Below are 50,573 nucleotides of genomic sequence, written 5' to 3'. Positions count from 1 at the left end.
CCATTTCAGATTCCCACGGCCCCACAGTCCTGAGGGTTCCGATTTTTCACATCACCACCACCATTTGTTATTTTCCATGCTTTTGCTTATAGTCATTTTAGTGGGTGTAAAGTGGTGTCTCATTGTGGGTTTGATTTGCATTTCCCTAATGACTAATGATGTTGAACATATTTCCGTGTATTTATCAACCATTTGTATATCTTCTTTGCAGAAAGGGGTGTCTATCTATTCATGCCCTTTGCCCATTTTAAAATTGGGCTATTTTTTTCACGGTTGAGTGGTAAGAGTTCTTTCTGTATTCTGGATACTAGGCTTTTATTAGATCATGACTTGCAAATATTCTTTTCCAATCTATAGGTTGTCTTTTCACTCTCTTGATGGTGTCCTTTGATGCACACCAGTTTTTAACTTTTTTAACTTTTAATTGAACTTTAAGAAGTTCAATTTATCTATCTTTTTGCTTCTGTGACTTGTGCTTTTGGTGCCATATCTAAGAATGGATTGCCAAATCCAAGGTCATGAAGATTTATTCCTGTATTTTCTTCTAAGAACTTTACAGTTTTGGCTCTTAGATTTAAATCTTTGATCCACTGTGAGTTGATTTTTGCAAATGGCGTGAGGTAAGGATCTGATTTCAGGGCAGCCTGGTGGCTCAGTGGTTTAGCACTGCCTTCAGTCCAGGGCCTGATCCTGGAGACCCGGGATCGAGTCCCACGAAGGGCTCCCTGCATGGAGCCTGCTTCTCCCTCTGCCTGTGTCTCTGCCTCTCTCTCTCTCTCTCTCTCTCTCTCTCTGTGTCTCTCATGAATAAATAAAATCTTAAAAAAAAAAAAGGATCTGATTTCATTCTTTTCCATATGGTCATCCTGTTGTCCCACACCATTTGTTGAAAAAGCGATTCTCTTCCCACTGGATTGTATTGATACCCTTGCAGAAAATCAATTGATTGTAGATATGAGTTCTTTCCCTGGACTCTCAAGTTTAGTCCATAGATCTGTAGGTCTGTCCTTATGCCAGTACCACACTCTTTTGATTACTGTATCTTTGTACTAAGTCTCGAAACTTGAAAGTGTGAATCCTGTAATTTTGTTCTTTTTTAGGATTACTTTAGCAACGGGAGCCCCTTGCAATTCCATATGAATTTTAGGATAGGCTTATCCATTTCTGCAAAAAATGTAGTTGGAATTTTGATAGGGATTATATTGAATCTATAGATCAATTTGGAGAGTATTACCATCTTGACAATATGAAGTCTTCCAATTGATGAACCTGGGGTATTGTTCCATCTATTTATGTCTTCTTTAGTTTCTTTCTGCAATGTTTGGTAGTTTTCAGTGTACAGATCTTTCACTTTCTTGGTTAAATTTATTCCTATGTATTTTATTCATTTTGATGCTATGGTAAATGGAATTGCTTTCTTAGTTTCATTTAAGATAATTATTGGTTGTGTATAAAAATTCAAGTAAGGGCAGCTTGGGTGGCTTAGCAGTTTAGTGCGGCCTTCAGCCCAGGGCCTGATCCTGGAGACCTGGGATTGAGTCTCACATTGGGCTCCTTGTGTGGAGCCTGCTTTCCCTCTGCCTGTGTCTCTGCCTCTCTCTCTCCCTGTGTCTCTCATGAATAAATAAATAAAATCTTAAAAAAAATTTAAGTGAAATTTGTGTATTGGACTTATATTCTGCAACTTTCCTTAATTCAGTTATTAGCTTTAATAGTGTGTGTGTGTGTGTGTGTGTATACTTTAGAATTCTGAATTATTGCCTGGGCGGCTCAGTGGGTTAAGCATCTACCTTTGGCTCAGGTCATGATCCCAGGGGCCTGGCATCTAGCACTGCAGCAGGCTCCCTGCTCAGCAGGCAGCCTGCTTCTCCCTCTCCCTCTGCCTGCAGTGCTCTCTCTCTGTCAAATAAATAAATAAATAAATAAATAAATAAATAAATAAATAAAATATTTTAAAAAAAGAATTCTGAATTATTTGAAAATTCCCAAACTTTTCATCCAGAAGGGTTGGATGCAATAAGGGACAAAAGCACTTTCACAGAAAAACATTTTTATGGCATCCGTTTGGGTTTGCATCTCGGTTATAGCATTTTTAATTTTGGCCCGACTAGAGTTTAGTTCTTTTATCTCTGCAGTAAGGGATTCTCTGGTGTCTTCTATGCTTTTTTCTTTTTTTTTTAAATTTATTTATGATAGTCACACAGAGAGAGAGAGGGAGAGAGGCAGAGACATAGGCAGAGGGAGAAGCAGGCTCCGTACACTGGGAGCCCGACGTGGGATTCGATCCCGGGTCTCCAGGATCGCGCCCTGGGCCAAAGGCAGGCGCTAAACCGCTGTGCCACCCAGGGTTCCCCTTCTATGCTTTTTTCAAGAGAAAAACATTTTTATAAAACTTAATGAGAAAGACACACCATATCCAGGAATTGGTCAGGATGAAAACCTGAATATTCAACAGAATAATTTACTACAACCTTTACCCCTTTTGTCCTGATCATTCATCCAGTGAGCAGCTGGAGAAGATCACTCTCATTCTGAGGACAGCTGCATTTAGTAATCAAACCGCCTTCCTGAGGTGCATGTATCAGGGGAAAGAGGAGGGAAATAGAGTCAGACTATGAGTTTTCATTGTTGCAAACAGCCACTAATGGGGAAAGCAGAACACAAGTCAACAGTGGTGCCATTCGCCCAGAGGGGTCCAGAGTCCAATCTGTTAGGAGTGCCCAGAGGGGTCAAAGTCCCTGTCATGGACCTTTCTCCAGCTCGCAGCTTTTGGCAGGAATCACAAGATAGAACTACATTAGAAGTTAGTATTTACATCAGAAATACAGAGCTGAGCAGTAGCTTCATTTTAGACAGTTCCATCAAAAAAGAAGCCTTTTCCTGTGGGCATTCTTATGTGACCCAGATGGTCCAGCCAGCATCCACGATGTTTGCACAGTTTAGGGTCCCACAGAGGGGTGTTTTAAATCTGCCAACATCCCAGAGTTAAGCCCTGTTCGTTGAGTGAATACCTGCTTTCCATTGAGCACAGCTCATGCTGAGAAAAAAAACAGTCCTCAGCAGAGAGTATCAGGTTTTGGCTTAGAGTCAGGTCCAGGCAATTAGGATCTGTGAATGCAGGAATCCAGAAAAGCCAGAGGCTTTTCTTCGGCAGCAGCAAAGCTCTGTGGAAGAACCAGAAGATCTTGTTCCAAGTCCAAATGATGAGAAAAGCTTTCGTAAGCCCTTTTTACCTTGTCAGTCTTAGAGCTCCAATTGACCTACTCAAAAGTATTCACTCCTTCAAGAGAGTGAGAAGACAAGCCACAGTCTTGTGGGGAAAAAAAATATTTGCAAAAGACCTATGTGATAAATGACTATTTATCCAAAATACCCTCTTGCACTGTTGGTGGGAATGCAAGCTGGTGCAGCCACTCTGGAAAACAGTGTGGAGGTTCCTCAAAAAGTTAAAAATAGAGCTACCCTACAACCCAGCAATTGCACTACTGGGTATTTACCCCAAAGATACAGATGTAGTGAAACACCGGGACCCCTGCACCCCAATAGCAGCATAACAGCAATGTCCACAATAGCCAAACTGTGGAAGGAGCCTCACTGTCCTTCGAAAGGTGAGTGGATAAAGAAGATGTGGTGTATTTATACAATGGAATATTACTCAGCCATCAGAAAGGACAAATACCCACCATTTGCTTCGATTCTGGTTGGAACTGGAGGGTATTATGCTGAGTGAAATAAGACAGTCAGAGGAGGACAATCATCATATGGTTCCACTCATACGGGGAATATAAGAAATAGTGAAAGGGATTATAAGGGAAAGGAGGGGAACTGAGTGGGAAAAATTAGAGAGGGAGACAAACCATGAAAGACTCCTAACTCTGGGAAATGAACAAAGGGTCATGGAAGCGGAGGTGGGTGGGGAGATGGGGTAACTGGGTGATGAGCACTGAGGGGGACACTTGACAGGATGAGCACTGGGTGTTAAACCCTATGTTGGCAAATCGAACTTCAATAAAAACAAATGAAAAAAAAATAAAGAACTCTTAAACTCAAGAAAATAAGCAATCTGATTAAAAAATGAAGAAAAGACCTGAGCAGACATCTCACCAAAGAAGACAGACATCCAGAGGGCAAAAAAACATAAGAAACTTGACGTCACCTGTCATCAGAGAAATGCAAATTAAAACATCAATGAGCTCCTACTACACACCGATTTCTTTTTCTTTTTCTTTTTTTTTTCAGTGCAAGAAAGGTGGTTTTATTAAAGCACGGGGACAGGACCCATCTGCAAAAACAGCTGCCAACGATGCACCAAATCCCGAACACTGACAACATTGAGTGCTGACGAGGGTGTGGAGCAACAGGCCCATTCATTGCTGGTGGGCATGCGCAATGGTCCAGCCACTTTGGAAGACAGTTTTTTACAAAATTAAACCTACTCTGGGAGGCCGGGGTGGCTCAGAGGCTGAGCACCTGCCTTTGGCTCAGGGTGTGATCCCAGGATCCGGGATCGAGTCCCACATCAGGCTCCCTGCATGGAGCCTGCTTCTCCCTCTGCCTGTGTCTCTGCCTCTCTCTCTGTCTCTGATGAATAAATAAATCTTAAAAAAAAAATTTAACCTACTCTTACCATATGATCCAGGAATCAAGCCTCTTGTATTTACCCCGAAGAATTGAAAACTTCTATCCATGCAAAAACCTGCACATGGACCTTTATAGCAGGTTTATTCGTAACTACCCAAACTTGGAAGCAACCAAGGTGTCTGTCAGGTGAACTGGTAAGGAAACTGTGGTCCATCCGACAATGGGATATTAGGCAGCGCTAAAAAGAAATGAGCTATCAAGCCATGAAAAGACGTGAAGAACCTTAAGTGCGTGTTACTAAGCGAAAGAAGCCAATCTGGAAAAAAGCTCCATACTATGATTCGATCTATGACATTCTGGAAGGCAAAACTTGGAGATGGTAAAAGATTGGTGGTTGCCAGAGGTCGGGAGGAGGGAGGGGATGAACAGGCAAAGCAGAGGATTTTTAGGGCAGTGACACTATTCTGTGTGGTGCTATCACGGTAGATAAGATACATGTCATGAGACATTGGTCTTAACCCGGACAGTGTATGACACCAAGAGTGAGCCCTGTCGTGAACAGTGGACTCTGGGTCAGAAATAATGTGTTGGTGTATGCTCATGGATTGTGACAAACGTCCCTCTCTGGTGGGGAATTTTGGTAGTGGGGGAGACTGTGCCTGCCTGGGTGTGGAGAGGGGAGATATACTGGATCTGCTCAGTGATTCCACTCAGTTTCGCAATAAACCTATAACTGCTCTTAGAAAAAAAAGTCTATCTTAAAAAACTAATAAGGGGGTGCCTGGATGGCTCAGTGGTTGAGCATCTCCCTTTGGCTCAGGTTGTGATGTGGGGGTCCTGGGATGGTGTCCCCTCTCTCTGTGTGTCTCTCATGAGTAAATAAATAAAATCTTTAAAAAAAAATCAAACCAAATAAAAATGAAAAACTAACAATCAAATGAAGGTAAAATAAAGACTTTTGCTGACACATAGTCTATGCATCTGTGTGCGTGTGTGTGCACGTGCGTGCGCACCAGGCCTGAAAATTAACAGCCACAGAGGGTCAGGCATTTGATCTTCATAAGGCCTCATTAGCAAACTAAAATTGTTTCAAAACTCCAAAGGGGTATTTGCCTGTAGATTGAAGATGGCCTCCTTTTTCTAGTGCCTCCTTTTCTCCAAAGGCCCCAATAGGCCAAAATAACAGCAAAAATCATCATTTACAGAGCCTTGTACTTGCTTCCAATGCCCCCCACTGGTGGCAAACATAAGAGAGTGTTGCACACACGCACACCCCGTTTCTGCAGTAGCTTTCCCAGATCCAGATGATCTCTCTAGTGCATATTACAAGCATACACCATTTTATTGTTTTGTATTCTTTTATGAGACGGTGTGTCTGCTGCAGGCACAAGGGGAGACAGAGGAAAGGCTCAGAAAATCAGTTGATTGCGCTCACGGGTGGCAGAGACAGGAGGTGTGTCACGAAGGGCCGCATGGGAAAGACACAGGGTGGCCAGAAGGCGGGAGGCAGGACCTAGGGGAGGTTTAAACCATTATTGGGGTTCCTCTGGAAAGGCAGGGGAGGGTGAACCATTTAGAACTGAGCGGTGTGCATGATTTCTTTCCTTTTTTTTTTTTTTTTAAGATTTTACTTATTTGAGAGAGAGTAAGAGGGCAGAGGCAGAACGAGAAGCAGGCTGCCCGCTAAGCAGGGGCTCGATCCCAGGACCCTGGGACCATGACCTGAGCCGAAGGCAGATGCTTAACCGACTGAGCCACCAGATGCCATGATTGGGACTACCGGGGTGGTCCCTAATTGCCTGGCACCTGGCCCTTGGGTGATGAAGCCGAAGAAGAGTCCCTCCTGGGGTGCTGGAGCCGGATGGAGGAGGTCTGGCTTCAGACTGGTTCGTTTGCCCATCAAAGGCGTGCTCAGCTCCGTTCTTTGCTACCCCTAAGAACTGGGTAGGAGGCACAGTGTCTCCCCAGCCAGAAAGGTCTCTCAAGCTGTCAAAATGTTGTAATTTACAGAAAACAAACATATGTGTGTGTGTGTGTGTACATATATACATATACATTGATCACTGGTTTTTTAAAATCCAGATGAAATGATCATCAAATACAAAGCCATTTTTCAAATTTCCCTTTAACTTTGACATATAATTGATGGATAAGATTGTATTATGAATTTCTCCCTCTTTTCTGCCCCTTTCTTTTTTTTAAATTTTTATTTACTTATGATAGTCACACACACACACAGAGAGGCAGAGACATAGGCAGAGGGAGAAGCAGGCTCCATGCACCGGGAGCCCGACGTGGGATTCGATCCCGGGTCTCCAGGATCACGCCCTGGGCCAAAGGCAGGCGCCAAACCGCTGCGCCACCCAGGGATCCCCTTTTCTGCCCCTTTCATTACAAGTTGACTCAAATCGCTAGAAGTAAATTCAGCATTGGGGCGCCCAGCTGGCTCATTCGGTAGAGCACGGGGCTCTTGATCTCACGGTTGGTCCCGTTGTGAGTTCAAGCCCCATGTTGGGTATGGGCCCTACTTAAAACAAAACAAAACAAAAAAACCTCCAACATGTAAATTCAGCATTTACAGGGCTAACCTCATGGCTGCTCAGAGATCCCAGCTAGAATAGTTGGGGCTGCCGTGGCCTCCCAAGCTGAATAGTTGGAGTGTTGTTTTTTTTTTTTTTTTTCTCCATCTTTCCTCCCTCTGGTTTATCTAAAACTTTGATCCACCCTGGGAATGGATTTAACTAGTTGTCCTGAGAGCCAGGCAAACTTTTAAATGTTTCAGTTCCACTAAATAAAGACCATCTTCTGGGAATGTGGCCCCTTTCTCCTGGCATCTGGAGTAGGGAGCAACCACAAATTCACCGTGATCATCTTTTTTTTTTTTTTTTAAGATTTTATTTATTTATTCATGAGAGACATGGAGAGAGAGGCAGAGACAGGCAGAGGGAGAAGCAGGTTCCCTACGGGGAGCCAGATGTGGGACTCGATCCCAGGACCTGGGGATCATGCACGCCCGGAGCCAAAGACAGATGCTCAACCACTGAGCCACCCAGGCATCCCACCTTTATCATCTTTGACCCCAAACTCATTGGGGTAGTGTTTGGGCCTCTTTTCCTCCTGCCTAGAGGAAAGAGGAAACCAGGCTGAGTTATATCACCATAGCTGGCACCTGCCCAAGTCAGCCAGGGGATCCTGGGAACCAGCGCCCCACAGGTCGGGCCCATTGGTTTAATCCCATTGGTAACTTCTCCCTCTTATGACAGATGGCACCTGGGCTGTTTCAGACCATGGGTAACTCCATCTCCATGGCCCCCAGGAACCAAGGGCTCATCATCCCTCACCCCTCTCCCTTTTCCCCAAATAATGTTGTAGCCATATTTTAGGCCCCTTCTAGCAGTTCCACTGCCACCCCCCACCCTCTCTCTCTCTCTCTGTGTGTGTGTGTGTGTGTGTGTGTGTGTGTAGAAGTAAATTCAGCATGGGGGCGCCCGGCTGGCTCAATCGGTAGACTTGAGACTCAATCCCAGGACTACCCCATGCTCAGGTATTTGTCAGAAGGACTCATGGAGCTCAGTACATACTTGTACTCACTGCTGAGATTCCCTATAGCTACACGGCTGTTTGCATAGCTGGATCATAAGGGAAAAAGACAGAGTCACTGGAGGTTATGGGCAAGGTTCCTTGTGTCCTCTCCCTTCCCCGAGGGCTCATGCAGAGTGCACTCTTGCCCCAGCAACAAAAATATAGCAGCAGGTGTGTGATGTCCAGGGAAGCTCATCAGAGACTCAGCACGCCAGGGTTTCACCGGGGGTTAGTCATCGAGGCGCATCTGCCTGGCTCGTACCAAAATTCCAGACTCCCAGAACGACAGCAAGTGTTCAGCATAAGCCATACTCTGCACAAATAGCCTAAGTGCCACAGCCACCCTTGTCAGTTAGGTGATGGGAAACCTTCCCCAAATTCAATTTCGCAGATGCCAGCCAAGGGCCAACCTTGCAAACAGGCAAAGGAAGAGGGAGAGAGAGAATCTTAAGCAGGTTCCATGCCCAGTGAGGGGCTCGATCTCAGGACCTGAGATCATGACTTGAGTCCAAATCTAGAGCCTGATACTTAATGAACCGAGCCACCCAGGCGCCCCGCCAACAGGCCTTTCTAAGGCGAGGCCATTTGGGGCAGTTACTGAATTGACGTGACCATCATGATTTGGATGGTTGGGTTGCAGTTATGCAGGGGAGACGTAGAAAATACACACTAAAGAATTTTGCAGTGACGCTGGAGATGTACTCAATGTTTCAGGGGGAAAAAGCTTTGTGCCATACCTACAACTCCTCTGTTAAGTTTGAAATTGTTTCAAAATTAAAAAAAAAAGAATTTGTTTCAAAATAAAGCATATTAAAAAAACAGTATGGAAGAGGGGAGAATGGATGGGGATGTGGATTGAGGACTGGCCATAAGCTGACAAAGCTGTTGCTGGGGAATAGATACATGGTTATAACACTCTCCTCTCTGCTTCTGTATATATTTCAAATTCTCCATAACCAAATAAAACCAGCAAAAACCCTGTCAGCAAAGATGCCTTCTAAATGTGGTTATTTCTGGAAGGGGAGGGAAATTACATTGGGGGATACTATGTATTGGCCTTCTTGAATTTCTTCTATACACAAATACACACTCAGGAAATGAGAATTACAGATAAGCAAAATAAATACAAAATCACCACTACCAGAGATCACCATTGCAGTAACCCTGTAGTTATTATTATTTTTTAAAATTTTAAGTAAGCTCCACGCCCAACATGGGGCTTGAACTCATGACCCCGAGATCAAGAGTCACATGCTCTATGGACTGGAGCCAGCCAGGTGCCCCTCTAATATTCTTACTCTTCTGAATATATATATACATACAAACTTATATAAACACGCACATCTAGAAGGTAATCCAGGTTGTAAATAGTACGTGTGTGTGTGTAAAGTGGTATCATTAACTTTGGCATTCACACACACACACATATATACATGATATAACAAATGCCAAAATTAAACCATATGGCTGCTTTTTTTTTTTTTTTTTAAGGCAGCGGTCTCCACCTCTCTCTTCCTAGATGTTTCTCTTATTCTGCATATCCAGATTCCCCCAGTTAACCCAAAAATATCCTCTAGCGCTGAATTATCCAAACCAGTATCTACTTGAGGCCTACACACTCCCATCGGGTCATGACTCTTAGGTCTGTTTCAACCTGTCACAACTCCTTTTTTAAGAAACTGGCAAAACATGCCACCTCTGGGCGGGTCTGGCTGCTTTTTTGCCCGCCTTTCCCTTATATGGCGAGAAAGGGGTTGAAGGCCCGACACCTTCAAAGGATCAGTTCACACTGGAATAAAGTCAATGGCCCACTTCACGTTAGAAGGTCTAGGGGTGTCTGGCTGGCTTCATTGGTAGAGTGACTTTTGATCTCAGGGTGGGGAGTTCAAGCCCCCCACCAGGTGTAGAGATTACTTAAAAAATAAAATCATAACAACAAAAAAAGACGACCTAGAACATCTCCCTGACCCAGCACCAGTGAACTAGCCAAGGCCCTGGACTGATGTGAGGTTGGCTTGATCCAGGTTCCATCTGGAAAGTCACAAGTGTGGCGCACTGTGACACTGTACCCACATCCACTGTCTGCCTTGTGCTTTTGACCCTGACTGATGATCTTTGTCTGAATCGATGATTTCCTTAAGGCTTGGGAAAGAACACTGTTCTCACTCTTCCATTCTTTCTACTAAAACACCTCCTATTAGAATTTTCTTCTGTGCTGTCCCATCCTCCACTGGGACAGTTTGTTGCTTCAAACCAAGCAGTAATCAAGACAGTAACATCATATTCCTATTTCAAAAAACTAAGGCACTTTTGGGGCACCTGAGTGGCTCAGTCGGTTAAGCACCTGGCTTCGGCTTGGGGTCCTGTTCCCAGGGTCCTGAGATGGAGCCCCACGGCTGGCTCCCTGCTCAGCGGGGAGTCTGCTTCTCCTTCTCCCTCTGCTCCTCCCCCTGCTCGTGCTCTCTCTCTCTCTCAAATAAATAAATAAATAAATAAATAAATAAATAAATAAATAAATAAAATCTTTAAAAAAATGATAAAAGATCTGAGGCACTTTTGGCAAAATAATAAATTTATTGTGTATTATTGGCAGATTGTGTTGCTGATATATTATTCTCTCAATGTTTGCGGAAAGTCTCAAAATAAAAAATAATTTTATACACCATACAATCACAGGGGTCCTGGAGGATCTCCAAACACTTTCTGAGCTGTGAGGCCTGGTCCCAGCCTTGAGGCTGCGGGAGGTTGTTTGCCACCCAAGGTGGCTGGAATCTTCCCAGCCATAAGGACAAGATCGTACGTCAGAGGTGAGAGGCCTTCTCTAAAGGGACCAACCAAGCCCCTCAAAGCAGAAAGGACAGGAGACAGGACAGAGGGGATGGGGGCTGAACCAGAGGGCCTGGGCGGGGGGTGGGGTGAAGAGCCCTGTCTAGAACCGGCATTCCTCCATGCTCACCAACGGGGGAAGGGTTGCCCCATGACAGCAGTAGGCAGCTGTGAAGGAAGAACTTTCTTCTAGAAGTTTCCAGAACCCGAAGAGGGGGCCCAGCAGGACCCTCAGAGGGATCCTAGAGTACCTGGGATGCAGAGGAGGTACATGCCCTTGGTTAATGAGAAGTTCTGGCTGATGGTCCCCAGGTCCTGGAAGGCACCAGTCAGGTTGTTCTGCAAGGACAGCCCTCCACTAAGACAGCCGGGCCCGCACGACCACACTGGAATTGGTCACACGGGCTCCATAGTGACCAGCCCAGAACTGCGTGTCCTGGCCCCAGTGTTCGAAAGACACAAAGCGGACGCCCATCTTGAGGTTGGAGAACACGTGGGTGACCTGTAGGTAGAGAAGAGATCGGGCCTGTTGTGCCACAGCCTTCTGGTAGAGGGAATCACATGGTTCCTCATCCTAATTCCTGACCCCCCCACGTCTGGGTGGGTTTGTTTGTACCCAGGAGTGTGGCGGAAGTGATGCTAAGTGACTTGGCCAAGTGACTCCCAAAGCTTGGTCAGAAAAAGGCAATGCAGCTTCTGTTGGGTTTCTCTAGAACCTTCCCAGTGGAATCCTGAGCCACCAGTAAGTCGAGTCTGGCTGCCCTGAGGCAGCTGGGCTGTGAGGACATGCAAATCAGACCTAGCAGAGGGATCCCAGATGGAAGTAATTGAAACCACCAGCTGCTGTATGTACACATGCACACGTATATGTGCACGCGCGCGCACACACACACACACACACACACACACAACCACCCTGCCCTTTGGCTCCCTCCAGCCACTGTCTGAATGCAACCACCCAAGAGGAGAGGAGCCCAGAAGCACCCCCAGCAGAGCCCTGCTTATCGAAACCACAAGAGGTAAGAACTAAGGTTCACAAGCCCCACCACCCTCTCCCGTGACCCTGCCAGGGACCCACCTGAAAGCAGACATTGTTGTTCCACTGCTGGATGGGAACGGGCATGGCAGAGAATTTATCCAGGACAGTCTGGTTGGCATCTAGAAGCTGGACAAGGAGTCGGTACATACAGCCACTGTCGTGTCGGGCTCCCCACCTGTGGGAGGAGGGAGGCCGTCAGGGCTGGACAGGCCCACCTCATCTCTTCGGGTGTCTGCCTGCCTCCCCCAACCCCAAGCCCTCCCCACATCTGCAGATCCAAAATGGAGTCCTCCATTTAGCACAACCAGTGTCACCTGGGAGCTGGGCCCCACTGCAGACCCAATGACTCAGCCTGCAGTAAACGGGGTCCCCAGCGGGTCCGCAAGCACATGCATTTTCAAAGCAGTGACCCAGAGCAATGCCCCTTCAGGCTCCTCCTCTCGTATTATTAAGGTGACAATCGAAATCGCTCATTCTATGTTTAAACAGTGGCAAAAGATGGGATTTCCAATGTGTACGTTGAAAATACAACTTTTGGGACGCCTGGGTAGCTCAGTGGTTGAACCTCTGTCTCTGGCTCAGGGCATGATCCTGGGGTCCTGGGATCGAGTCCTGCATCAGGGTCCCTGCGTGGAGCCTGCTTCTCCCTCTGCCTGTGTCTCTGCCTCTCTCTGTGTGTCTCTTATGAATAAATAAATAAAATCTTGAAAAACAAAAAAGAAAATACGACTTTCACATCAGTCATTTAAAAGGACCACGGGAGGGCAGCCTGGGTGGCTCAGCGGTTTAGCGCCACCTTCGGTCCAAGGTGTGATCCTGGAGACCCGGGATCGAGTCCCACATCAGGTTCCCATCAGGCTCGGCTGGCTCAGTCAGTAGAGCGTGTGACTCTTGATCTCAGGGTTCTGAGTTCAAGACCCACATTGAGTTTAGAGATGACGTAAAAATAAAATCTTTTAAAAATAAATAAATGGACCACAGGAATCTGAATATATTTAGTCATGATGGGATACCCAGTAACATTAAAAAAAACCCCAACAACACAACATCCAATATCCATCAATGGTAAACGGATAAATTACAGTATATTCGCATAATAGATTAGTAAACAACAATGAAAGCAAACTCACTGGTTACATGCAATTGGGAACCAATTTACAAACATGTAGTTGGAAGAAGCCAGGAACAAAACATACACTGTGGGACTTTCTCTCTCTTAAGTACAAAAATGGACAGAACTTATCTATGGTAACAGAATTCAGGATGGCAGCTACCCTTGGGTGGTTAGTGATGGGAAAGGAGCTACACACCTAAAATATGTACACTTTATTATAATTATTTTAAAGATTTTTATTTATTCATGAGGGACACACAAAGAGAGGCAGAGACACAGGCAGAGGGAGAGTCAGGCTCCTTGCAGGGAGCCCGATGTGGGACTCGATCCCTGGACCCCGGATCACGACCTGAGCCGAAGGCAGAGATGCTCAACCACTGAGCCATCCAGGTGCCCCTAAAATATGTACACTTTAAATAGATAAATATGTAAACTTTTAAAACTATGTACACTTTTCAAGCTAGAAGTTAAAAGTTTAACTCAAGGGTAATGGGCTGCACAAATACACAAATAAGTTTCTTACTTCAGAGACTTCACATCGTTCTACTTCTAAGAATTAGACGTCTGCTCTACTTCTCCCACACAATTTTGTCCTCATGCAACAGTGACATATTTTAATTTTCTTCTGATCAGTCAAAAGACTGCCTTTCCATACTGTTCTGTGCCAACCACATACCAAAATATATACATATAAATAGAAATTAAATTTTTTTCCTGTGACCATAAAGCTCTAAGTGTTAACATTTTTCCTTTGGGATTGAATTATTACCCAGCAGTGGTTCTCAGACCTTGCTGCAGACTGGAATCATCTGGAATGCTGAGAAGATATTGTATAGGAAAGAATTTAGTCTGGTCTGGAGGTATGGATGGCCTTTGCTCTCAGCTTCTGGGACGTTATCTCTGGATCCTTGGAATATCGTGGCTGCCAGAAGTATCTTTGCTTGCCTGCGGACCTTGGGTCATACTGGATAGCCTACCAACGTGATTCCAGTGGGGGCTGACCACAGCCACACAGACAGTCTCACCGTGGGGGCTAGCCACTCCAGAAAGACCCAACAATGTGGCTTAGGATATGTCAGGCAATATCCATTGACCAGGAGTCTGAATTTAATCACGTGATGAAGCCCCAACAAAATTCTGGGAAACGAAGCTCAGGTGAGCTTCCCCGTTTGGCAATATTGTGTGTATATTATCAATTGGATGTCAGGATGGTAAATGCATCCTGACTCCATGGCGAGGGAACAACCGAAGTTCTGTTTGGTACTTCTGTGTGTGGACACTGCCCTAGCTCTTCTTTCCTTGGCTGATTTTATTTTTATATAATTTTTAAAAAAAGATTTTATATATTTATTCATGAGAGACAGAGAGAGAGGCAGAGGGAGAAGCAGCCTCCCCGTGGGGAGCCCGATGCGGGACTCGATCCCAGGACCCTGGGATCACGACCCGAGCTTAATTTAAGGCAGATGCTCAACCACTGAGCCACCCAGGTGCCCTGCCCGTGGCTGATTTATAAATGTTATGTTTTCCTTGTAATAATCTGTAATCATGTAATAGTTTAGTGAGTTCTGTGCATCTTTCCAGTGAATTATGGAAGCTGAGGGAGGTTTTGGGAATCCCCCAAACTTGCGGCTGCTGTTGAAGTGAGGATGGTGTGGGGATTGTGCCCTCTAACTCTGCAGCCAGCTCCAAACTTTTCCCAGATACTGAGACCCTGCTCCCACCCACAGGCACTCTGATTTAACTGGTATAGGGTCTGACCTGAGCATTGGAAGTTTTAAATGATCCTGCGTAACATACAGCAAAACACGGGGACCACTGATTATTATGATCAAATGGTACACTGCTGACCAAAACAACACCGATGTGTTACTCTAGTTTGATAACTGATGATTAAATTAAAAACTATTTTATTGTAAATGTATCTCCTAATGAGATGGATTTGCATGTTGCGGGTGGGGGGGGGATAGTTATGATGTCTTTAATTAAGAGTGAATTTGGGGGCACCTGGGTGGCTCAGTTAGGCGTCTGACCCTTGATTTTGGCTCAGGGAATGATCTCAGGGTCCTGGGATCAAGCCTCCCTGTTGGGCTCCGTGCTCAGCTGGGAGTCTTCTAGGATTCTCTCTCTCCCTTTCCAATGATCTCTCCCTGCCCCCTTAAATAAATAAATCTTTTTTTAAAAAAAGTGAATTTGGGGGTGCTTGTCTGTCTCAGTGGGTAGAGCTTGCAACTCTTAATCTCTGGGATGTGAGTTCAGGCCCCACATTGGGCATGTAGCCTACTTAAAAACAAAACAAAAATGCAAAATAAGAGCAAATTTGGTAAGGCTGAAATTTCAAGCGGTTACCTTGCCTGAATCTCCAGTAGTCTTTTTTTTTTTTTTTTTTTTAAGATTTTATTGATTCATGAGAGACACAGGCAGAGGGAGAAGCTAGCTCCCTGCAGGGAACCTGATGCAGGACTTGATTCCAGGACCCCAGGATCACCACCTGAGCCAAAGGCAGATGCTCAACCACTGAGCCACCCAGGCACCCTCTCCCATAGTCTTCACATCTGAGGGAGGAGGGCACACCCCATAGTGAGGACCTTGCTTTTTCTGTAAAACTGAAGGACTGTCAAGGGGAGTGGACGAGGACAACCATATGATGCCACCACCAGTGATGTTATGTGTAGCTGGTAATTTTAGAATCAGGGAACACAGCTGTAGAGGATCTGGAATCTCCTCACCAGAAATTATCTGGGTCACATATCCCTTGGAAACTCTTCACGTCCGCATACCCCAGTTTCAAGACCGTCGCTACAGACCATAAGCTCTGGAGTCAAAGGAGTCTGAGCCTAATGCCAGGTCTCACCAAGTCCTAGCTGTGCCACCAGAACAAAGCACCTCCCCTTTCTGAACCCCTCAATTGCTCCCGAAGCTCTGAACAATCTGAGGTTTTGAAACACACATCCTTGGAGGATCAAGGCTCAAAAAACCAAACCAACCCACCGAAACAGTTCACACTTCCAGAGCGCTGGCTATGTGCTTGACATGTAACCCTATCTTGTAAAGATGGGGAAACTGAGGCACAGGGGGACTTGCCCAGAGCCACAAAGCTGCAGAGCCAGGGACTTTGGGAAGCCTGGCTCCAGAATGCAAACTTAGCTAAACTACCCTACACCGCCTCCTCCTAAGGCAAGGCGCATGTGGTCCACAGACAAGACTGAGCTGCTCAGAGTCTTCTGTAATTGGGGCCAATCTGGCATCTTGCAATCCAGGTCCATCTGGGGGCGAGGGGAGCGGTTCAGTGGGTAAACCTGTCACCTCCCGGAGGAACTGGGGAGGGGAGCGGCCTCGGGGAAGTCACTCACGAGAGGGTCACGGCGCATGGGGTCAATGGGGTCAGTGCTGAGCAAGGGGCTGCTACTGTCATCATACTCACCAGTCGGAGACGCAAATCTCAATCTTGCCACTATCCAGCAGCTCCGGCCACAGACCCTCCTCCTCCAGATCCAAGACCTGCTTTTTGCGACACCAGCTAGGAAGGAGGGAGAAAGGGCAATGACAAGAGACAGGTCTAACGGACGACGGCCCGGCCCCTGCGGGGAGGGGGCGACTGGCGGGGTTAGGGGCATTCACCTGAAGGATGACACGAAGCAGGTCTGCGAGGGGGCCCCAGGCACCGTGGACCTGTTCACCTCCACCACCCAGCCGTCCCCGCCGTGCTGCACCATCCATTTCCGGAGGCCTTCTGTTAAATACGCAGGCTCAGGCCCGAGCTCGCCGCCCGCGCACCGGCCGGCGGCCACCTGCTCCCCCTCCCTCGCCGCCTCCTCCGCGCCCGGCCCCCGGCTGCGGGGAGGCCCCGCCCCGGCTGCGGGAGGCCCCGCCCCCGCCCGCGGGCAGGCCCCGCCCCCCGGCTGCCCGGCCGCCAGCCCCCCAGCCCGCGCTCCCCACCCTGGCCGCAGGGGTTGCGGATGAGGTTGCGTCCGATCGGCCGGCGCTCGCAGAAGCGGCCCAGGAGGCAGGGCCTGCCGTCGCGGGCGGGGGGCAGGCAGCTGCGGGCGAGCGGCAGCAGGGCGCCGTGGTCGCGGGCCAGGATGAGCAGCCACAGGGCCTGGCCGTCCACCAGGGCGCGCCAGCCCCGGCACACCCGGCGGCAGCACCCCAGCAGCGTGCGCGGGGGCACGTGGCTCAGCACCACCAGGAGCAGCTCGGGCGGCAGTTGGCTCAGGTCCAGCGCCTCCTCGGGGTCGGGCTCCGGCGCGGGGACCCGGGCTGGCCGGCCCCGGGAAGCCGAGGCGCCCATGGTCCCCGCCCCCCGGCCCGCGCCGGGCCCGGCGGTGACTGCGGGAGAGCGAGGTCAAGGAGTCAGGGGCCCGCAGCCTCCGCGGCGCGCGCAGCTTCCGCCGGCCCCGCCCCGGCCTGCGGCACCCAGGGGCCGCCCGCCGCCTCCGTCGGCCCCGCCACGCCCCGGCTCGCGCCCCGGGCCCGGGCCCCGGACCCCCAGCCTCCCCGCGCCGCCCTGCCCCGCAGCCGATGCCCCCGCGCCGCGCGCCGCAGCCGGCCCGCCGGCCCCCGAGTCCTACACCCGGGACCAGAGTCGGGGCTCGTCGCCGGCGGGCCCTCCGCTGTCCCCGCGCGCCCCGCTCACCTCCTCCATCCTTTCACTCGCCGGCCCCTCCCTCCCCAACAGCCCGCCGCCTCCCGCCCGCTCCCCTTCCCCGCTCGGGCCGGCCCCGCGCTCTCCTCCCTCGGGCGCCCCCGCCCCCGCCCCCGCCCCCGCCCCGTCCCGGTACTCGCCAGACCCCCTCCTTCCCGGGATTCCCACGGTGGGCCGGGGCGGCGGGGCGGGACTCTCGAACCGGGCCTGACGCCGCAGACGCGGGAGGGGCGGGGGCCGCGGGGATCCAGGGGCCTCGGCCGGGCCGCCTCCCCGAGCGCCCCTAACCCGGCCGCCGGCCGCCTGGCGAGGAACCCCTGCCGTTATTTTGGGCAGGCATCCGGGAGGGAGGCCTCACACCCATTCGCTCCTTTAAAAATCCCCATCACCTTGAGAGCGGGGGGCAGCGTTATCCGTTGTCCCCAGTTCACCGCAGAAAACAGGTGGGGTAGGAGCCAGACGCATATGCATTTGACTCCAAAAACGAGTGCTCTGACCAGAAATGACACCGACCAACCTTTACAGAGCGTTTTCCTGCCAATCAGGGGGGCAACCCCCTGAGGTAGGTACTGCTGTGTGCCCCCTTCACAGGTGAGAAAACAGAGGCCGGCAGAGGCCAAGTGACTTGGCCCAGGGTCACACAGCTGGTAGGTGACAGAGCTGGGATTTGACTCCAGCCAGGCTGGCTCTAGAGTCCCTGCTATACTAACCCTATACGAACTCTACCCGGTAAAAACAAAATTAAGCCACGCACGTAATTATAAACACCAGCAAATAAAACCAGACATGGATCCTTGGCCACGTGGAACTTACAGGAGGAACAGAAGACATAATAAGCAAATTATAGAGTGTTGGGGAAACAGTTAAAAGTCAAATCTCTTGCCAACCCCGGAAAACCTCTCGGTAAACAGAAAAGAATGGAGCAGTTTTATTATTAAGCATTAAACCAGATGACAATGCGCATGGGCCGTGATGAACGAGAGACGTGACGTGAAAATTAGTGTGTTAGAAGGTAATTAATACTGTGGAAGAGGGATCCCTGGGTGGCTCAGCGGTTTAGCCCCTGCCTTCCACCCAGGGCATGATCCTGGAGACCTGGGATCGAGTCCCACGTGGGGCTCTCTGCGTGGAGCCTGCTTCTCCCTCTGCCTGTGTCTCTGCCTCTCTCTGTATCTCTCATGAATAAATAAAATCTTTTAAAAAATACTATGGAAAAATAGACTAGGAAGGGGACTAAGGCACAAGCAGTCTGGGTGGGAGACCCTTGATTCTGAAAGATGGATGGGATATTACACTGGCCCATTTCTCTTCAATACATAACATTTTCTGTAAACTTTTGACATTTTCAAACCTATCCAAAAGTGGAACAGTGTAAGGAGCACCCAGCTTTCCGATTACCTCCTGGCCAGTCCTGGTTTCGTCTCCACTCCCACCCACTTTGCTCCCCTGGAAAATTTGAAGTCAATCTTAGACATCACCCTTTTCTGTCCATAATGAAAAGTATTTTTTCATATAATAGGTAAATCTGTGGGAATCTTTTTGGTAATGGGGTTATGAAATTGGTTATGATCCAAGTATATAAGTTTGGAAGAGTTTTTTCTTTTTTTCTTTTTTACCATATCATTATTTTTAATGTCCAACGTTTATAATAGGAGGGCCAGGGCTTTCTCCCCAACTCAAGTTTATAAACTTTCGATTGGCTTGTGAGGCCAATAGGGATACTTCTTCTTGTCTAATTTGGTTTCTGGGAAGACTTCCTTCAAGTCCTCAGTGGTCAGCTGATCAAATGGGATTATGTTCTTCATCTTCTCCAGCTCTTTTTCATATTCTTCAATCCTGGCCTTTGAGAGAGACAAAAACTCAGCACAGCTTTTCACATCTTCTTTTTCCTCAGCATCCACCTGGACAGTGTATTTATCCTCTGGCACAGGAACCTTCAGGGCATTCAACTTCTTCCCAAAGTCATCTGCCAAGCCAGCCTTTGCCACATTGGCCTTGGAGTAAGCCCAGTTGATAGCAGGTGGTTTCTCAGGAAGAGTAGCCACCTGGAGGTAAGCATCTCATCCCAGGATTTCAGGGAGTTGGCAATGGCCTTCTGGTTTGGGGGTATGATCTCCCCAAAAGCTACCCAGTCAATGGTTTTTAGAGCAAGTTTTCGCCCAGCCATCTGGAGATCCTTCACCGACCCCGGTGGCCCGCAGTCCACAGCAGCAAGGGCGGAAGAGTTTTTTTTTTAAGGTTAAAAAACAGTTCAAGAACTTAAAGTAGGATAAAAGGGCAACACGGGCAAGTCAGATTCCTTCCCATTCCTCAATTCTCAGAGGTAATCCCCAAACTCCTGGAATTAGAGCCCCAGCTGTACTCTGAGTAAAAAGAAAAACAAATAGGGTTGTCCAGCTGGCTCTGGCGATGAAGCGTGTTGACTCTTGATCTCGGGGTTGTGAGTTTGAGCCCCACGCTGGGTGTAGAGATTACTTAAAATCTGAGCACCTGGGTGGCTCAGTTGGTGAAGCATCTAGATGCCTTCGGCTCAGGGCATGATCCCAGGGTCCTGGAATCGAGTCCCACATCTACTCCCTGCTCCCTGCTGGAGCTTGCTTCTACCTGCCACCCCCCCTCTAATAAATACATAAATAAATAAACAAACAAACAAATAAATAAAATCTTTAAAATAAAATGAAATCTTAAATAAACAAATATAAATGGATTCAAGAAGTGCCCACCACCTAGAAGGTAATGAACAGAATAATGGCTCCCAGGAGGGGGGTAGTGTGCAAAGCACCCCAGGAGCCCTTTGGGAAAGTTATGAGAGCGTTTTTTTGGGTAACAAGAATGGCCCGAAGGGTGTCACTGGGGAGCCTTGCACGGGACAATGCCACTCAGCAGAGAACAGTCCCGGATTCCTTCTCATAATCCAGGTCCTGTGCGTTCTCATGTAGGAGGAGGAAAGCCCGTTAATCTGAACCTAGAACCCAGTTCCATTCTGCATGTCAGTGTAAAGTGTGTTAACACCGGATTGTCCACAATGTGGCTAGCAGGTCAGTCGGAAGATTGTACTGGGCTTGGTGGGGACTTGTCAGGTTCTCCAATTCACAAAACCAGAAAACCTCTTCATCTAGGCAGGGCCAGTTGGGGGGTTCATGGAGCTTCGGGGATCCCAGGGAGAGGGAGGAGTATCCTGGGGCTACAGCAGATTTTCCGGGGGGATTTTTAAAGACTGGGACTGTGAATCATCAGGTCTGCAGGTGTAACAAGTTCCCAGGGGGTTTTGAAAATTACGCCTCTCTTTTTGTCTCACCTTCATATTATAGTTAGGGTTCTCTTATTAACATTTTAAGAGTTATCTGTGGAGGTCGGTTTCACTGTCTAAGCATTTCGTTTCAAAATAGGAAAGGCGGCTTGAGAAATTATGTTGGCTCTGGTGGGGATGGGGTGGGAAGGGCTCCCCAGTGGGGGAGACACCGGTGCTTCTCTCTCCATCAGAGGTGTTTGGGAGGTGGGTGGCAGGGGGGTACCTGCCTGGCCAGCTTGCAGAAGGAGAAACTCTGAAACCTTGGGGTGTTGGGAGGTAGGCTGCGAGATTAATTCCAAGGGCATTGAAAGGTCACTAGCTTGGCTTCCTTGCCCCCACCTCTCCTGGCCAGAGGCCACTGGCTGTATTTTGATCCCAGGGAAAGAAACTTGACAGCAAATAGGCCCTTTGTATGGAGGGAAGGTCGGAGGGAGCGGGTCACTAGTCAAACCTTCACTCTCAGGGCCTGGGGAGGTATCTGGACTGAGGCCAGCTCCCAGGGGCTTGACTGCAGTGAGGACAGCTCAGTGGGGCATAATCCGGTCCCTTTCTTAAGGTGATTCAGCCCTCCCTGGAATGCCCATCTTTCCCTAGGGCACGGGAGAAGCAGGATGTCATCGTAAAACCCCCCAGGCTCTCCACCCCACCCAGCTCCTGGGGGGGGTGTAAACAACACCTCCAGTCATAAACAAAAGAGCCACAGAACCCACCAACCTTCTTCGCTCTGAGAAGTAATTCCTCCCAGCTGAAACCACACTTAGATAGAATCAAGTCCTTAAGAACAGTTGGACTGGAGCCAGCTTTCAAGGTTAAACACAGCGACCAAATAAGAGGCTTTAAAGAATCAAAATACCAGCCTACCTGGAGGGAGACACGTCTAGCAGCCTTTGAAAAGAAATAGGGCCAGGCAACCAAGGGGCCTGTGTATGGGTGTGTGTGTGTGTGTGTGTGTGTGTGTGTGAGTTGTGGGGGAGGACCCAGAGGAGCCGGAGGGTGAGGGGGGGCTGCCTCTGCCCAAAGGAATCCACCCTTGTCTGCAGCCTGCGGGACTGTCTAGCTGGAATATTCCAAAATAACAGATCAAATGAACATTCAAGTATGACAGGGTATTGTGGTTTTGCTAAAAAAGGAGACAGGGAGAGGGAGAGAAAACCTTATCTTTTAGGTATACACCCTGGAAGTATTTTTGGAGGAAATGATATAATGTCTGGGATTGTTTTAAAACAATCCAGTGGGAGGGGTGCCTGGGTGGCTCAGTTGGTTAAGGGTTTGCCTTCCACTCAGGTCAGGATCCCAGGGTCCTGGGATCGAGCCCTGCATCGGGCTCCCTGCTCAGTGCTTGCTCTCTTTCTCGCATAAATAAATAAATAAATAAATAAATAAATAAATAAATAAATAAATAAATAAATAAAATGAATCTTTAAAAAAGGAAAAGAAAAGAATCCAGTGGGATCACCTGGCTGAGTCAAGTCGGTGAGCATGTGACTCTTGATCTCCGGGTTGTGCATTTGAGCCTCACGTTGGATATAGAGATTACTGCAAAAAAAAAAAAAAAAAAATCTGAAAAGAAAAATATAGTGGGTTCTGGGTGGAAGTACAGATTTTTTTTAAAAAAGATTTATTTATTTATATATTTATTTGTTTGTTTATTTATTTATTCATGAGAGACTCAGAGAGAGAGAGAGAGAGAGAGAGAGAGGCAGAGACCTAGGCAGAGGGAGGAGCAAGCTCCCCACAGGGACCCGATGTGGGACTTGATCCAGGATCCTGAGACCATGCCCTGAGCTGAAGGCAGACGCTCAACCATTGAGCCACCCAGGGGTCCGGGAAGTACAGATTTTTTTAAAAAGATCGATTGATCACAAATTGCACTAACCTCAGTCATGGGGGGGGGGGAATTAAAACAAGTTATGCCCAGTAAAGTGACTAAAACAAATGAAAACAGCAAAAAACTCAAAACAAAACCACTGTGGGAATGTGGCACGACTGCCTGGAGCCCTGTGCAGGGCCTGCTGGAGATAGGATGCTCCCATGTGGGAATCTGGGTTTCTAGTACCTACGAGAACTGCACAGGTGCCAGGCACAGGAAGCCAAAAACCATAGGATTCCCCTCTTACGAGGTACCGAGTGCCTGGCAGAAAGGTGGGTGCAGGGGGTCAGGGGCTGGGGGGAATGGGGCGTTATTGATGGGTACAGAGTTTCGGTCTTACAAGAGGGAAGGAGTTCTGGAGGTTGGTTATGCCACAGCATAAACGCCCCTGACCTCAAGAGCCCTCCTCCGAAAATGGAGTGAAGACGGCAAATTTGACATTTTACTGCGACTCAGAGCTTTTTACATTTAAAAATATTGAAATTCCATTTACAAAGGCGATGAAAACCTTGAAGTGGATCCGAATAAATCCAACAAGAGATAGGCAATAACCCGATGAAAAGAGTTTATGAAACTTTATTAAAGGGCCTTGGGTAGAAGTTAATTATTGACTCACAGAAGAACAAAGATCTACACAAACCCAAAAGCACGTCCTATGGGCACACATGCAGTTGCAGGCTGGTGAGCACAATCTGCCATTTATGTAGGACTTAAAAACACAGAAAATGATGCTATATGATAATTGTGGGACAGACATGTGCAGAAGGAGCCTGGGGGGGGGCGGGTGGAGTGGAGAAAGGGGTGGAGATGTGCAGCTGGGCATTTGGGTTGTCAGAGCCGGGACTTGAAACCCGCAGGTCTTGGCTTCGGGAGCCCTCCAGGCTCTATGCCAAGTTCACGGATTCCTGGCACCTGCCTCCACCGGAGCCCAGAGCGCCAGCCCCTCGCTGCGCCTGACTCCTTCAGCCCGCCCCCGCCCTGACCAGGTGCCCCGCGCAGCAGGTGGGATGTTGGCTCAGGATGTTACCTTCATCCAAGGGTAATCTTGGCAGCCTTGACCTCAGCATCCATATGCCAGAGGTAAAATCCCCACAAGAAACCTACCTCTTCTCCGGGGCCGCGTCCACACCAACACCAGTTCCCTCCACCAGGTCTGCAGGCAGACGGACCCAGCACCCCCTCCTCCTGAGCCAGGCGAGTCATCTGTCTCCTGTCAGGAGCTCGGTTTCTTCCTGAATTAAATGTGGGGGCTGTCTTCTTTCCCCCAGTTGGACGATGATTTCCTGACATAACAGTCATCATGCTGCAGCGCCCTGCAGAATTAGTTAAAACGAACTATGACCCTGTGAGGAAATGCCACGGTTAGGTCACAAATCCCGCAAGCGTTTATAGAGCGCTGACTGTTTGCCAGGCTGGGGGGCACAGGAGCAGATGCAACAGGCAAAGCGTGTACCCTCCTGGAGCTAAAAGCAAGTCAGTAAAGATGTAAATAAATGAAGAATATAGGGGGGTGATAAGTACTATGGGAAAGGGAGAAAAAAGCAGGGGAGGGAGGTGGAAAGTCAAGGGGATGAGGTTGCAGTTTCAGGCAGGGCCATCAGGGCCCTCACTGAGAAGTTGACACTTGGAACTGAGATCTGAAGGGAAGAAGGGATTGAATGTTTATCAGCATCTGGGGGAAGGAATACTCCTGGAAGGAAGGAGAACAGTAAGTGCAAAGGCCCTGTGGCGGGAGCAAGGAATAATAAGAAGGCCTACGTAGCTGGAGTCCAGGGAGCAAAGGGGAGAGTGGTTGAAAAAGTCCCTCAGATTGGTGATGAGGGCAGGCTGTGGGGCCTTTCTCTTTCCCCTGAGTGAGATGGAACCACAGAGGGCTCTAAGCAGGGGAGATGTGACCTGACTGAGGTGTCCACAGGCACCCCCTCCTGCACGGGGGAACAAAGGCTAGAGGTAGCGTAGGAGGCAGGATGCTGCCATGATAAAGGTGTCGGGAGAGGAGGGCCGACTGGACTGGGGCACAGGCATGGGAGCAGGGAAAAGTGGATGCTACTGGATAGATTTCTAAGGGGAACCGACGGGATTTGCCAGAGCATGGGCATGGGGTGCGAGAGCCACACCGAGGATATGTGGGTCCCCAGGCACACATTGTTTTGAAGAGTCCCTGTCTACAGAAATGACTGGAAACGTGTTAGTAAAATTCATGGACCCAAGTGGGGTAAGGTGAGTTACCATTCAAGAGTTAGAAAAATGGGGGGTCCCTGGGCGGCTCAGTGGTTGAGCACCCGCCTTTGGCCCAGGGTGCGATCCTGGAGACCCGGGATCGAGTCCCGCGTCGGGCTCCCTGCATGGGGCCTGCTTCTCCCTCTGCCTGTGTCTCTGCCTCTCTCTCTTTCTCTCTTTCATGAATAAATAAATAAAATCTTAAAAAAAAAGATTTAGAAAAGTGGGTACCGAAGAAGTACTTCCGAGTTGGCTTGCTGTTCAACCCGTGTCCGTGAGATTCCCCCGGGCGTCCCAGTCCCGTCCCTTCGTGCTCGTATCGCCAGATGTGTCATTTCTGGGTAACCTAATAGCCCTCATCACGCAAGAGAGGGAGCAATCTTCTGTGAGTCACCGTGCTTGTCTCTGCTAATCCCTGATGCCAGTTATTGAGCCCCGGTTGCGTGGCTCAGGACGTTGCTTCACCCTTTGTGCCACCGGGAGCACCTGCTTCCTGCTTCCATCTGCTCTCAAAGGTTTTACTGGGCTTCATTGATGAAGACCACGGAGGCAACGCTGACCCGGCCAATCAACGCAGGGGAACGTGACTGAGAATTTTTCTGGTCCTGTTAAGTGGTCCTGTTTGGAGCTTCATAGTGTAAACCTAGGACACACCTTCCCACCCGGTCTTTCTCACGCTCTTCAGGCCACAATCCTTGGCATTCCTGGAGTCGATCAGCCTGTGCCTTCCACAGACCACGCCCGGTGAGGATAAGCCAAACACAGAGGGGTCTCACGTGCACCCCACGCAGCTTCACACGGCCCTGAGGGGCACATCTCATTGTCCAGCTTCTGGAAGGGCCCAGAACATGGGGGACTCAGGGTCTGGATAGTCCTGAGAGGAAGAAGGTCTTCCCGTCTGCTGATTATGGAGAATACACTGGCCTGGCCTTGGAGGGCCTGGTGTCTTTTTGGGGGGACTGCAGGAGTTACAGGCCATGAATAGTAGTTTCTGTGGAAGAAATAAAAAAAAGATCTTCACATGGGCAGCCCCTGTGGCTCAGCGGTTTAGCACCGCCTACAGCTTGGGGTGTGATCCTGGAGACCCAGGATCGAGTCCCACATCGGGCTCCCTGCGTGGAGCCTGCTTCTCCCTCTGCCTGTGTCTCTGCCTCTCTCTCTCTGTGTCTCTCATGAATAAATGAATAAAATCTTTAAAAAAAAAAAAGAAAAAAGATCTTCACAGATAGCAAAGGAAGAAGTAGATAACCCTTCTCTGAAGGGACATGGCCGCATGCAAATCCAAACGTACTAAGTCCTTCCACGAAATACTAAAGTTACTAAATATTTGCTAAATACAATTCTTAGATAATAGGCTCCTGTCCGGGAGCGAGAGCTCTTGGCCCCTCAAAGGCAATTTTCTAGCTAGACTAAGAATCATATTGACAGGAGACAGGTTAAATCAAATTTAATAGGCGTACATCTGAGGAATGCACACAGACATGGAAATTCCAAGGACACTCGGGCAAAATGAGGTCTAGGTGTCCTTCCGAACCAAGGAGAAGGGGTACGGGTCTGGGACTAAGGAGGAAAGCAATGTACTTCATGGGTTTGGTAATTAGAAGTTTGCCCTACATCTGGGTGGCTCAGTGGTTGAGCGTCTGCCTTGGGCTCAGGGCGTGATCCTGGAGTCCTGGGATCGAGTCCTGCGTCGGGCTCCCTGCATGGAGCCTGCTTCTCCCTCTGCCCATGTCCCTGCCTCTCTCTCTGTGTTTCTCATGAATAAATAAATAAAATCTTAAAAAAAAAAAAAAAGAAAGAAGTTTGCCCTACCCTACAGATGGGTCACTCGGAAAAGATTTATCTATAATCAATAACCATTATTCTGGGAAAGGCCCCCAGTTGAGATTCTTCTGTGCAGCTAAGGGGCGGGGGAAAGTTTCTCTTGAGCTCGCCTTCACCTCAAACTAATCCACATGCCAAAGAAGCACATTCTGGGGGACTTGTCCCGAACCCCCTCGCTGTTTAGACCAGAATACAACCCGAGTGTTTAGATACTCTGTATGGGGATCAGGAAGCCTGTGGTGAGGTTTTTTTCTTTATTCAGCCTTTTTCCTTCTGTCTCCTGTGTATCTCCCCTTGCGTGTCTCCTCTATTACCCCCGCAGAACATTTCACTCCTGACGCTTCCGATCACCAGGCGTGTGGAGGTCTTTCCCAACAAGCAAGCTGGTATCCTACAATGTAACTCAGCTCCGACACCATCTACCCACAGATGATGGCAGATCCCAAAGGTGAGGGGTTCGGTTCCACGAGGCTGCTCCCCAGCCCTGACCCCCACACACTTCAGACGCCCACCCTCAAGCTTGGATTATCATCTGTGCTTCTGGTCAACCAGGCTCTATAGATCAGAGATTGGAGGTCCCAAAGAACCCCACCTTGAGTGCCACTAATCTGCTAGGCCAGCTCCTAGAACCCAGGGAAATGCACCTACCAGTTGATTAAAGGATATGATAGGGGATACAGATGAAGGGCCAGATGAAGAGGCACAGAGAGGGAGGCATTTCTGTCCCCGTGGAATTGGGGTGCTCTACCCTCCTGGTGTTGACGTGTGTGCCCACCTGGAAGCTCTCCGGAGCCCCCCTACTACGAGATTTGGAGGAAGCTTCCTCACAGAGGCATGAGCAATCATGAACGCCACCGTGAGCCCCATCTCCAACGCCCCCTCCCCTTTCTCTCCACCCAGAGGCACCTCACTTAGAACAGAAGGTCTTCCTAGGGGTCTTATCACTTAGGCGATGACAAAGATTTTGGAAACTCGGTGCCAGGAACCGGAGGCAGAGACCAATATAGATGTTTTCTATTGTCTCACAGACGGTATGTTATGTGTTAAGTAATAAAACTTAAGCCTCTTTAATGAGGTTTAACCAAAAACAAAAACAAAATTAAAAAACAGTCCTCAGAGGATGGGCAAAGACTGCCCAAGCCCTGGCCTAGAATCAGGGAAGGTTTTGGGAAGAGTCTCCAGGGCTGCTGGTGACCAGGGTGGTGTGAGCAGATACGAGACACCTGTGCTCGCCCACCCTGCCCTTGGGTGCTGGGGGCTGGGGACACGGGGCAATGAGAGCCGTGGTTTGGGTGCACCACTCAGCTCCGGCCCAAAGGTCCGGTGATGACCACGGCCCCAAACTCTGCTCTGTCCGAGTGAATGAGAGGCGTCCAGTATCAACAGGGCAGCTCTGTTCTGACAGCCAGCCAGTGGGGGCCCCCAGCCTGCCAGGCTGCTCTCCTGGAGGTGGGGTCCAGCCACAGGGCCTCTGGACAAACCCATCAGGGCAAGAGTCCAAGAGTTCCTCAGCTCTGGGACGCCTGGGTGGCTCAGGGGTTGAGCATCTGCCTTTGGTCCAGAGCGTGATCCTGGGGTCCCGGGATCGAGTCCCACATCGGGCTCCCCGCAGGGAGCCTGCTTCCCCCTCTGCTTGTGTCTCTGTCTCTCTCTGTGTATCTCTCATGAATAAATAAATAAAATCTTAAAAAAAAAAAAGGAGTTCCTCAGGGCTTCCAGCTGACCCCATGCACACAGGGGTGATAGCCCACATAGAGAGGGAGCCTTGGGAACCCCCTTAATGGGGCGAGAAACAGGTGGGACCCACATGGGCCTCTGCCTACAGTCGGGGTTCCTACCCAGACAGCACTGCCGTCCTAGCTTAGAGAAGTTTGGGGGCAAGTGCTACAGAGTGCAGGCCCCCCCCAGCTGGGGTGCTCCTGATGGGGTGCAGAGGAACAGAAAAGTCTGGGGGCACACCAAAGTTTTCAGTTAGAGAAGGGAAAGGGACTGGCCACCACTTCCTGAGAGGGGAAAATGGGGCAGAGATGGGTGCGGAAGGGGTGCACCCACACCAGGCCTCGGGCACTGGGCCCATCAGCGATCTCAGCACCTCACAATGGGCATCCTGACCCCCTGTAGGGGGAACAGGAAAAGGCTCAGGAAGGTCTTGTGCTTCAGCCTGGGGGGCTCGGGAGGACTGGGGGGACAGAGATCAGAGGCCTTGAGTCCAAACCTTGAGTGTGCGTTCACGGATCTGTTCGTTCCCTCCTTCCTCTCCTCCTCCCTCAGGGGATCCAGGGGGCCAGGGCTTCATTCCTGCTATTTCTTTGCACAGCTCAGAGCTGGGTGAGCAGCCCTGCAAGGACCCCCGTGCAAAGGCTCATGGGAAAGGCACTCAAAGGGAAGTGTCCCTCTGCCTTGGACACTGTGAATGGCAGCTGGGTGCCTGTCCACAACCTCGGGACTCAGGCAGGCCCAGAAGCATGGTCCCTGTGGTGGTGATCCCGGGACCCCACTGTGGACCGTGCCCCAGGTGGGCCAGGGACCAGGCCAAGTACGGCTCTCCTCATTCTCTCACACCACCTCCAACCTCCCGGCAAACCCTCTCAGCAAACCCAACTGCACACAGTCTATCCAGAACCAGCCCCCATCTCTCCCCACCCTGGCTGCTCCCCTGGCCCTGTCCACCCTCATCCCCTGCCTGGACCATGGAAATAGCTCCTCTGTGATTTCCCCGCTTCCCCTTCCCTCACCCTCGCTGTCTGTTCCCATGGCCAGAGGAACCCTGTAAGTACCTGCACCAGATCACATCCACCTCTGCTCGGAGCCCTCCCCTGGTGCCATCCCCCAAAGTCTCTGTGTGGCCCCCTGTGATCTGCCCCAATGGATTGGATCTCAGCCCCATGCTCACGCTGCTCCAGCCACTGGGGCCTCCTTGCTATTCTGTGACCACATCGAGCATATTCCACTCCAGGGCCTTTGCACTGGATGTTCTCTCTCTGGGAAACACTCTTCCCCAGGGATCCGCATGGCTCCTTCCTTCCCCTTTTGGGAGCCTTTGTTAGAGTCGAGGATTTGGCAGGGTTGCGTTCTTTCTGGAAGCTCTAAGGGAGATTTCAGTCCTCGCCTCGCCCAGCTTCTGGCGGCTGCTGGCACTCCTGGTGGCCACATGAGTCCGATTCTGCCTCTGAAGTCACATTGCCTCCTCCTCTGTGTAACCTCTCCCCGCCTGCCATTTATAGGGACACTGTGGGCCTAAGTGATGGCACTTAGGCCCCCTGGGGATAACCTGGGACAATCTCCCCATCACGAGAGCCTTGACTTCATCACATCTGCAAAGACACTGTTGCCATATGTGGAGGAGGAAAGATGATGCTTCCCTTTATCCTTCTGATTCCTTGGCTAAGACTCTGTAATAAAAGCCAGATCAACAAGAGGAAGACAAGCAAGTTTATTTGAGAGGGAAGCTGAAGGGATTCCATGAAAATCTGCGTTTTGCTCCTTTTCCGGCTTCTATTCTTGCTAGGACCTGCAACCTGCCTTTGTATGTCCTCCTTGTAAGGATCAAGGGGTTAATTGATATCTTTGGAGACTTCCAGCACAACAGATAATATCTAAGGAATGAGCAGGTGACAATGACCAGGTAAGACTGTCATGCGCATATTTCAGACAACTGGTGTTAGACCTGTTCTCATTGCCACCCCTTGTCCTGTTCTGACCGGGTTCCTAGGTGCCTGAGAGACCACACCACAATTCTCAGTAAAAACCCCGAACCCGGGCAGCCCGGGTGGCTCAGTGGTTTAGTGTCGCCTTTAGCCCAGGGCCTGATCCTGGAGACCTGGGATCAAGTCCCACGTTGGGCTCCCTGCATGGAGCCTGCTTCTCCCTCTGCCTGTGTCTCTGCCTCTCTCTCTCTCTCTCTCTCTCTTTCTCTCTCTCATGAATAAATAAATAAAATCTTTTAAAAAAAGGAATTAAATCTTAAAAAATAATAAATGAAAGCATCATCAACCCCCTGCCGTAGTAAAGGGGGCAGTGGTAGTACACAGCATGTAGAAGCCAAACGGTTGTTTAAATCATCACATGTGGTCACCTGTCATTTGCAGGCTCAGCTCCATTCCACACTTATCTTCTTATTGACCAAGGATGGTGGCCATCATCGACCTGCTTCCTTGTTCTTATTCCTGTTGTCTCCCTGAAACTCCCCTGAAGTGCGATGGGCCTCTAAAGTATCTAACTAACATTCTTAGTCTCCCATGGGCTAGATGGTGTAAGCCCACCACACATCCACCTCAGCAGGCGTCCAGTGCAACAGACTGTTATGGGCGAAAGCCTGCTGTGATGTCAGATGTTGTTCCCTGGGTCTACGTGTGGTGGGCACTGTGGCGACCTCCCCATGTCTGCTGAGGAGACCCCACAGTGGTGGGAGCCTGGCTCAGTCTGAGGGGCTGGTCCTGATGAGTCTAACCGGTGAACCCTATCACCCTTGGCAATAATTGATTCAGGAACAGGCACTTGACCCAGTGCCAGAGGGATGCAAAGGGGTGTTTGCTAGGGGGTTTCCAGAAGAAATATTGTAGAAAATAGGATCATAAATCTAAGAAGAGTCTGTGGTTTACTAGAACAACCTGGACGAAGAACTGAGGGAAGACGCCTACAAGTTGGATGACTACCACATTCCCCTTCCTTGAGAGGTGTAGATTGGCAGCTGCAAAAGAAGGAAGTAAAAGATAAAGGATTTCCTTTAGGACCATAGGTTATGGGGCAAGCAGCTTGTGGTGAAATCTTACAACGTTGGGAAACAGTGTGGGCTATTGACTCGGCAATCGAGCCAAAGATAAGATGCCATTTTGCAAAGCCATCAACAAAGGTACTCATGACACAATCTTGAGGGGACCACAGTATTGGTCCACTTAAAAAACAAAACAAACAAACAAAACAAAACAAAACAAAACCAGAAATCCATCATGTGGATTGAGGTTGTAAGTTTTTCTCTCAATGGCAGACTCGCAGACCTGTCTACCAAGGCAGCCGATCTCTTCCTTGACCTCTCTTTGGAGGGGCACCCAAATGTGCCACTTTGAAATCTATATGCCTCTTTGGCATGTAGATTATTTTGAGCTAAAGGCCATTGAGAAGCAGAAGATGTAAGAAAAGCTCTAAAGACGGGGCATAAGATTTCCTTTTACAAAGGAAATGTATATTTATAAAGGAAATTTCCACCTGTAGAGAGGTCTCCCACTCCGTACCAGGAACAGGAGGACTCTTGACAATTGTCATCAGTGAAGAAGGCAGGATTCAATCTGCAAAGCAAACCTTACTAAAGAACTCCTATTTGTGATATTTTCCCTGGTCATCTTCCCTTAATTTGCCTCCCCCTCCCAAAAACCTCAAATTGCTTTATCTTTATTTTAGCCTCAAATGATATATAAACCCAAGTGCTAGCTGCTCCTTTGGCTTGCTCACTGCCAGGTGCTCCCATGTATAATGTGATTTGCATGTTGCTAAACTTCCATTCATTTTTTTTCTTGTTACTCTGTCTTTGGCCAGATTAATTTACAGGTTCAGCTGGATAACCTGAGATGGTGTTAAAAAGGAACAACAGGCTCCAAATGGAGTCACTTGTGCTAAACTCATATCATCTAACCTAACTGCGGTTTCAAACTTCCCCAGGAATGTAATCTTTAACCAGTCAGCCTGGAATGTGCTGGTTGGCACTAGGGAGATAATCCCCCTGAGAGCCCCTTTCATCCCCCAAAGGAAAGTGACTTGCCCAAAACAAAGCTCCCCCCCCCCTTTTTTTTTGAAGATTTTATTATTCATGAGAGACACACAGAGAGAGGCAGAGACATAGGCAGAGGGAGAAGCAGGCTCCATGCAGGGAGCCTGATGCAGGGCTTGATCCCAGGACTCGGGATCATGTCCTGAGCCGAAGGCAGACGTTCCACCACCGAGCCTCCCAGGTGCCCCAGCAAACTTGTTTTTAAAGTTTATGTCACTTTCTGTCTGCCTTTAAAAACCTTTCCTTTTCTGCAGCCCTTTGGAGCTCCTTTCTCTTTGCTAGATGAGGCGTTGCCCGCTTTATGAACTACTGAATAAAGCCAATTAGATCTTTGAATTGACGCAGCTGAATTTTGTCTTTTAACATATCTGGTGGCAGTGGTGGGATCTAAAGTGAATTTCATCTGATGGCATTTGGGGACAAGAAACACTGGCACAGAACCCTGTGAAGACTTTGAGTTTTCCTTGCAAATCATTGTTCTGTAGGTAAATTCCTCTTGATCCTGAGTGAGACGGTGCCCCATAGGGTTAATGAGATTGAAACTAGCAGAAACTTTAAAGCTTGTTTTTCAGAGAACCGATTCCGCACTAATTGGCTAAGGTGTCTTTTCCAGAGCCCACTAACAAGTCCACTCGCTGTCTCTGCAGAAACCTGGACTCACGGTCAACTGAGAGGGTTCCAGCCTGTGCACAAGCAAGGTTCTGCATTCCTTCCCCAAGATAACAAGATAACGAGCCCAAGATCCCATCCAGTTTACACCCGCTCTCCCGGCATAGCCTGTAGGCCCTTCTCCTCGTCCTAAGATAACCTCCTGACGTCAGGGGCTGAAGTTTGCTCTGATGGTTAAGTCTCCACCTCAAAGTGAAGTGAACATGGGACGTATGGTACATATATGTTTGCTCCACGCGCATGCTCCAGCTTTCCTCATGAGTAGTCGTAATTTCCCCAACCCTTTTCACCAATATGTTTGTAATCTCAACCTCTATGGTTATTTTTTTTAAAAGATTTTATTTATTTATTCATGAGAGACACACAGAGAGAGAGAGAGGCAGAGACACAGGCAGAGGGAGAAGCAGGCTCCATGCAGGGAGCCTGATGTGGGACTCGATCCCGGGTCTCCAGGATCAGGCCCTGGGCTGAAGGCAGCGCTAAACTGCTGAGCCACCCGGGCTGCCCTCAACCTCTATGGTTATTAAAAAAAAAAAAATCTTGTTCTCTCTCTTTAAAAAAATTTTTTTGTGTATTTATGTATGTATATATGTATTTGAGAGAAAGAGAGAAAATGCAAAGTGGAGGAGGGGCAGAGGGAGAGAGAAAGAGAAGCAGACTCCCCACTGAGCAGGGATCCTGATCCCAGGACCCTGAGATCATGACCTGAGCCAAAGGCAGATGCTTAACCGAGTCAGCCATCCAGGTGACCCTATAAAAAACTCGTTCTCTCCCCCTTTGGGGAAGGAGATTTGAGACTTGCCCTCCCATCACCTTGTCTCCTGGTTTGGCTGCATCTCCAGTTCCTCGCTGCATCCTGGATGTCTCAGTGACTGGCTTTGCTGTGCTTGGGCAGACGGACTTGGGTGTGGTTATGTGAGCTCCACTCTCCTTGTGTCAGCCTCCCAATCTAACTGGCTTCCCAGTACAGGACAGGTCGGCTTGCGCTGGCAGAAAGCGCCCAAACCCTTTCCCTTTATTTCAGACCACAATTCTCTATTAATTAGCGATCCTGTCCCAAGATCCACATGGCAGCGGTTGGTGGCAGCTCTGTTATCCATTCCCTGGGGTTTGCGGGTTCAGCCTTTGCCTAGTTCAAGATCCCTTGAACTGCTTAGCGATGCACACAGGCCCTCGTTTGCCAGGACGTAGTAGTACCCCTCAGTTATTACAGGTATATTAAGGTGTGTGTTGTTTGGCTTGTTTTGTGTAAATAAAGGCTAATCGCTAACATGAACCTCAGAAGTCAAAAAGGCACAAAAATTGGGCATGGGTCAAGCATTTAAGAGATGTTAGAGCACTCACCACCCAAGACTCTTGTGCTAGGGTAAATGGTCACAGAAGGGGTGAGAACAACACTTGGTCCCCTGCCGGCCTTAAGGAACTTCTGTGCCACCAGGTACACCATAAAACATCACACTCCTCAACCTGGTGGCACTTTCCTTTTAGGTACTAGCTTGGCTCTAAGAAACCCTAAGGTGGGGACTCCTGGGTGGCTCAGTGGTTGAGCATCTGCCTTTGGCTCAGGGCGTGATCCTGGGGTCCTGGGATCGGGCTTCCCATGGGGAGCCTGCTTCTCCTTCCACCTGTGTCCCTGCCTCTCTCTGTGTCTCTCATGAATAAATAAATAAAGTCTTAAAAAAAAAAAAAGAAACTCTAATGTTTAGCTGAAACAAATATAGTAATCAACATGGGATCCTTAAACTCTAAAGAGTTAAGTACACCACCTTGTGGCCCACTTGCTTATTTTATGTCTAAGAACTGTGGTCTCAGAAGCTATAAATATCTACAAAAATGGCACAATCATATTAAGCTTGTTTTGTGTCCTGAGAACTTGGCTTTGTGACTTAGGGGCTCCAAAATAAGGTGTGATGGAAATATGGGTTACACCTCATTTGTGGCTGGGGTCCTCCTCCCAACCTGTTGCCAGGCCCTCACAGGAATTACAACCTAGGATGACAATGGCATTAGCAAGTGCTGTGGCCCATGTTTATTTATTTATTTATTTATTTATTTATTTATTTATTTATTTAAGATTTTATTTATTTATTCATGAAAGACACAGAAAGAGAGAGAGGCAGAGGGAGAAGCAGGCTCCATGCAGGGAGCCTGATGTGGGACTTGATCCTGGGACTCCAGGATCACGCCCTGGGCCGAAGGCAGGCACCAAACCACTAAGCCACCCGGGCATCCTGACAGTGGCCATTAGGAGGAACATTCCAATTAGGTAAGATCATTCTGGAAGTGGACTTAAAAGCAAGGCTTCCAAATCAAACAGAACTGGACTACATATCTTAGTGGGTATGCCCAGAGGGAGCCTGCTTCTCCCTCTGCCTGTGTCTCTGCCTCTTTCTGTGTCTCTCATGAATAAATAAATAAAATCTTTAAAAAAGAGAGAGAGAAAGGTTTGCTAGCGAAAGCTTAGAGATGTACCAGGTACGTAAAAACAAAGAACAAGGGACACCCGGGTTGGCACAGTTGGTTAAGCAACTGACTCTTGATATTGGCTCAGATTGTGATCTCAGGGTCATGGGATCGAGCCCTGTGGTGGGCTCTGCGCTCAGTGAGGAGTCTTCTCTCTCTCTAATAAATAAGCAAATCTAAAAAACCCACCCCGCATAAAACAATAAAACCCACATAACTCTTACTGCTTCCCCTCTATCCTCCTTTGAGCATTCATTCTAGTAACCTCCTGGGCAAACTGCCTTTACTTAACTGTAAGCAAAAGTCGGCCAAGTTAATACAGATCCCCGTCACGTCTACCCTCGAAGTGAGACAGAGAAACGGAAGGGACCCCATGAAAACAAGCCATTTTTTCCTTTGCTTCTTTCCCTGCTTCTGTTCTCTCTCTCTCTCTCTCTCTCTTTTAAGATTTTATTTATTTATTCATGAGAGACACAGAGAGAGGCAGAGACATAGGCAGAGGGAGAAGCAGGCTCCCTGCAGGGATCTCAATTCAGGACTCGATCCCAGGACCCCAGGATCACGACCTGAGCCGAAGGCAGACGCTCAACCACTGAGCCACCCAGGCGTCCCTCCTGCTTCTGTTCTCGCCAGGACTTGCACCCCCACCATACACAGGCCTTAATGTGTGTCCTCCTTGTAAAGGTCAAGGAGTTCATGATTTCTTGAGAATCTTCTAGCACAATAACTAACAAATAATGACCCGGCTGGGTCGTGATGAACATTCCCCGAGACCCCTGACTCCAAACACCTCGATGCCAAGACCCCTGGCTCCAGGGCACAAGTGATTTATGGGGGCCACCTGAGCAGTCCTTGTTTGGCCAGTTCCTGGATGCCTGAGAGGACACCAGACCACTGTCCTCAATAAAACCTCCAAACCCCCAAGCAAAGACTCATTATCCTTTTCCTTTTTTTTTTTAAATTAAATATTTTATGAGAGACACAGAGAGAGAGGCAGAGATACAGGCAGAGGGAGAAGAAGCAGGCTCCATGCAGGGAGCCCGATGTGGGACTCGACCCCCGGCCCCAGGATCACGCCCTGGGCCGGAGGCAGGCTCTAAACCACTGAGCCACCCAGGGATCCCCTCTTCTTTTCTTTTGTGAGTCTCCCAGACGTTCGTCTCTATCTGTTGTCTGTCTATCCTCGATAAACTCTGCTCTCAGGTCCTGCTAGCTTGCATTTAATTTCCCACCTGCATGAAGCCAAGGACCCTCCGGGCTGGGCCTGTGGGACCCCGTCTGGGGCCTCGGGCTGGCCCTGCCTGCATCGAAAGGAGGGGCCCTCCCAAAGATGACAGGACTCCGAGGAATTTTTCTGATAAGCTGCTATGTTGTTCTCTTATTAAACAGCCAAAGGAAGACTGAAATTACAATGAAAAACCTTGCCAAATGCTGGTAACTAGCAGAGCTGCAGATGGGATCCTGGAAAGTCTGGCAAAAGCCAGTGAAGGGTGAGAATCGGTGCCAGAGTCAGCCCTCCTGGATCTCTGTCTACAGTACGAGGGAGACAGAGGAAAAGAAAATCTCTTCTGCACCCGCTTTGGGAACGCCTCCAGAGCCCAAGGAGTTGTTATATACTCCAGAAATATTTACAGTTTGACCCAGCTAAAAACTATAAAGTAGCTCTGTGGTCAGAAATGGCCCAAACTTGTGGGGCCTGATGATATACTTTTGAAGGCCTTTCCCTCCAAGCTAAAATAAAATTCTGTACCCAGAAGGAAAGTAAAACCTTGTTTTGTTTTGAAGATTTTATTTATTTATTCATGAGAGACACACAGAGAGAGGCAGAGACACAGGCAGAGGGAGAAGCGGGCTCCGGGACTCGATCCCAGGACCCCGGGATCATGCCCTGAGTCAAAGGCAGATGCTCAGCCACCGGGCCACCCAGGCACCCCGAAAATAAAAATCTTCTAAAGAAGCCCTTGTATAAAGACAACCTACGGCATCACCTTACATTGCAAATCCAACTCGTTGAGTAATGGAGAGCAGCTGTCCTGAGCTTACAAATCTCTGTAAAACTAGAAATTCGGTTCTAGAGGAAGTTCAGAGTTCAGTTGTTCCTTTTTTTTTTAATTTTTATTTATTTATGATAGTCACACACAGAGAGAGAGAGAGGCAGAGACATAGACAGAGGGAGAAGCAGGCTCCATGCACCGGGAGCCCGACGTGGGATTCGATCCCGGGTCTCCAGGATCGCGCCCTGGGCCAAAGGCAGGCGCCAAACTGCTGTGCCACCCAGGGATCCCAAGTTGTTCCTTTTTTTAAAAAAAAATTCTAATTCCAAAACCTCCCCTATTTATCTTAAAAGGCTTGTAACTTGCACTCTTCCCTATGCCTTTGAGATATAAATGTCAAAGTGGGACTTCAGGGAAATCATCATGATCAGAAGGAAAGCAAAAGGCAGAAGGTCATTTGGAACCTTCGCTTACGGGAAATCTTCAGTGTGTGGAAGCTCTAAGGTCTCTCTCCGTTTGCGTTTGTGTGTTTGTGTCTATATACACGTACTTGAAAAAAATTATATATACACATATGTGTGTGTTGTGGCTGTGTGGTACCTTCCACCTCTGGGTGGTATTGTCAAGGTTAATTCGTAAAAGATCTCTATTTAACTGGCTTGAAGAAAATCAAACACTTATGTGACTTAAGGATTCATAAAAATTCTGAAAAATACAGTAGAAGCTGAGCCAACTACTTTTTAGGTCCATTGATCTGGGATAGCCTTCGTCAAATAAAATCTAGTTAAAGTTTGGTTTCATTAGAATGGTCATATTAGGGTGCCTGGGTGACTCAGTCAAGCATCTGTCATGATCCCAGGGTGCGGGATCGAGTCCTGAATTGGGCTCCTTGCTCTGCCTAGACGCTGCTTCTCCCTCTCTCTCTACCTGCCACTCCCCCTGCTTGTCCTCTCTCTCTCTCACTCTCTTTCTGTGTCAATTAAATAAATAAAATCTTTTAAAAAATAAATAAAATGGACATTTTAATTGTTTTCAGAATTACCAGCATTAGATATGACATCTAAAGCCTCATAAAGCTTTTGTTTTTAGATTCTCAGTAATCTCTACACCCAGCGTGGGGTTTCACTCTAGAGCCTGAGATCAAGGGTCTCACGCCCCTCTGACTGAGCCAGCCAGGTGCCCCTCTCAAAGTTTTTGTGGGCGGTCTAAACATAATTGTAGTGTCTCTCCTGATCAGATGGGAGCCCCCAAAATGTGGGTTGTCCCAATCAGGTGTAGGGGGGTCGGTGGTGTGGACAGCAGAACAAAGGAGATAGAGGTTTACTGAATACACCATAAAGGGGTGGCGAGCAGGACAGCAGAGGACAGACCACCTGCAAGGAGGCAGCAGGTGGGGGCTGTATTTAAAGCCAGAAGGTGAAGAGGAATGGGGACCCATGGAATTCCCCCTTCTTGGGTATCTGTGCCTGGTTGTACACAGCTCATTGGTCAGTTAGGGCCTGTGGATATTTTGAGGTGGGCCGCCTGCTGGGCCTGTCTGTATTGAGCCAGGGGTCGCTGTGGGCCCTTTGACCTGCATCCAGTTTCCATTGCTCACGCCTGTTGTTTCAAGGCAGCTTCTACAGTGATTGTTAAGAACAAATAAATTAAACAGATGTAAGTAGAATAAAGTTTTTAGGGAAACATCTTCAACAGTTTTCCTGACCCTTTTTGGTAACCTGAAGCCTTAACATTCTGCCAAGTGATGAGTTAAGTTAAACTCATTGAGTATCTAGATCAATTCAATTCATGAATCATTGAATAGAGCCAATTAAGCCTTCAAATTTACTCAGTTGAATTTTTTTTTTTTAAGATTCTATCCATCCATTCATGAGAGACACACAGAGAGAGGGAGAGACACAGGCAGAGGGAGAACCAGGCTCCCTGCGGGGAACCCAATCCAGGACTCGATCCCAGGACCCGGGGCCACCACCTGAGCCAAAGGCAGGTGCTCAATCACTGAACCACCCAGGTGCCCCTGAATTTTGTTTCTTGACAATGGGTAGAGGAAAATATTTTTTTCCTTTCCCTGTACTTCGCCAGGTTACTGGGCAAGGAGGATGCTTTCCATTCCGCTCCCCAGGAGGGAGAGGCGGAGGAAGAAGAGCTCAGGCTTGTCTGGTCCCTTCGTGAGCCCTCCAGGACGAGGGGAAATGGTTCCTTGGAGCCCATCCATGTGCCTCTAATCCTGCCAGAGAGAAGCTTACATTTCAGAGAAGAGGTTCGACCCCGGGGTGTTGGGAAGCCTGCTGTGACCACCTGCCGAAGCCTCACCATCGGCCGACCTCCCGGTCTCTGCCAGTGTCTGCTTCTCAGATAGCTCCAACCTCGGCCAAGGGGGGCAGGGGGGGCCAGTAGATTAGATCTGCTACTCTGTAGCCACACTGCCTTGGGTTCAAGGCCAGCCTTGCCCTGTGACTAGCAGGGTGGCCAACCTCATGCAACCTCAGTTTCCCTTCATGTGAAATGGGGGTGGGATGAGCATTTCATTGATCTAAGGGATTGGGCTGGGTGTTAAAATAGATGGGGTGTCATGGTTAAATCAGCTGTGTTTTTTTCTAAGATGCCTCTCACAAACAGGGCATCTTAGAGTTGATGAAACAGCGTATAGAAAGGCTCAGAAGAGTGTCTGTAGCCCAGAAAGTGCCAGGCAAGTGTTAATTGGCATTGTTACTAGTAGCTGCTCCTGAGGGCATCCCCCTCACTCTCCAGGGAGGGTCCCTCGGGAAGACACAGGTTCTCTCTCTGTCTCGAAGCCCAGCTCTGTCTGCCTGCCCCTCTCCCTTCCTCCTGCCCGACTCAGACAAGGAGGTGTGTTGCGCTGGTGTAGGCAGCCTTCCGGCGACGTGAGGCTGAAGCTGAGACTGAGAGACCGCAGAGCAGGGAAAGGAAAACCTGTGATACCAACACGTCTCCGAGCATCAGACAGACCAACAAATCTCAGTATGTTTCCTGTTAACTTGCAACCCAGAGCATCCTTATTTGGAGTTTGTGTTTGCGCGTGGGTGTGCGCATGTGCGTGTGTAAATGTTCTCCCAAAAATACTGGTGAGTTTCTGAGAGCTCTGATCATGGCCTGTTTTAACTAGTGCTTTTTTGGCCTCTTGCCTATTCCTGAGCCCCTGGGTGGGTATTCTCTGCGACAGCTCTTTCCCCACCTCGTGCTGCAGACCTCTGGGGAGCCCAGCCCGGTCCTCTGATTGATGGGTGACTCCGAGATGTTGCTGTCCAAAGATGTCCAAAGGCACCCCCAACTCCCCAACACTACTGACACGACATCAAACGCTTGTGTCTCCAACCCTCGGGGGCTCGGGCCTTGCTGCATCCTTTCAGGTACCCGCCCAATCATCCCTGTCCTTTCTACATCTCTGGGCCAGTTTTCCACCCTTGACCAACCAATCTCAAAGTCATGACTTATTTCTTCCCAGGACATCATATCCCCAAAAGAAGAGCATGCTACAGAGATTTTTAAGTCGCACCAACGCGAACCTTTTTATGTAAAGAGTCACGTGTTTTCCTTGAAAGAATGGCAAAGGGCACCTGGGGGGCTCAGTCGTTAAACCTCAGATTCTTGATCTCAGCTCAGGTCTTGATCTCAGGATTGTGAGTTCAAACCCTGCGTTAGGCTCCATGCTGGGTGTGGAGCCTGGACAGAAAGAAAGAAAGAAAGAAAGAAAGAAAGAAAGAAAGAAAGAAAGAAAGAAAGAAAGAAAGAAGAAGATAAGGAAGGAAGGAAGGAAGGAAGGAAGGAAGGAAGGAAGAAAGAGGGAGAAAGTTAAAATGACTTTGGTTTTCCCTTTAGAGTAGGGATACAAAGTTACCTCTTAAAATTAAGTCTAAATTGGTCTAAAGAAAAATATTCGATAAATAATGGTTACAGTAGACCCTCAACATGGCTAAAATACTCAAGTGGTACATGGGGAGGTGAGGTTTGGGAAACACGGCCTCAGAGAAACTAGCTTTTTCCAGGTGATAGACCCAGATTGTATGGTTTGGGCGTGAGAGTCACCTTTCGTTTTTCTTGGGTCTTCTCTTTATATGCATGGGTGCCCAGCACCTAGGTGGCCAAAGTGAGGGTTAGTGGTTGTCACCAAGCGGCTGTACCTTTGTTAGAAGACCAGAGAGATTCTATCTCTGATAATTTGAAGCTGAAACTTCTAGGAGACTTCTGCTGAAATAGCACCTGTAGGTAATGCCCACATCCATGTTTCTTGATGCCCATGGAGGGTTGCGGGCAGGAGCTAAGGAGTATTGGATTAAGCTGCAGAATGGGAAAGATGTGGGCTCAAATCCAGACCTTACCACTTCCTAAATATGTGATAGCGACAAACTACCCAATCTCCCTGACCTCAGTTTCCTCATCTGTAAAATAGAAATGACTAATAGTGAAAACTACTTTCTATTCTGTGGGAACTAGGAGGCACCTGGGTGGCTCTGTCGGTTAAGCAGTGGATCTCTGGTTTCGGTTCAGGTCATGATCTCAGGGTCATGGGCTCCATGAGTCTGCCTGGGATTCCCTCCCTCTCTCTCTGCCCCTCCCCCTGCTCACGCACATGCTCTCTTCCTTAAATAAAAAATAAAATCTTAAAAAAAAAAAAAAAGGAAGATGCTTTGAGTGCTTGAAGCTAATTAGCTACAGATGGAACGACAAATTTAATGACCCCCTGAGGAAAGAATCAGACAAATTAGAATGTGGGACCTTATAAAGAACAGCTATTCTGGACTTGAAAAAGCCAGTATCATAGAAATAAAAGTATGGACATATGGGAGACTATTCCAAACTAAAAGGGACTAAAGGCATGTGACAATCAAATGCCTCCCAAGAATTTGTTTTTTTCAAAATTTTATTTGTTTTTTATTCATGAGAAACACACAGAGAGAGGAAGAGACACAGGCAGAGGGAGAAGCAGGCTCCTCGCAGGAAGCCTGATGTGGGACTCGATCCCAGGACCCCGGGATCACAACCTGAACCAAAGGCAGATGCTCAACCACTGAGCCACCCAGGTGCCCCAAGAATGACCTGATTCTTATCTGATATGTGCCTGAGTATTTAGGATGAACGGTCATCATATCTACAGCTTACTCTCAAATGATTCAGAAAAAAATAAGGACAAGGCAAACATAGCAAATCATTAACAGTTATTAAATCTGGACAGAGGTAATGGGTGGGGTTTATTATACTACTCTAACCACTTTTCTGTAGGTTTGAAACTTTTTAGTAAAAAAGAGGTTTTGGCAAACACAACACTCACAATGACAGAGGATTCCACTGACCAAAGGCAGGGCTGGAGCCCCCCAGGGGGGTTCGGGAGAGATAGAGGTTCTACTCGATGCTCAAAGTTACTGAAGATGGAGATAGAGTGTCCCTGAGCCAGTGGACATGTCGCTCACCCCACAACCAAGCCCTTCTTCCTGGCTTAGAGGGCCCCAGTTTTATTCAGGTACAAGATCTGTGGGAAGAATGATGGGAGCACTTTGGGGGAGTTTATCCTGCTCAAAAGAACCTGTGAGACTACCTACACCTCCTAGAGTTGGGAGGTCTGTGATTGAGAGAGGGCGTGATGAGGGGGATTCAGCACAATGCACTGGTCTATTTCTTGCCCTGGTTGCTGGTTATGTGAGTGTTTGCACTATGATAATTAATTTATGCTGTATGTTCATATAATTTTTTTGGTGTATATAACTGTGCGTGCGTGTGTATAAATGTTTTCTTTCTTCTTTGTGGCAGAAGTTGAGTGAAGATATAATCATGCAAGAAGCACTGGAGGAGGCCGTCTTAGGACAATGCAGTGACAAGTCCCAAGATGGCTGCCAACACGTTGAAGATGATGGAGGAGAAAAGTGGAGAGAGATGTCCCTTGCTGCCGTCACTGAGCCACTACACTAACCCAGGTGTTTTATGTCTCCTGGTTACCAGGAGGAATGAAGGTCCTTATCTCCAAAGGCTCTTGGGATTGGGTTTCCTTTGACTATATCCCAAAGCATCTTGGGTATTGTGTTGGAGTCTCCAAGACCACCCTTGGATTTAGTAATTCACTAGAAGCACTCACTAGACCCAGAAGGTGTAATGCTCCCAGTTATGGTTTTATTACAGTGAAAGGGAAAGTGTTCACAGGGAGAAAACACAGAGGAAACCAGGCGCGAGCTTACAAAAGTCCCCTCCCAGGGGAGCTACACAGGACGCACTTAGCATTGTCCTCCAGCAATGACGGGTGACAACATGTGCAAAGTGTTGTGCACTTAGGATGCTTACTTGTCCCGAGGAGTCCAGGGTTTTTTTGTCATTTTTTTTTTTGAGTCCACAGTTTTTATTGGGGGTCAGCTATGGGGACACACGGTCTTTGAAGACTGACCGAGTCCTGAAGCTCCAGAGGGAAGGACGTGTTCAACTGCAAATTACACTGTCCACACAAACTATCCAGACAAACAGGTACAGTGTGGTTTAAGACCTCAAGTGTGCAAAACACTCTTACTAGAACATTCAAAGAGCTCGATTGTCAGGTGTCCGCCAAGGGCCAATCACAAAAATAGGAGCTTCCTGGGAGTGCACCTCGGCCTGCGGCATTAACTGTTTTCTGCATAAGTATAATCATCATCCTCATTCTTTTGAGTAAATGGAGGTCCAGGGGGGTTAAGAAATGTGCCCAAAGCCACCCTAACAAGTACCGGAGCTCTTAAGTCTTTGGCATGATGGCTTCAAGGGTCCCCTTTCAAGTTGGCTGTGCTTCTGGGGCCCACTCTCCAGACCAAAGGAAACATGAACGTGGGCTGGATTTGGCCCAAAGCCTGCATCCTTGGGATGCCTGGAGATGCCACTGAAATACTTATAAAGGAGTAAAAGGGGGTGAATCCTCAAAAGTAAAGGCAAGGAAGTTAGAGGACGTTAGAGGAGTTAGAGGAAGATCCCTACACAAAGGGGTAGAAATGTCAATGCATTTCCCAAAGAAGTTGGAACTCAACTTGTTTCAGGAGCAGTTGATTCTGGGACAGGAAGAGGGGCCCAGAAACTGCAGGAGGCACCGACATGGGAGGGCCCAGGGGGGCCTGGGATAAGTGGAAGGGGAGCCAGAATCTGCTTAATTGGGAGGAGCTATTTTGTCAAGTGATACTTTTGGAATTGTAGTTTTCTTTCTTTCTTTCTTTCTTTCTTTCTTTCTTTCTTTCTTTCTTTCTTTCTTTCTTTTTTGGAGGCTCCACACCCAACATGGGGCTTGAACTCACGAACCTGAGATCAAGAGTCACATGCTCTTTTGACTGAGCCAACCAGGTGGCCCCTGGGACTGTGGTTGAGAATCATTTCTGGAGTGGCTACCTCTCCCCAAGGGGGTGTTTGGGAAACTGGGGGAAGGTTTTTGTTGCAAGGGTTAGGGGAGCCACCAGTACTTCCTGGACAGGGGACCAGGGCACCAGGATGCCAGATGTCCCACGCAGCTTCCCACAGTGCCCCAGATGGAAAGTCCTCCAACACCACATCCCGTGAGATGCTGGTGGAGGTAAACAATCTGTTTATAATTACCCAGGTCCAGCACTGAGCTCCACTTACTCATAAACAAAGTTATAAATTTCCCGAGACTGCAAATGGACCGGTTGTAACAAGGGAAGTTTGTTCATTGTTCACCATTGGGTTCTTTGTATCGCCAATACAGTGTGCTGTGTCAGTCTTGTTTGTGGTAGTCCAGAGAGCATTCAGGAAGATTCCGCCCCTAGCACACACCCCCAGCCCCATCATTATGTCTTGCAGCTTAATCAGACCCGAGTCTTTCATTATTGTATTACAAATTACTTTCCTCTTATTCTTTCTTTATATTACAATGAGGGCATTATCTTGATTTGAAAAAATGTGTTTGTATGTGGGTAGGTTATATTATCCATAAATTTTATTTCAGGGTAGTAAAAGGAGCATTTAAAAATATTATAACATTAGTTTATGGTGATAAAAATCAGAACAGCAGTTACCCTGGGGAGTAGGTGGTGGGTGGTGAGAGGTTTGACTGTGAAGAGGCACAAAGGAACTTTCTGGAACGATGAAAATGTTCTTTACCTTGATTGCGGTGGTAAACAATTGCCAAAAATCATCAAACTGCACACGCAAAGTGGGCTTGTTGCATTGTAATTGTAATGTAAATTATACCTCCCTGAAGTTGAATAAAACATACATTTTTAAATATCTGTGCAGAAAAATTTTTAAATATATATTTGTTACAGAAAGGAGGCATTGGATCTGCTAAGGCCTTGAAATGAAAGATTAAGTGGATTTGCATGGGAATCTGAAAACAAAAACGAAACTGTAGCAAACAGACCATTGGAGCCGATGCTACTTTGCAAATCTTGCACAAGTTATGCAAAACTTTCAACTAAATAATAAATACACATGGGACACGGTGGCTCAGTGGTTGGGCGTCTGCCTTCAGCTCAGGGCATGATCCCTGGTCCAGGATCGAGTCCTGCATCAGGCTCCCTGCGGGGAGCCTGCTTTTCCCTCTGCCTCTCTTTCTCTGTGTGTCTCTCATGAATAAATTAAAATAAAATAAAATAAAATAAAATAAAATAAAATAAAATAAAATAAAATAAAATAAAATAAAATAAAATAAAATAAAATAAAATAAAATAAAATAAATAATAAATGTTCAGATGTGTGTGCATGCTGGGTTATGATGTGGATACATTTCTGATTCTGCACTGTAGTCGAAAAACTTCGAAAACCACACTCTAAAATAGGAATTGCCAGATGTTTGGGGAGCCTGGGTGGCTCAGTCTGTTAGGCATCTGCCTACAGCTCAGGTCATGATCTCAGGGTCCTGGGATCGAGCCTTGAGCTGCTCCCTCCTCAGTTCCCTCCCTCTTCCTTTGCCCGCAGCTCCTCCTACTCACCGTCTCTTTCTCTCTGACGTCAAATAAAAAAAAAAAAAGGAATTGCAAGACTTTCAAAGTGATCATTCAAGTTTCACCACAATCCAGACTCAAGGTAAAATTTTCGCTGACAATGGTGGAAGTCTCCTCTCATCGTTTCCTTGATAATTTTTGATTCTTTTACAGCAACCTCATCAGATGTGATTAGATCACCCTGGCTTTACCTGAGAAGCTTGCCAGTCAGGAGCTTGTGTTTGCAAGAAGATTGGATGTAGTAGCATTTCTTCTAGAAACGGAAATCACAGGGAAGGGAGAGAGAGGGGGGTGGGGTAAGAAATCCAAATCTTTGAGATTTGGAAATCTCAAAATCCACATTAAGAAATCCAAAATCCAAATTAATATCTAAATTTGATCGATCTAGACTTAACGCTCACAAAATGAGAAAGGTGTGAATTGTATCACACACAAAGAGCTGATTTTTCTGCTATGTATATAGATTTCCCACAAATCAGTAAGAAATGAAACAATCCCTTAGGGAAAAAAGGTACACAGAGCCTATGAACAGATAGTTCCTAGAAAAAGAAATTGAAATAGCTCTTAAATATATAAGAAGGTGTAAAATGTGATTTGAAGTAAAATAAATGCACGGTAAAATAACCCTGAGGGGCGTCTGGCTGGCTCAGTCAAAAGGGCATGTGGCTCTTGATCTTGAGGTTGTGAGTTCGAGCCCCACATTGAGTGTAGAGATTGCTTAAATAAACAAACTTAAAAATAGTAACAGGGGCACCTGGATGGCTCAGTGGTTGAACGCCTGCCTTCCGCTCAGGGCGTGATCCCCAGGTCCAGGGATCGAGTCCTGCATCCGGTTCTCCGCAGAGAAACTGCTTCTCCCTCTGCCTATGTCTCTCCCCCTCTCTCTCATGAATAAATAAATAAAATCTTAAAAAAAAAAGTAACAGTGAGATACCACTTTTTTTAAAGCAGGCTCCCTGCCGGCACAAGACTTGAACTCATGACCCTGAGATCAAGACCTGAACTCAGACGAAAACTGTATTGCCTAACTGACTGAGCCACACAGGAGCCCCACCATTTTTTAATAAAGCAAGTTGGTAAAGCACAAAAAGACTGGCAATGCCTTGTATTGGGCAAGACCCCCAGGGAAAGGGCACACATCGCTGCTGGGAGTGTCAACTGATACAACCTCTATGGCGGACAGTTTGTGACATCTGTCAGATTTAGAAATGTACCTACTCTCTAACCCAGAAATTTGTGTGTGGGGGAACAGCACAGGCACAGAGTACAAAAAGATGTGTGTACAAGGTTCTTCATGGCAGTACTGCTTGAAATAGCCGAAGATAGGGACAATCTAAATATCCCTCAGAGGGGATTGTTCAACTAAGTCATGGTCCTCCCAACATAGCATAATGTGAGGCCGTGACAAAAGGATCCTTCAATCATAGTCACCAGTGACCTCCACATTGCTATATTCAAAGTTTAATCACTTCAATATCCTTGGTCTACCGGGAGTATTTAACTTGGCTAAGGGTTCCATCCTTCCCTTTGTCCTCTGGCTTCCAGAACACCATCTCTGTTGACTATTCATTCTCAGTCTTTCAAGGCTGGGTCCTTAGTCCTTATCTCTTCCCATTGGTATTCCCAGCCAGTTTTAAATGTCATTAATATGCTGTTGGTCCCCAAATGTCTCTCTCTGGCCCAATCTCATCTTGAACTCTAGACCCCTTATCCAACTGCCTGTTTGACACCTCCATTTCGATGACTAAGGGTTATCTCCATATGAACACACAGAAAACCAAATTCCTGATTTCCTGGTCTGTATCTTCTCTGTCTTCCCTATCTCATCAAAAGGCAATTCATCCTTGCAGTTGCTCAAGGCAAAGTCTTGGAGTTGTCCTTGATTCTTCTGTCTCTCATCCTCTTTCCCACGTGACGTCAATTTCTGTTAGTTCTACCTTCAAAAATCTATCCAAAATATGTTCACCTCTCACCACTCCCATGCTACCCCCTTATTTGGTCTGGTCCACCCTCATCTCCAGCCTGGACCATCTCATTGGTCCCGCTGCTTCTATGGCCCCTCCTGGTGTCCACCAGAATTGATTAAAATAGACCCTTGGATCTCTCACTGTGAAATTTCAGAGCTCTGGGGACACAATGTTTTACTAAGCTTAGGAAAGGGAGGTCATCAACCGCCGTCACCAATAGCAAAAACAAAGGATCAAGAGACAGAATGGTTTTAAACATCTCAAGCACAATGCCGATTTTTCCTTGCCTTATGATGGGGTCACGTCCTGATGAACTTATTGTAAGTTGAAAGTACTGTTAAGTCAAACGTGCATTTAATACACCCAATCCGCTGAACATCATTGCTTGGCCGAGCCAACATTAAACACGCTCAGAACACTTATGTTAGCCTACAGTTGGGTAAAATCATCTAACACAAAGCCTATTTTACAATCAAGTATTGAACATTTCCTGTTATTTACTTATTTATAATTTTTTAAAGATTTTATTTATTCATGAGACACACACACACACACACAGAGGCAGAGACACAGAGGGAGAAGCAGGCTCCATGCAGGGAGCCCAACGCAGGACTCGATCCCGGGTCTCCAGGACCATGCCCTGGGCCGAAGGCAGTGCTAAACCACTGAGCCACCTGGGCTGCTCAACTTATTTATAATTTAATTTATGTTTTAAAATAAACTCTACTCCCAACATGAGGTTTGAACTCATCACTCCAAGATCAAGAGCCACTTGCTTTAACTGAGACAAGCAGGCGCCCCTCATGTAACTTATTGCATGCTGTGCTAAAAGTGAGAAGCAGAATGGTTGGGCAGCTCCGGTGGCACAGCGGTTTAGCGCCGCCTGCAGCCCAGGGCATGATCCTGGAGACCCTGGATCGAGTCCCACGTCAGGCTCTCTGCGTGGAGCCTGCTTCTCCCTCTGCCTATGTCTCTGCCTCTCTCTCTCATGAATAAATAAATAAAGTCTTTAAAAAAAAAAAGCAGAATGGATGTAAGTGTACCTGTTGTTTACCCTCATGATCATAGGGCTGATCACAACTGCAGTTTGCTGCCAATTCCCAGCATCCTGAGAGGGTAACATACTGCATATCACTAGCCTGGGAACAGATCAAAAAGTTAAAAATTTGAAATGTAGTTTCTACTGAACGGGCATTGCTTTTGCACTTTTGTAAAGTCAAAAAATTGTGAGTTGAATCATTGTAAGTTGGATTGTCTGTACTGCCAACCAGAGGACAAAGGAGCGATGCTTTCAAATGCCTGAAGGAAACTACTTTCTGTTCCTGAATTCTATAGCCAGCCAAACTATCAATTAAGCAAGAGGGGAAGTTGAAGACATTTTCAGAATGACAAGCTTTTACAAATTCACCTCCTGAGGAACCTACCTCAAAAAGCTAGAGGAGGGGATCCCTGGGTGGCGCAGCGGTTTGACGCCTGCCTTTGGCCCAGGGCACGATCCTGGAGACCCGGGATCGAATCCCACGTCAGGCTCCTGGTGCATGGAGCCTGCTTCTCCCTCTGCCTGTGTCTCTGCCTCTCTCTCTCTCTCTCTGTGACTATCATAAAAAAAAAAAAAAAAGCTAGAGGATGTGCTCCACCAAAAATGAAAACATCACTAAAAAAGAGGAAACGGGGCACACTTTGCTCAGTGGTTGAGCATCTGCTTTCAGCTTAGGGCATGACCTGGGGTCCTGGGATCAAGTTCCACATCAGGCTCCCTGCAGGAAGTCTGCTTCTCCCTCTGCCTATGTCTCTGCTTCTCTCTG

General features: G+C 48.0%; 1 protein-coding gene and 1 pseudogene across 2 annotated transcripts; both read right to left on the bottom strand.

Moving 5' to 3' along the window:
- Positions 1-10,714: 10,714 nt before the first annotated feature.
- FBXO27 (F-box protein 27) lies at positions 10,715-17,516 on the bottom strand. Of its 2 annotated transcripts, XM_055309441.1 has the most exons (5): positions 17,079-17,516; positions 16,761-16,872; positions 16,564-16,659; positions 12,068-12,203; positions 10,715-11,491 (listed from the first exon to the last, which is right to left on the bottom strand). In XM_055309441.1, exons 1-5 carry the CDS (start codon positions 17,428-17,430, stop codon positions 11,348-11,350), a joined length of 840 nt encoding a protein of 279 aa, XP_055165416.1. In that variant the 5' UTR covers positions 17,431-17,516; the 3' UTR covers positions 10,715-11,347. The 2 variants fall into 2 exon arrangements, with proteins under 2 accessions (XP_055165416.1, XP_055165418.1); XM_055309443.1 differs by lacking the exons at positions 10,715-11,491; positions 12,068-12,203 and adding an exon at positions 12,270-13,538.
- Positions 17,517-18,028: 512 nt separating this feature from the next.
- LOC129500167 (ATP synthase subunit d, mitochondrial-like) lies at positions 18,029-49,841 on the bottom strand (annotated as a pseudogene).
- Positions 49,842-50,573: the final 732 nt, after the last annotated feature.

This window comes from Nyctereutes procyonoides, unplaced genomic scaffold, assembly GCF_905146905.1.
Source record: "Nyctereutes procyonoides isolate TBG_1078 unplaced genomic scaffold, NYPRO_anot_genome, whole genome shotgun sequence".
Classification (NCBI taxonomy): domain Eukaryota; kingdom Metazoa; phylum Chordata; class Mammalia; order Carnivora; family Canidae; genus Nyctereutes; species Nyctereutes procyonoides.
Note: the sequence above shows the minus strand (reverse complement) of the source record. Positions and strands in the feature narration are given on the sequence as shown.

Coding starts and splice junctions, on each gene's coding strand:
- FBXO27 (XM_055309441.1), bottom strand. CDS start 17,430: ATGGGCGCCTCGGCTTCCCGGGGCCGGCCAGCCCGGGTCCCCGCGCCG. Junction 16,873..17,078: donor CCGCAACCCCTGCGGCCAGG/GTGGGGAGCGCG, acceptor CGTATTTAACAG/AAGGCCTCCGGAAATGGATG. Junction 16,660..16,760: donor TGCTTCGTGTCATCCTTCAG/GTGAATGCCCCT, acceptor CCTCCTTCCTAG/CTGGTGTCGCAAAAAGCAGG.